Here is a 71,369-nt window from a genome sequence, read left to right on the forward strand (position 1 = left end):
CATTCTTGTTTTCTAGTTTGATGAAAATGTTGACATGCACACAGGGGGACAGAACAAAATGCATTATATTTCCATGAGGCCAGAGGAGGACACCAGATTCCCCCAAAGCTGACGTTACAGACAGTTTTGGGCTGCTTGTTGTGGGTGCTGGGACCTGAACTCAGGTCCTTTGGAAGAGCAGTAGTGCTCTCAGCTGCTGAGCCTTCTCTCAGTGACCCAGAGGGCTATCTATAGAGAGAATCTCTTATAAGCATCACCTGTCAATAAAAAAGCCAATGGGCCAGGCAATGGTGGCACACACCTTTAATCCCAGCACTTAGAGGCAGAGGCAGAGGCAGAGGCAGAGGCAGAGGCAGAGGCAGAGGCAGAGGCAGAGGCAGAGGCAGAGGCAGAGGCAGAGGCAGAGGCAGAGGCAGAGGCAGAGGCAGAGGCAGAGGCAGAGGCAGAGGCAGAGGCAGGTGGATTTCTGAGTTCAAGGCCAGCCTGGTCTACAGAGTGAGTTCCAGGACAGCCAGGGCTATACAGAGAAACCTAGTCTCAGAAAGAAAAAAAAAAAAAAAAGCCAATGGCCAATGAGCTGAGGCAAGAAATAGGAGGTGGGACACTGGCAGCAAGAGAGAGGATTCTGGGAAATAGTGAGAGAATAAAAGGAGAGACACGGGAGAGATTCAAGCGAGGGACTAAGGGGATAGACAGGGGAGATGAAGCTAAACCAGCCTTCAGGATAGAATAGAGATCCAAGAGAGGTGTGTATGTGTGTGTGTGGGAGGGTGGGGATGTTGGGGGTGGACGACACTGAGGAAGACACTAAAGAAGAAGCTTGCCAGGACTGAAGGAGAGGTAACTAACCAAGTGGTAGACAGAATAGTTTGAATGGGTTAGGTAACCCATCTCTTGGTCCTTATGCCTCTCTCACACACAAACACTGGGGCAGTTCACCTGGAGGTCCAAGGGCTCTGGTTGTCAGTGATGACTCCAAGCTGGGGTGACTGTTTCCTTGGGGATCTCACTGGAAAGGGATGGGACTCAGCTTTCCACGCTCCTCTCCAACCACAATGCTTGCATTTCCAGTTAACTTTGATTTTTCTCAAATGGGCTCCCAGCTCAGTGGTTAGTCTTGGTAGCCTGTGGAAACGTCTGGTGGGAGGCATGCAGTTAGCACAGGGTTGCTAGCCTGTGGCCCTCGGCTCGTAGGGTAGCAAGGACTTTGAGGAATCCTTGGTCTTGTGTGTCACAGAATCTATCTAGTCCAGGATTTCTCCCATGGCTTTGGCTGGGAGATGACTATTGGCAAGCAATCCACTGTTGGGGGTGGGAGTAGGGGTTCCTGCAGGCATTGCCACTAGCAGGAAAGCAAATTGCAGAAAGACAAGAATGAAAGCCCAGGACAGTGCCAGTTTTGCAGGTACTGGGTCAACACTTCCAGGGACTGACCCTATGGTTTATTTTCCTTACACACCTAACATAGACCATGTGACCTGTCACCGTTACAATAAGAATGAATTCTATTGGCTGATAGGCAGAGCTCAGGGCTAGGGTCTAGAGAAGGATCTGTGGTAAGCATAAGGAACAGATTCAATGGGTGGAAGATGCAAAGTACATGGGCCCTCTTTCATAGGGCTGTGTTCTAGTCACTTGAGAGACAAAACTCAGGATATTGGGGGTTTGGGAAGGCTGGCTCACAGAAGAGCAGAAAGATCACCAGGTTCACTGACCACTTTTACTTTGGTATTTCAGGTGACCAGATGTCATCCATCTTCTTCCAATGAAGAAAATAGGCCCATGTGATTGACAATCCTGGTTTCTCTGATGTGTATTCTGAGCTGTCCCTCTTACACTCTACCACTGAGCTATATTACCAGGAAGCGACTGTTGACCGCCCATGCACAAAGGTGGAAAGTGACCAGACCAAGGCTGCTCTGAACTGTATGTGGTGAAGTACATGCCAAGGTGGGTCAGCCAGCCCCAGATTTGGACCAGAATGAGGATGTAGGGATACAGAAGCTGGAAGCAGGGGACAGGAAGGACTGTGGATGCCACCAGATGTCCTGGAGACAGAACGGACACCACATACATCACAGTGTGGTTGAGCTCTACTGTGTAGCACTGGTACTTTCTGTTCCCTCTCTCACCATGGCGCCATCTTGGCCCCCACCTTCTCAGCGGGGTCAGTACTTAGGGGTTTCATCTCCTGTAAGTTTTGCATTAGGCATATGAGCCACCTTGAGCTCTTCCCATTCTATCTGCTCTGAAACAAGGTAGACGTTCACATTTTGTTTGGCGTATGGATTATACTAGTTTTCTGTGCCACAGAATGAGTGACCACACTCTTATTCACTTGATAAACACACACTTGTCATCTTAGTTCCTGGGGGTCTGGAGTTTGAGTGGCTGCAGAGCCCCTCCCAGGTCACCACCAGACTGTGACCATGTGGTGTTCCCCACTGAGGCTTGCCAACTGTGGTGGTTTGAATAGGCATGGCCCCCACAGACTCATGTGTCTGAATGCTTGGCCATAGGGAGTGGCACTGTTAGGAGGTGTGACCTTGTTGGAGGAAGTGTGTCACTAGGGCGTGGGCCTTGATATCTCAGATGCTCAAGCTACACCCAGTATAGCACACAGCCTCTTTCTGCTGCCTGTGGATTAAGATGTAGAGCTTTCAACTCTGTCACCAGAAGCATGTCTGCCAACATGCTGCCATGCTCTTTGCTTGCCATGATAATAATGAATGAAACTGTAAGCCAGTCCTGTGGGGTTGGGAAGCCATGGAGCCTTGGAGCCACGGGGAACAGGCCTGGAGCAAGAGTAGGGTAGAGACATGTCCGAACCACAGAAATCTCATCCTGTGGATCAATTCCCCCTCTGCCCCAGACCTGTGTACTCCCTGTGCACATAGCCCTGTGCCCTCACCTCCACCCCATGGAGGTCACTTAGCCCAGTATCCAGGTTAAACTTCCTCTCCCCTTATGCAAATGAGGTGTCCCCAGCACTCTGGCCCCAGCCAATGATGTACACTCATCCATGAGCCGCTACCCCCTAAAGGTTTTAATAGTGTTCCCCCCCCCACCCCCAAATGAACTGTCTCACTGAAGCTGTCTCCTGAGAGACTGTTCTTGCCATAGTCACCACTGTGGGAGGTCTCATTCACTCCCAGCCATTCCTGTCAGGATCCATCAGTTGTGACCTTGGGCGATCCCAGGGGAGTGGAGCTTGAACAGAATATCTTCCTTTATAAGAGTTGCCATGGTCATGGTGTCTCTTCACAACAATAAAACTCTAAGACACCAACAAAGAATCCACTTCCCTGCAGTGGTAAGAGGAAGGTTCCCGGCTGGTCACAAGCCACCCTCCATGTCTACAGATTCCTGACAGACCCTTCTTTCATGAGCTTCCCACATACACCAGCTTCCTTATCAGCCAGCAAAGAGAGTCTGCAGCAGCTGCTTAGGGCATGATGTAATATGCCCTTGGGAGTGATATCCCTACCACAAGACCCACTCACACTCAGCGTGTGAACCATCAGGTTGCCATCCATTTATAGCTCCTTGCCTTGGGGGTTCACCACGTGCTGAAAATATCTTTTTTCCACTGACCAGTCTGAGCACTCAGAAAAACAAAACAAAACTATGAACAAGAACAATGTGCACCCGTTCCTACTCCGATGGCCTGTATGTCTGTCTGTTAACCAAGATGAGCCCGGATGACCGCTTTCAGACCATTTGGAAACCAGAGAATTTAAGTCTTCCTTGGTTGTTTCTGCTTTTGAGGGTGGTTGGGTTTCAGACAGGGGCTCACTCTATAGCTCAAACTGGGTCCCAACACAAGATTCTCCTGCTTCTGCATCCATTGTGCATGGTCCAGAGTTAGTGTAACCCTTCACCAACCTGCTGGGACCATGAGTTGCTCTGACTGCTAAGAACATTCCTCTACACGTCTTCTTTCTCCTACCTTCTTTTCACCAAGGACTAGAACAGCTGGGTCAAGGGCAGATGTGGATCACTTCTGTTCTGTATGGACTCCTGGGTTTATTCCTTCTATTGGCCTTCTCTGCTCTGGGCAAGAAGAGATTCTTCCAATCAGACTAGAGAGTAGCAGTTTTCAGAGATTGGCTCCTTTCCCCCATTCCTGGGTTGGAACCTTTGCCCAGGGTGGGGGCTTGTACTCAGTTCTGTGAGGCCCTAACAGGGTGGGAGCTACCACTGGGCTCTAGACTAGCCTCTTCAATGGCCAGGCACCTGAAAACCACAGTCCACCCAGTGCTGGGCCTGTTTCTGAGTCCTCTGTAGAAATCTGCTCTGCCCTCAGCCAGGTTGAGAGCGTATCAACTCCAGCAGCTAGCAACCAAGTTTATCACAGACACATCTTATATCTATTGGCTGCTTGCTGCCATCAGAAAGCAAAGAGGTACTGGCTAAGTGGGTGGCCAAAGCCACTGCCCATAAGAACATGCCTTGTACACTACACTTAGCCATGTGTCCCTGTGCCCCTGTGCCTGTCCTGAATGCCCTGGGGGCCCATAGCCACCCAGTCCAGCAGCAGTGTGGTCACTTACATATGTGTCACATTCTGAGGTGACACACACTGGGGAAGAATGAGCCCATAGGAAGCCAGAGCTGAGCTGGGGCCAGTATTGGGTGTCCTTGACCAAAGAGGAGATGTCTTGTGGATGACAGGCAGCCATTGCTACTATTGGTCACCTAGTCATTCTTCAGTGAACCTCAGGCACCTCTGGGCTCCGGAATTTCTGCTCTGGACAGATGGTGGCAATTACAGAGCCTGGGAGGACAGAGGAAGAGCAAGCTTGCTGGCTGGGGCTCGGAGAGGGCACTGTGAAGGGACCTGGAGTGTAGACTTGCTGAACACAAATCCTTAAAATTCCAAGTTAAAAATATTAAGCGCTGTATGTATGTGTGGGTGGGGTGGGGTGGGGTGTGCATCATAGCCACAATACAGCCTTCTTTTTCTTCATTCTCTCTGGTCTACCTGATGGCACAAGACTCTAACCTCTCATACAATATATGTTTTCTTGGGAAGCTGTAGTGTTGCTTTTCAGTAGATGGGCTCTTAGGAGTTCCCTCTCGGGGCTGCCCAGGTGAGAAGTCCAGTCCCTGGGAAGGAAAGTCCTACGTGGCCACAGAGTTCCACACAGGGGACTTGTGGTCTGCCTTGATTGTACTCTGCCTGATTCCCATTTTAGGGTCCTGGTCAGCCATGTGCAGAAGGAGCTAGAAAAGACCATTGTCTTTATTTTTGAATTTTTTCAAGACTGGGTTTCTCTATGTAGCCATTGTTTGTCCTAGACCTCACTCTGTAAACCAGACTGACCTCAAACTCACTGAGATCTGCCTGCCTCTGTCTCCCGAGTGCTGGGATCAAAGGCTTGCACCACTACCACCCAGCTCCAGAAAAGACTTTTTAAAGACTATTTATTTCATGTATGTGATTACATTGTCACTGTCTTCAGACACACCAGAAGAGGGCATCATATCTGCATTACAGATGGTTGTGAGCTACTATGTGGTTGCTGGGAATTGAACTCAGGACCTCTGGAAGAGCAGTCAGTGCTCTTAACCACTGAGCCATCTCTCCAGCTTCCAGAAAAGACTTTTTTTAAAGGCTGTTAGAAGTCCAGGCTGAAGCAGGGCGTGGTGGTGCACACCTTTAATCCCAGCACTTGGGAGGCAGAGGTAGGCAGATTTCTGAGTTCGAGGCCAGCCTGGTCTAGGACTATACAGAGAAACCCTGTCTTGAAAAACCAAAAAAAAAAAAAAAAAAAAAAAAAAGTCCAGGCTGTGGGTATCATGGTAGAAGTGAGGACTGAGAGGTGAAGGGGACTCTGGCACTGACACAGTCTTTTCCTCTGGGTGTCACTGATGTAGAATGTTGCTTTTTGATAATTTGGCAAGCCATGTGATTATGATCTGTTTTCTTTCCTGTATGTCAGTTATGTGACCACAGTTTAGCAAAGAGAAATTTGCTAAACTGTGATATTTGAGCTTTGAGAGGTAAAATGACAGTGGTTTTTGTCTTGTCTTTCCTTCTTTCCTCTTCTTCCCTTTCCTTCTTTCCTCGTCTTCCCTTTCTTTCTTTTTTTCCTTCCTTTCCTTTCTCCCTTTCTCTCTCCCTCCCTCTCTTTCTTCCCTCTTTCTTTTCTTCTCTTCTTTCTTCCCCTCTCTTTCTTCCTTCCTTCCTTTTCTCTCTTTTCTTTCTTTCTTTCTTTTTCTTTCTCTCTCTCTCTCTCTCTCTCTCTCTCTCTCTCTCTCTCTCTCTCTCCCTTCCTTCCTTCCTCTTTCTTTCTTTCTTTCTTTCTTTCTTTCTTTCTTTCTTTCTTTCTTTCTTTCTTTCCTTTCTTTTTCTTTCTTTTCAGCAGGCTGACCAAGTATATAGAGTGATTAGGGGACTCTTTAAGAGAGGCTACATCTTATGCCATGATCAGTAGTCAATCTTTGCCCCCCCCCATTCATTTGCTCTGTGTGTGTGAGATATGTATGTATGTATGTATGTATGTAGACAGATAGATGATAGATTGTTAGTTGGGCATGGGTCCCAAGTTCTTCTGCATGCTATCCAACAGGTAGCTGCTCTACCCCTAGCTTCACTTCAGACCTCTCACAAACAGGAAGCACACATTCTTCCTACCATAGAGGAATGGCTTCATCCTGACTAACCATGCAATGCACACATGAAACCCTGCAGGGGCGATAACCCATCTCCCCTGATATCCCTGTTATCTGGTCCAAGGCACCCTTGGGCCACCACATATTATTGACAGGCCAAGCCACTGAGAATACATCCCTGGAACTCAGCAGTGAACGTTGGAGAAGCTACACCAGTACTACCCCTCAACAGCTACTGCAGTGGAGTGGCTTGGCTGGAAACTGAGGTCATGCTCTTAGTTCTTCATCAGGTGTCTCTGAGGTGCAGAACAGAGGACCAGCAAGGGCTTGCCAAAGAGCAGAGCTTGGAGATCACTGACTTTCCATAGGCCTCTACCTGAAGAAGAAAAGCAGGCCATAGCCAGGTCTTTTCCCCTATCTTTCCAGCTTTGGAGCTTCTGAGCTCTTTGAACCTTCTGGATGCTTTCTGATCAAGATAAAGAACTCTCAACTCCTTCTCCAGCACCTTTGTCTTAGTTAGGGTTCCATTGCTGTGAGGAGACACCATGACCATGGCAACTCTTATAAAGGACAACATTGAATTGGGGCTGGCTTACAGTTTCAGAGGTTTGGTTCACTATCATCATTGCAGGAAGCATGGTGGCATGCAGGCAGACATGGTGCTGGAGGAGGAGCTGAGAGTTCTACATCTTGGTTTGAAGGCAGCCAGGAGACTAGATTCTACATGGGGTGGAGCCTGAGCACAGACCTCAAAGCCCACACCTACGGTGACATACTTTCCGCAGAAAATCACACCTCCTAATAGTGCCACTCCCTATGGACCAAGCATTCAAATACATGAGTCTACGAAGGCCAAACCTATTCAAACCGCCCTGCTTATCAGATTGCTGGTGGTTGTGGACATCCAGAGCCAGCAGGATCAATACACACTGTGGTCGATGGCTAGGTAAGGTAATGAATGAGTTTAGTGAACAGACCCAACTGTACCCTTCCCTTGTTTCTTTCTTCAGAAATTGCCCTAGATGTGACTAGTCATTTCTTCCAGAATGTGAGGACACAGTGGTGGGGACAGGGATCAGGATGAGTCAATGGCAGCCAGCCACAGCAGGTGCTGAGAGCCAGCTTCAAGCTTGACACCCAGTCCTGACTGCAGTGCTGTCTCCTTCCCACCTCTTCTGACAGAATCTCACTTTATATTCCAGTCTGGCCTCAAACTTGCGGCAGCTCCCTTGTCCCAGCTGCCCAAGTGCCAGGATTTCAGGTATGCACAGCTGCGATAGCTTGCAGCAACACTCCAGTAGGGCAATGTTCAGCTCTGAGGGCATGCTGGGATCTGTGGGGGCAGTATCCATGTCATCAAGCCTTCCTTCCAGAGACTTGAGAGGCTGAGGAACTTTCTCAAGGTCACACAGCACTAGGTGTGTCAGACCAGGGTCCACATATTCACAACAGGGCCATTCTAACTGCCTCGTTCCTTCCCTCCAGCACTGTCTCTGTGGTTTGTTTTGGGTAGAAGGGACTCAGAGAACAGGTAAAGTGACCTGCTGCTATAGCCCTGTAGGCCACTCAGGAGGACCCTTCTTCGTGCAGCCTGTTTAGTTACTGCAACTTGAGACTGATCCAGGAGTCAGACAGGTGGCCGACCAGTGCAGGCCTGATTCCCTTTGCTGGGTCTGAATCCAGACTGTGTGGATAAGCAGGGCTAGCTGTAAACCTGGAGAGAGATGGCAAGCAAAATCCTAGAAGCTGCTGGCTACGGTGTAGAGTTCTGTGATTTGCAGCAAAACCCACCAAACAGGAAGCAGGAGTGTCAATTCCAGCCCCTGGGCCACGTCTCTGGCACTGGCTGTAGGACTCTGGCTTAGCTTTCCCAAGAAGTCACCCCCGGCCTTGGCAGCACCAGGTGTCTAGAGAATAGAAACCTGAACTGTTTTTAGAAGACCGGCGAAGCATGGTAGCCCTCACCTGTAACCCCAGCACTTGGGAGGCTGAGGCAGGAGGACTACCATAAGTTCAAGGCTAGCCTGGACTATAGACCGAGAGGGTCTAAAAACCAACCAACCAACCAACCAACCAAAACCTGCTGGGCATGGCGGCACTCACCTGTAATCCCTGTACTTAGGAGGCTGACACAGAGGTGGGAGGATCGTGTGTTTGGGAACTCAACCCAACCCCACCCCACCCAACCCAACCCAACCCAACCCCCAACCCAATGACATAATGTGCTCCAGGCCTCCTCCCACAGCACATAGGGCAGTGGAGGAAGCCTCCTAAGATAGAGGAGGGGAGGGGCACTAGGGAAGTTGGTGGGGGCGGGGCTCACTCAAGCAGGACACACAGAGCTGCATGTTGGCGCACTCCTGTTGTGCTGCTCGCACACATCTTCGGGCCCTCCCTGGACATTACGCTGGATGTCTTACATCAGCTGAGCCTGCCATGCTTTGCTAAGGACAGTGAGGCGCTTCACTAGGAGCACACACGTGATCTCAAGGGATTAATTCCAACATGAAACTGCTTCAGCAACAGAGAATCCTGGGCCTGGTGACATGTGAGAAAGCGCTTCCTTGACAAGGGGAGCTCAGAACCTCAGGGCCAGGAGTCTCTTGACCATGCATCTTCCCCATGGTAGAAAACGGTGCCAAAGGCTGCTATGGATCACCCCTCGGCTCCAACTAGCAATGGGGAAAATCCCAAGGAAGGCTGTCAGGAGAGGCTTGGGCCAACTGACTGCTCGGGATGGTTCCATCTGGTCAGGATTCCAGGGCTAGGCAACTCTGTCCAGGATGGTATGTGCTGAATTCCTCCCACCCCCACCTCCAAAGGGGGACAGATCGAGCCAGGCAATTGGACCCACCCCCAAATTGAACAAAGGTGGGTCCCGTCTCTGAACACGATCACCATAGATCCTCCAGGGACCTCTTGCCAAAGCCGCAGTCAAGAAAGCACCACCCTCCAGCTCTCACTTGAACAGACATTTATTGAGCACCTACCAAGTGCAAGGCACTTTTAGGTGCCACAAGAGATACAGAGTGACCATATGGTCCCTGCCCACGAGGAGCTCACAGTCTAGAGGGAGGCAACACAGTACACAGTTGGCTGCAGCTACACCGGCCAGAGTGGTAAGAGCCAGAAGCAAGACACCAAATTGCCATGGGGCCACAGAATAGCATAGAGCTGCTTCTGCTCTGAACACAAAGAGAACTCAGGGCTGGGCCTTTGAGGAGGCAGGCTGTAGGGAAGAAGGGCATGTCTATGAGAGGAAGAAACATGAACAGGGCCTATGGGGAACCTAGATCTGGGTGGCTGGAGTAAGGATCATGGCAAGAGAAAGCAGACAGTCAAGTGCGGCCATGGGGCAGCAGCCGCGGACACATGGCTCAGAGGGTAGGAACGTGATGCTCTGGTCGAAGATCACAGAGGAAGAGGATGATGCAAAATGGCCCTCTAGATGAACTTGGAGTCCCCTGGAATTAGGGAGAGGGAAGAGCTGTAAGGTAGCCAATGAGGGAGGGAACGGTGTCACGGAGGATTGTGGGAACAGGTGGTAGGCAGTAGCAAGCCAAGGGCCAAGAAGGATTTAAGGGACCTCAGAGTTAGGTGAGAGATGGCAGGATGCAGGCTGAGGTTCTGGGAGCCAAGATCCCACAGGGTTAGTGAGAGGACTGGTGTCACAGAGTGGAGGGTAGTCAGGAGAGTGGCGACTCCTAAGGAAGTCCAGTTCCAGACCACCTACCAGGGCCCTGCACTCAAGGCGTGTGGCAGTGACAAGCCACCAGCTTTCCTCTAAAGCACTGAGTCCATCCCTCAGGGCGGTGACAGATTGACAGCCTGCCTTTTAGCAAGGGTAGCAAGGGTTGCCCTTTTCTCTGTAAGCCCAAGGGGTGGTTCACCTTGAGAGCCACCTGCTGAGAAACTGAATTAAGGCTAGGCCTTCAAGAAGAAAGGAATGGAGCGCTTCAAGAAGGAAAACAGAGAAAGGGAGGCCAATGGCTTTGCTGTCTGTAGCTACTCCATTAATGATGAAATGGCAACCAGTGATTTCCCAGGCTACTCCCATGTGGTGGGCAGAAGCCAAGTTTCCAAATCTGGGAGGGGAAAGTGGGAAGCCAGAGAGAAGCATTAGCAACAGAACGAAGGGTGTTTTAACTAAAGGGATCAGAGGAACCAAGTAACGATTCGGGCGAACAGTGCAACTGATGGACCCAGCTGAGGTGGCTCAGAATGCTGAGGAGGGACAGCCCTGGAGAGGTATGGGGAGCAGGCAAGGGCCTGGGTGAGCCTGGTGCAGAGGGCCTGCAGTAGATGCCCCTCCCAGGGGGAGGGCTAGGTACTTGGGACTGGCAAGGAGAGGTGGAGCTCTCTTTCATGCCTAACATGTCCTAGAAATACAGCTGAGCCTGTCAACCACACTGGACCAGGACACACACACACACACACACACACACACACACACACACACACACACACACGACACCTTGTCCAATGACCAAAGGTATCAGCCTTAGCTGCACTGGCCGCCTCAACCAAATGCCAGGATACACAGGAGGCAGAGGCACTCCACACAGGGAGGAATTCCAAGACGCTCCCAAGTTCACTGAGGAGGCACTGGAGGGATGGAGGTCAAGCATCTACAAGCACCTAGCAGCAACAGAGCTTTGGATGAGGCAAAGAAGCAAGTTGTGAGCTTTCTTCAGTGGCTGGATAACTGGGCTGTAAATGTTATACCTAAATGTGACAGATTTCACAAAGAATCTAGAATTATATTTCACATTATAATCTACAAAGTAATTAATGCCTTTTGGTTTCCTCCAGCTTTTTCCTCCCTCCTATATGGGGCAAGGGGAAATGGGCAGGTATCTCTCAGAAACAATACTAAGAACACAGAGGCACACAACTCAAAGATCAGGCTAGCCGAAGGGCCTTTGAGAGCCTGTGCTCCTCAGGCCAGCATCAGGCTGAGGCAGCTATGGAGTACTCCCGGCTCTCCTGGTTCCCAGCAGTGCTGGGCTGGGATTGACCACACCAGGAAGCCCTGGAGACAGCTCCACCTTGGCACCTTTGCTGTGCTCCCAAGCTGAGGCACTGGGTGGGGGACTGTGGTGGGTCAACTCCTGGGGCTGGCCAGAAGTCTCTGTTCTGTACTCACACAGCCTGCAGGTCTGAAACCCCCTAGGGACAGATGACAAACAGCTTCCCAGCAGGCTGGATCATCAACAAATTCAGGAGAGATCACGTAAGTATGGCCACCTAGAAGGCTCTGTTCATCTCCTGATGGGTGCAGGGACCAAATGAACCAAGACACGGCATGGTGGCAGCATTCTGTGATCTACACAGTCCCTGCACTACGGATAACAAACCAGCACCAAGTCCACGGTTACCTGCGGGACCGGGAGAACAACAATCCACAGGGCAGTGAATTTAACCACAAGGGCCTGGAGACTGCATGGATGGAGAACACAAAGCCCTTTGAAGGTCCAGGTGAGAGCCAAGACACTAAGAATGACCAGGAGGGGGTTCACAGACACAGACTTCAAGCTACACCGAGAAGAGACAATACTGAGATAACTGGTTCTGAAAGACTCAGGAATTGCTGCTAAGAAACCTCTAAGTAGACAAAAGAAGGGAAATGCAGGGGCTTTGAGGCCCTTCTGAAAGGACTAATGCTATTTATTGGCTTGGGTCATCCTTGAGAATAGAAAACTTTTTGGCAAAGCTGTACAAACGCCACATGGGGGGGGGGGGGTCTCCTCACCAGAGGCTTCAGTGCCTACCTTGTCTTCTGAGGCTAAGGTAGCTGTGGAGCCAGGGTGGGAGCATGGCGGCCATGGCTGGTGAGTGCACTACGGAGCTACGCCAGTCAGGGAGCATGCTGGGGCTGTACGTCCTCTAAGACTTCCCACCTGCTCCTCAGTCTGACTTTGTCTGGCCACTGGTGACAGCCCGGGTGTCAGATGCCATCTAGTGGCTCCACTTCTTCACTCTCATAATGGCTCGCTGAGAAGGCCCCACAAGAGCAGAGCAGGCCCACTCTAGGGATGAAGGCAGGGGAGCACACGCCATGTTTAGTGAACAGGACAAATTACCTCAAGAAAATAGACTTTAAGAAGTCTTGCTTTCCTTAAGGAAGCAACTCCTTTTTTTTTCTTAATTTTTTTTTAAAATTTTATTTAGAAAGGCTAACCATATTTATTTGTCATTTTTTCTTCAGCTTTAAGGAAAATAGTTTAAAAAACATAAAACTGTAAATACACTCAAGAGTAACTGCTATTAAACAGTTCTGAACAGGCAGAAAGAGTACTTTCCTTTTACAGAAAACGTTAAGTCTGTAATAGCAGCATAATTTATATATAGAAAAAAGCTGGCTTTGAAACCCCAGACTTTTGTATACATAAAACATTTCCCTCCTTTTTCTATACAACACAGCAATGCTTTCCGGGAAGGCTTCTTCACGTTATGGTCCATCCCACGGTTGGCAGTTCCCCAGCATCAGTGGGCTCCAGCCCAGCCGTCAGTCCAACACCAGGGCCGACAGGGCATTCAGGTCTTTCATGTACGGATGAGCTGCCAGGATCTGGTCGATCTTCAGCTTTTGCTCAGAGTCAGGGAAGATCTTTAGCAGCGCCTCCCTCAGCTCGCTGGTCTCTGCAGAAGATCTCTGTGCTGGCAGGGGTGGGTTCTGCTGCATACTGGGAAGGGTGGCCAGAGCTGTGAAGTGGGACTGCTGGGGAAGCCAAGGGCTTGAAGAGGTCTGGATCCGGGGTGGAGGCTGGTGGCTGTTGTTGGCTACCTGCGTGCTGGGACTCCGGAAGCCAGGGTCAAATGTGCCCACACTTGGCAGGGCATTGAGTAGCGGCTGCATGTGTCTGTGGATGAAGTGAGAGGGACAGTAAGAAACCCTTTCAAAGCGCCTATGGCTAACACTGAAGGCCTAGATGCTAGTTCCATGGTTTCTGAAGGCCTGAGGAGAAAGCTATGGGGTGGTGAAATCAGCCCCCTAAGAGTGGCCTATAGGGCATCTGGTACCATTTCCAGAACCATAAGGGATCGAGCATCCCTGGATTTGACAATGCCTTACCAGTCTTTTGTCTTAGGGCTGGTCACACTCGTTGGGTTGTATGCAGGGCCAGCTTACAGAGCTGAGGAGAGGCACCTCTCCCTGGGCACAGAGATAAGTCCAACAGGCTCATGGACTTCCTGTCTTCAACGAGCTCTCAATGCACATGCACATGGCGTAATATGTGCATACAGGGGACATCTGTCCTGCTCATCAACTCCCATCGAGTCTAGCTGCAGCTGAGAGCTGGGACAAACAGTGCTGTCAATTCCAGAAGCTCAACAGCCTACAAAAGCTACATTAACTTTAATGGCATCCCCTCATGAAGGAGTGATGGCGACTGGCCACCAAGCACTTTGAAAACGACAATAGATGGGACTGAAAATGACCAGAAGGGCTGATCCTCTCACCAGGCTACTGCAGGAGTGAAGAGGCAGCCAAGAATGCGCCTCTAGCTTGACCTGGGCCTTGGCTCAGTATGGGGCCCACACAGAGCCTTAAACACAGGACGTGAGGTCTAAAATGCAATGAGGATTTCCAATATAAGACATGGAGTAGAGGGGAAGGGAGTGAGAGCACGGCAGGCTGTTATCTCCTCAGTGTGGGCCGATGACCCTGTCTGGGCTTAACACCTCAACTGTGATAAAACCCAAAGGCTCAGGGAGAAATGATCACATTAGGAAACTGAACATATGATGGTCTCCATGATAGACTATCCACTATTTCTCCTTCTATGAAAATCAACCCACGTCCGTGCACCATCAAGTTCCACTAGATGGTCCCCCAAAGGCACAAACAACAGACTAGCAGCCTTGCAAGCTGGGAGAGTGTGTGCCTTCTCCTTTTAGGCACCCAGCCCAACTCTATGCAAAAATCTGCTAGAGGATCCACAGAAATACAGGTTATTTTGGTTTTAAAGCAGAGAAAAGATCTGCCACTAGTTAGCATGAAAGAAGCTGTGGTTAACAAGGTCGCCCGAGAATTCTGCACACAGGAATATAGAACCTTCACTTGTCAGGCAGTGACAGACAAATACGCAAGACAGGCTTCTCCATTCAGTGATGGTGAACTATAGCTGTCTGCTGTCTAGCAGTGATTTCTGAGCAGAACATGAGTTCACATCCCAGCACTGCACACTCAACTCCACCAAGTTCACAGAAAAGCATCCCACAAAAGCAATCAGACAGCACCGACCGAAGCTATCACCAACATGAAAATCTGCTACTCAGAGACCTTCAAGAAAATCTGTGTTGTCTTAGACTAAAATGAGAAGGAGCCTCACACAGGGCAGGCCTGGAGCCCCAGGACTCAGGAGGCAGAAGCAGAAGGATCAGAGTTCAAGTTCAGCTGACACAGAAATGGTCTAAAACAGGCAGGCAGGCAAAAGAAAACTGAAAAGCACATACTGAAGATTAACCTTGGAGTGTCTGCTTGATTGGGTTCCACATTGGTCACATATCATGAATCTAATTAAGGCTTTAAAAAATATGGCATTTCTAGTTATTAAGGACAGTATCTGCTCTGAAGTGTAACATTCGATTGAAATAATAAACCTTGACATACAGGGAAGGCAAATAAATACCTAAGAAAGGCCTCCTTTCGAAGAAATTCTTCTAGCCGAGGTCCGTTTCTTCCCAGAGGGTCATCAGGAACCATAAATATGTCCCCCACGAACGTGTACTGAAGCAGTCTACAACATAGAAGGTCACAGTGCTGACAAATGGTACCCTCCACTAGTGTAGGAAATGGGACATGTCTTAAAGTAGCCTCCCCATCTTGGGGCAATGATCAGTCTAAGAGTGATGACTGCTAACTGACCTGACATACTCAGGTGAAATCAGTGTCACTTGGGTAGGGGACTTTTCTCAGCTGGCTGTGTACCCAGCCAGGCATCTTCTACTAGAGGAGAAACATGGTTAAAGACTGTCTGCTTGGGACCCAGCAGGTGTGCCACAAAGGTCTAGTTTAAGTGAAACTGGAAACAAATGTGTTTCTAGGCAAACCTCTGGAAACAAGGTCCTAGAAGAGAACCCCAGGGGCGAGCATGTGTTACTCATCAAGGACAGGTTGGAACCAGAGCCTGCTCGGCAGGAAAGCCTGGCCTGGTACAACCGGGGCCATGGGTTCTAACACCTTACAAAAAGTAAAAAGTAAAAAATTAGCTGGGCATGGTGATCTGTGCTCTTAACCCCAGCACTCCAAAGCAGAGGCAGGTGAGGTGGAGCCCACCAGAGCTACATAGGAGATCCTGTCTCAGACAAATGAATAAATAAGAGTAAAAAAAATCCTATTGTGTGATGTCTACCATCCACCTTTTTGTTTCTGAGTTGCTTCTCTGACGTCTAGGTTGTTTTGAGACCCACTGCAATTAAAGCATCCTTGTGTGCACACACAGCAGTGCCCAAGCAGTTTAACAGCTTACTCATCAACTGTGCCCACCAGGTCAGAGACCAACTCTCCTCCACCCAGCACCAAGAATTTGTAGCAACACAGAAGGCAGAATGTAGACAGCACTTCCCTTTTATCCCACAATTCCTGACCAAGCTCTCTCTTTCTGTTAAGTTTCAAGTTACACTGTTTACGTGTCTGTGTGCGTGTCTGTGGAGGTTAGAGGGAACCGCTCTTCCCGAGTGTGGTTCCAGGCTCGGGTCTCAGGTCCTCGGGCTTTGACACTGCTCATCAGCCCAAGCCAAACTTTTTCAAAACTCCTCTTAGGATGTGGCAAGCTATAAGGATGGATGTATCTGACAAAGAACAACTGCGAAACCCCAAGAGAAACGAATGCAGTCACATTCACTCCATGGTTCGTATTTGCGGTGTGGGCATGTCTGGTTTTTTCCTGGAGCCACAGCATGGCTCTCCTGTGTGAAGCAGCTGCTCAGGCACGCAGGTCTCCTTGGGGCCCGGGAACTCAGTGTTCACTGCTCTGCAGTAGCTCAGCCACTGAACACATCCAAGTATCAGCAAGAAAGCCTGCAGGCTAAACTCATGGAAAACACCAGACACTGGAACTAAAACTTGACTCACCCCTGTACCCTCAGTTAGTGCCCCCTTTGCTCAGCAAAATGTGTCCCATACTCTTGCTGTGTCACAGTACTCCAGGTGACACCAGATACTCTTAGCAGGTCCACCCTGACCTTTACCGGGGCCACCACCCTGGAAAGCAGAAATGCAAACAGCAAACTTCTGATCAAAACAAAGAAGAAAAGATTACCTTTTGGTAATAATTTCTCTCCAGGACACCGACTCGGTCACAAACTCTCTGAAGTTATCGTTTGTTACAATTATACCCCCAGTCTTGTCCGCTAAGTGCAGTAGAAACCTACGGTAACAAGAGGGTTCAAAATGAGCAAAGACCAGGCCTGGCTGGAGCCGCTGGGTCAAGGACATGAAAGGGTTTCTCAATCTCCAGCTGAAGCCAGGATGGAGAGTTAGGCCCCTGTCAACTGAAAATGTTCAAGTGATGAGTATCTCTGCAATTATTAATGTGATTATAAAACAACTTTTCATGCAATTTAATTCTACAAAAATGATTTTAACTATGAGTCCTACATTTCCTAGAAAAGTTCCTGCAATAAACTGTGGTAAGAGTGCACGAAGGCTTGAGCGAGTTAAAGGTAACAGACAGGCCTGTGAAATCTCTCATTTTTCAGCTGCTTGGCTGCCTGAGTTTAGTTCAGTGTTAGTTACTTGATGGCCAGCTGTGCAGTTTTAAAAGCAATCCATTTTCTGCTTTGCCTTAAGAAGACATCAGTCAGACACCCTTCAGTTTGGCTTAAATACAGACAGACTCATTCAGTTATAACAGGGCCCAGGGTGGTGAAAAGGTTTGCATTTTAAAAACAGTTCCTACAGTGCTGGCGATCAAACTGAGGGCCTGACATGCTAGGTAAGTGAGGCGCAGTAGAGAAACTACCAGGGTGACCGCTCAGTGGCTGGGGAGGAGGGGGACAGCCAGAGGCATTTGGTAGAGTCCAGAGAAGAGAAAAGATGCATACGTGCATAGGGCTGGCTCGCTCTCTCTCTCTCTCTCTCTCTTTCTCTCTGTCTGTCTCTCTCTCTCTGTCTCTGTCTCTCTCTCTCTGTCTCTCTCTCTCTCTGTGAGTGTGTGTGGGGGTGCTTGCTGCCTTCGAGCTAGCATAGTGGGGGGGGAGGGGAGAAAGAATAGCCATGTTTCTAGGGACTGGAGGAACCTGGCACTTACTTAGCTTCGGGCTTTTGTAACTACAAAGGCAAGGGAAGTGGCCCTCTCTGGCAGGCAGGGATGCTGTGTGAGTGAGCTTTTCTATCTTCCACAGCAGTCTTTCTAAGGTCAGACTTGAGCTGAGCCAAGACTGTCAGGAGAACGGAGATCCTTTTGGACCTATCTATCACTCACTCCCAGCCGCGTGCGCGCGTGCGCGCGTGCGTGCGTGTGTGTGTGTGTGTGTGTGTGTGTGTGTGTGTGTGTGTTAAATCTCCCAGGTTGGCCTTGAACTAAGTAACCCAAGGATGACTCTAACCTTCCATTTGGACCTATCTATCACTCACTCCCAGCCGTGCGTGTGTGTGTGTGTGTGTGTGTGTGTGTGTGTATGTGTGTGTGTGTGTGTGTGTGTGTGTGTGTGTGTGTGTGTGTGTGTGTGTTAAATCTCCCAGGTTGGCCTTGAACTAAGTAACCCAAGGATGACTCTAACCTTCCAATCCTCTCCCCTCTACCTTGTGGTGCTGGATGGCAGGTGTGTGCCATCATTCCTGGTTTATAGGGTGCTAGGGATAGAACTAGGGCCTTATGCTGAAAGAGGTAAGAGTGAAATAATAAAGAATAGTGTCGTACTGTGGAAGGTTACTCCTGTCCAAACCCTCTCAAAATCTCTGTGAGTAGCCAGGCACAGTAGTGCACACCTCCAAGCTCAGCACTTGTGGGACAGAGGCAGAGTTAACCTGTGAAGTCCAGGACATCCAAGACTACACAGGGAGAACCTAGCTAAACACAACACAACACAGCAGAACTGAAACCTCTGGAGTTGATAGAAATGTTATTTCTTGAATGAGAACAAAGATAATGAAACAAAAGAGAGACCACTGGCCGCAAAGGTATGATGGCCATCCATCTTAGCAGTCTCTAAGTATGAATGACTGCTCTTCTTAGTCATCTCTAAGTGGGACTCAAACAACTCAACAGTTTCCAAGATCTCAGGAGCCTTAGAAAATGTTCTGTTTTTGTTATACTCCATCCCACCCGCCTCATCTAGGCTCTCACATATTCCAGGCTAGCTTAGGATCCATTGTAGCTCAGGATGACTTTGAATTCCTAAGCCTTCTGCTTCTACCTCTCAAGTGCTGAGATCATGGGTTTGAACCACCACGATTGGCTGACTTCCTTATTTATGAACAATATACATTATAGTTTATTTTAAAGAGCATAAATTTCAATGCTGCTATCTGCCCAAATGTCAATAAAAGTAGATAGGAAGGCTTCTCTCATATCCACTGGGATACACACCCATGTTCTCTGATACCCAGCGGGCTGTGTAAGTCAAGCAAAGCCTCCGCTGTATGTCTGGGCCTGGGTCTGAGTCCCCGGCTGTGAGAAGAAAGCTGAGGTGGTCGTCAGGACCTGAAGGCTTCCTGCCTGACCACTCCAGGGCTCCTGAGCCTGTGACAGGGTCCACAAAGAGTCCTTCAGGACAGATTCCCAGGGCTGCTCCTAACCCTGTCCATCCCCTGTTCAGCTCCAACCACACTGCTCTCTGAAGGCACCTTGGATCCACCCTACCTAACACAGTCTCTTTCCTGTCAGTGAGTGAATGTCTACTGTGGCCCTAACTCACCTCTCTCCCATTTAACCATATACCAGCTTGGATAACAAAGCACTGCCTTCCCTGGGAGGAATGTGGAAATGGGCAGAATAACGCTAAGAAGGGACAGTCAGCCTGAGGGTCCCAGATGCCATGCTTATTCCTCCAGACACGACAGCACGAGAACAGAGTTGTAAAGTACACACCACAGGGAAGGGTGGAATCAAAATCCTTCCTTTTGGGGGTGAGGATTTCACCACGTAACCCTGGCTGGCCTGAAACACAACAGATCTGCTTGGATCTTTGATCTACAGAGTGAGTTCTGGGCCAGGGCTGCATGGTAAGATCTAATCTCCAAAAAGAAAATCAGCCAACTACACATACCTGCCTTTTCTCATCTCAGACATGCTTTACCAAAATAACAAACTCAAAGCAAACCACCGAAGTTTCTTTTGTGCCATTCCTAAACTTACAGAGTATCTCAGTGGTCTTGGTGATGAGTCTGAAACTGAATTAAGCAGTTCCCTTCAGAGTACAGACCTATGCAGTGGACAGGTAGCAGGCTCCTTACCACCCCACTCCCACCTTGGGAAGAAAAACAGCCCTTCATACCTGTCATCATGAGAAGCAATTCTTTCTCCAAAGACCATCCGGGCAGGAGTTAAAGATAATATTCCAAGCTCCTGGAGCTGGGTTAAGAAGTGCTGTTCTGTTCATGGAAGAAGTTGATATGTATTCAGCAAAGACTATCTTCCCAGATGTGTAAATAAATGAATGCAAACCCAAATATTTCACTTGGGGACTTGTAGAAAGACTCTTTTTCCCACTTCCTCAACTTTACTAACTCACCAAAAGAAGAAAAATCACTCACACTAAGGCAAGCCCAGCTTATGAACTGATGAGGTAGATTTTAAAGAAGCTAACAAAATGTTAAACTCAACTGCCTCTAAATGACAACTAAACCAGAAGCCCCCAAGAACTTTCCCAAAAGGATATACTGTAAGTAGAGCATAAAAAGAGAAATGACAAGAGTCACCCAAAGTGGGGGAAGGGGAGGGGGAGAGCAGTCTTAAATAGGGGGTTGCGGGAGTGAACTGCCATTGTTCCAGATAAGAAAGGCTGCTCGTTTTCCAGCCTGGCTGCAGCTTCCTCTCTTGCTCTCAGCTGTCTGTATAAGCATTTACTGGATTTCACAGGCTTGAGTAGTGACAGAATGGAAGGCCAGTGGAAAAGCAGTCACAGGCAAGAGAAGCTGAGAGCTGGAGCCTAAGGTCCCTGTGTCTGCATCTCTTACCAAAGCGGCTGCCAGTGCCCTGCCCTGCCCAATGGAGGGCTCCCTGCCTCAGAGCTGCATGCTGTGTAAGCCGCATTGACACTTAGAAAAGAAAGGAGTGGATCTGCCTCCTTTCTTGTCGATCTTCTCCCAAATAAAGGAAGCTGGAACAGTCTGGAACAGCCATCTCCCTTGTGTCTAAGTTTCACTTCTTGTTCCTGTGCTAGACAAATCTATAAAACACACCCACCTTGTTTTACCTTTCCTTTCTAGGTGCCTGGCATAGCCTTTTCACCTAAGACAAAAACAACCTTAAGTTTCTCTGGAATATTTCGCAATTTATATTCAATTTGAATCTTTTGTGTGGGGCCTGTAGGTTAGCCACAAAGTACTATATGGCAAACAGAAATGATTCATAGTAAGCCACCAGACTACTGAAAAGACATATTTGAAGGTTCTCATCTTCCAAGCAACCACTTAAAAACTATTATTTAAATTCTCAGAAGCACACACTAGTGGAGGGCATCCTCTCTAGCGGATGTGCTAGGTCTCCGCCCTTCCCAACTTCTTATACTGTAACACTTCTCAACTGAGGTGTGTCTACACCAGGCCTGCTAAAAGTCCTACTTTGTAGCCAACGATGACCCTGATCTTCCTGACCTCTGCCCTTCCCGCTCCATCTCCCGAGCACTGACACCACAGGTGTGCGCAACCATACAGACTTTTCGATTGCTATTTTACCGGACACAACTAATTTAGAATTCTGTCATTCAAGTTGTGGCCCATGTGCACGATTCTATTCTAAGCACCATATGTTGAAATTTGAAGCATTAAATATCTAGCCAGAAATATGGAAAGATCACTGGGCCTCACCTGTGATATTAGGATCCCGTCTTGTTCTCCACTGTGGGACAAACACAGTGATGTTCCTGTTGCCGAGCTTCCAAAAATACTCAACTGCAATTGCTATTCCACGGCAACTAAAGAACTTTTTCAGACCGTGGCTGGAAAGAAGGACAATTTCTTTCAGGTTAAAGTGTAAAGAAAAATCTAGGTTTTACCACAGAAAAGAGCAACTATACATAGCAAAAACAACACAAACACACTTTTACTTTTGTTGTACAGTTTGCCAAGTTAGACCTGCTGACCAAGCCGTTCCTGCAGCTTAGTCAGAGCTGAAGGTCTTTTCCCTCTACGTGACAGGCTGAGTATACAGCTTTGGTGGAGAGTGGCAGGCTTGCTGAATACCTGTTTACTATCATGGGTCTTAAATGTACTCTGCTGGGGAAATATCCTGTTCCTAAGCTCTGTCTAATCACCGGCCTCTCAGAACTTTAACTTCTTTTTTGAGACACGGTCTTTATATGTCATTGAAGCTGACTCAAATTTGTGATCCTCCTGCCTCAGTCTTCTGAGGTCTGAGATTACTAATGTTACCTCCATGGAGTGACTACACTGGTGGTGGTGGTGTTTTACTGTGTGGTGGATCAAGCCTAAGTCCTCACACGCTGTTAGCACTCTGCCACCAATCTCCACTGCCGGTGTACATCTTAGAATTTCTTATGAATTTGTCCCTCAAGCAAAAACAGCTCAGTAGCTGTGACAATGCCCGTGCTCTGCCTTCCTGTGGTTGAGGACAGGAATAAAGATGTGACTCTGCCAATACCACATACCCAATGTTGCTGCTGTCTCTGATGGGTGTTAGGTACACCACCCACTTTCCAGGGAACTGAGAAGTTTCCAAGTTCAAAGCTTATAAAGAACAATTTGAAAACAAGAATCAAATGACTAGGGCCACGGGGACTGTACTGAATGAAGCAAAAAGCAGAGAAACAAGCTGGAACCTTCCATCTGTAAAGGTCACCAATCAACCCTGCCATAGCAATGTGACAACAGCCACAGACAGCTGTAGATGACAAATATGGCTGAGTTTCTGCTCGTAAAACAGAAAGAGGCTGCACTCAGCCCAGTGTGTGACCTCCTGCTACTGAAGTAAAAAAAATTGCACCCTCAAATCTGGCAGTTCATTTCAAAATACAAACACAGAAGCTAGAAAGATGGCTCCTTGGGTAAGAGCACTTGCTGAGCTTACAAAGGGCATGGATTTCATTCTGAGCACCCACATGGCAGCTCACAACCATCTGTAACTCCAGTCCCAGGCAATCAGAAACTCTCTTCTGACCAGGCATGTACACGGTACGTATATACACATGCAGGCAAAACACTCATGCACATTAAAACCGCAGGTACAAGGCTCCCTCCGAGTACGGCACGGGCAGCATGGTGCACGCCACATGTTTTCTCAAATAAGTTAAGTAAATGAATGCAGTGAAGGTAAACAAACAAAACGCCTTCATTTTGTCTCAGGCAGTTAAATAAAGGTGGAGGAGAGAAGTCCTTTCCACACACATCCCCTGCCAGGGTGGCGTCCAGGTCCTCCAACCTCTGACGGACGGACGGGGTCAGAGAGAGCCAGCAAAGGCAAATGCTCCAGAGTACATGCGCCAGGCGCGTTCGCCCATCCTCTGGCTGCTTAAGCCTCCACCTTCCCTCCAGCCCGCTGAAGGCTCAGCCTTGTGGGAAGCAATCCTTCAGAAGACCCTTTCTGACCTTTCACCTCCCAGCTTTCGTCTATTGTGAGTGCAAGACAGAATGGCCTGTCTCGAGCATGTGGCTAGCTGGAAAGTGGTGTGCTGGGGCAGACTCAAAACTTCCCCACTCCTGGCCAAGGCCCTCATGCTATACTATAGAATTCTGCCAACCCCATTTGCATTCCTGACCCTTGAGAGCTATATACAAGGTTGCAATGAATAGCTCACAGTTCCTTCTCTCTGTTAGAGGATTAAAGTCCACTCATTTTTCCAGAGACCCATAAAGAAGAAACTGGGATCAGATCTTATTTAACACCAAAGACAGGCCTGGAGTTAAGTCAACCAGTTCTAACATGAAGATTCCAAATCAAGAGCCTCGTGCTTTTTTAGGAAAACCTGTTTAGTTCTCCAAAACCTTGAAAAGGGTCTCCACGTTATTCAAAACAGATACACATACACGCACACACGCTACCCTGGCCTTCTGAGGCGGCGACAAAGTTTCTGGAAGCACTAATGCTGCCCCAGTTTTCAGTGTTCTCTGTGGTAAGATCACAACATTTTTTTTACCTTGAAAGTCTCTAGCATTAAAAACAGTGGTTCAAAGTTTGGGTAAGTGAGTAGATAGATTTATCTAGAAAAGCACATAAAAAAGTAAATGGGATGAAGCATTGGGGGTGTGGTCTGAGTTTAAGCCTCAGCCCCAGGGACGAAAAAAAAAATCCAATCAGGTGAAGCCAAACAGTTGTCCTAACAGTAACTAGTCCTAACAGTAACTAGTCCTAACAGTAACTAGTCCTATAGTCCAGTAAGAGTTCTCTGTCTAAGCCTCCTCCCACTCCACCGGCTGGGTAAGTGTGCTTGGTCCTTGCTGCTTCTGCCTTTGCAACAGAGAGGCTGGTGGACAGGAAGTGCAGACCAGCGGTCTACCCTGACCTAGAGAGCATACATCCAAGGTGTACAGAATACAATACCTTCTACTTTGGGGGCCAAAGTGTGACGCTCCCAGCTCCACATGCAGGAGAGTAGGTGTATCAGCTCTCCAGAGAGAAGGAATTCCTGTTCATGCCTCTGGAAACAAATGACCTGGCTGTTTTTCACACCATAGCAGCCAGTCAACATGTCTAAGGCAGAGGAGAGCTAGGTAACACTAGCTAGAGCAGTGATCATCACCCCAGGCAGGGCAGTGGCGGGGAATAGTGGAAAGCCCTTTCCGAGTTAACCCGGACAGCATGACTTCCTTCTGGCTTCCACTTAGTAAAAACTAGTTGTGGAACTGCTATAGAAAGACCAGCAACGCTGGGCGTGGTGGCGCATGCCTTTAATCTGAGCACTCAGGAGGCAGAAGCAGAGGCAGGCTGATTTCTGAGTTCAAGGCCAGCCTGGTCTACAAAGTGAGTTCCAGGACAGCCAGGACTATACAGAGAAACCCTGTCTCGAAAAAAAAAAAAAAAAAAAAAAAGACAGACCAGCAAGAAAGTGGACAGAATGTACAGTTCTGACAAGTGAACGGGCAAACCCCATCTACACGGAAAATCACCAAAGCAACAAGTCAGGTGCTCTCAGGCTGGGGTTTCAGACGCCTCTGTGATGTCGAGCCAGACACCGCAAACATGTCCACTGACTCACGACTGACTCATTCATGGTGACAAGGGGGAAATGAACCAAAAACCTACAGAGTCAGCAGCATAAGGCAGGTGTTTTGGAATTTCTCATCATATACATGAGCTGCAGACATCATGTCAGACAAAGAAACAGCAACCCAGGGCAGACAGGGGAGTTCCCACCAGGATACCCTGCTCCTGGTGGCCTCAGATTTCCTTCTCAATTAAGACAGCAAATGGGTGAGGGTCCCTCTGAAGCAGTTATGCATCCAATGTTGATAAGGTCTGAACATTCTAATTTTAACTTCTGGCAGGCCAGGTGCTGAGGAAAGACTTTATGGCCCCCAAGTCTAGGTGTGACTCTGGGAAGGTCATGGAAGTGATACCAAATTTTTGCTCCAAAAAACTTGTATGAAGATTCCATCACACACACATTAATAATAATAGTAATAAATAATAATAATAATGATGATGATGATGCACAAGGCTGAGAATGAAGTTTTAGAAGCAGAATATTTGCCTAGTATGTCTAAGAATCAAAGTTCAATTCTCACACAGCAGTGCCAAAAAACTTAATTTAAAAAACATCTGAACCCCGTCTCGAAAAACCAAAAAACAAAAACAAAAACAAAAAAACATCTGGTCTCAGTTAAAATGATCAGAATGACAATCATGTCATCAACATGGCAGGATATGTTCCATACTAAATCCTCCCCAGACACTGGAACACCCCAAACACCACAGATTTTCTAACACTTGGATATAGTGCTGCTCTTTTTGAAAAACAATGATTATCACTTAAATCAAACATGTATTAACATACATGTTTAGTATTATTTGTTTGCTTGTTTCTGTCTGTGTCTGTGTATGCCATGTGTAGTAACAGACAGTTGTGTGTGAACAATCAGACGTGGATGCTAGGAACTCAGGTCCTCTGGAAGAATCACACATGTTCTTAACTGCTGAGATGAATTGTTATTACCATCCCTATTATTTTTTTAAGCCTGCCTGGTTGACATTAGCAGGCCAGCAAGGGTTACACAGTAAGATCCTGCCTCAAAACCAACAGGGCAGGTGTAATGGCACATGTCTATAATCCGAGCACTTAGAAGGCAGGCTAGATCTTTTTTGAGTTAAGGTTAGCTTAGTCTTTACAGCAAGTTCTAGACCGGCAATACATGGTGAGACCATGTTTCAAAACAAAAAACTACATACCAAAAGCTACAAGACAGATGTATGAATCTTGGCTGTACAGGCTTATAAGGCCGGATGAAGGATGACAAACAAGCTTTGTACCAAAAGGATCAAACTGGGCCTGGCCCACTTGTGGACCACACTGCTGCCAGCAGCCATGAATTCTGTGCTACCCTACAGCTATGCTACCATGAGCATGCCAGGAACAGTTGCTGCTGGAGGCCCCTCACCAAGCACACCAAGTTCAAAGGGGACAGGACCTAAGAAGTGTGTGGCTTTGCTCCCCATCAGCAGTGAGCTCTGTCCTGCTGCCAAGGACAAACAGGTCCCAGAGTTCATCAAGAAAAGGATACACCCACACTGAAAGAAGGGGAGAGATACTGAGCGAGAGTCCTTACCACCATGAGGAAGGCAGCTGCTAAGTCACAAAGTCCCCTTTGTCCTCTGAGTAAGAAATAATTTCCAGAAAACAACATGGACTGTACCTGAGACACATTCTGAAGTATTTACAGATGAAATACTTATCTGAGATTTCCTTACAAGCACCCAAAGGGCTAGAGGGGGCTCAGCAGCAGAATGCTGTCCTAACGAGCAGAAAGCCTGCCTTCCATCCCCAATACCACAGGTAAAATAAACAGAATAAAACACAAAATAAGTAAGACAGATGGTTTAAAGTGGTAGGTAAGAGTACAGATGAAACAAGATTGGTCATGAACTAGCAATTGTTGAGTAAACCCATGAAGAGTCTTGCTTTATATTTGTTTGTAAAAATTTTAATGAAAAAAAAAAAAAGAAAAACAAAAAAAGTAGTACTAGAGATACTGCTCAGGGGTCAAGAGCTCTGCTCTTTCAGAGGGGCTGAGTTCAGTTCCCACACCAACAGAGGGAGGCTCACAGCTGCCTGTAGCTCTGACTCCAGAGCAGGCAGTGCATTTTTCTGGCCTCTTTGGACACCAGCACACATGTGGCATGCATTCATATAAACACGCATGCATACGCATGAAGAAGAAGAGGAGGAAGAGAACAACAACAACAATAATAATAAAGTAGGTGGCTGGAGAGATATCTCAGCATCAAAGAAAACTTGCTACTCCTGCAGAAGACTTGGGCTTGGTTCCCAGTACCCACACAGTGGCTCAAAAGGTAACTGAAGTCCTAAGGAACCCAACACCCTTTTCTAGTCTCCGTGGATACCAGGTATGCACTCAATGGATATATAAACATGCAGGCAAAACTCTCATACACATAAAACAAAATAAACACATGCCAATAATTAACTTTTCATCCCTGTAATAGAAGTACTAGGGGAGATAGGCCAGGAGGATTGGTCAGCTAGCCTGGGCAACTTAGGAACAGCACCTCAAAATGAAAGATGGAGCATTTGGGAGACAGTGGGGGGGGGGGGGGGGGCTTGCCTCACTCATGCCTGAACATGAATACCAGAAGAAGAAAAAAATGCCATAGGTATTCCTAACACTACAAGACATGAGTTGATCTTTTAGGATTCCTAGAAAGAGGCCATACACACATTCAGCAGCACAGAATATTATTCTTAGGATTCAATGCCTGTAGGAGCTGGGGATGATGGCTCAGCCATGAAGAAAGACTTGAATTCCAGCACCCACATCAGGTTGCTCAGTCCACCTAGAACCCCAGCAACAGGGATCGGAGACACTTTTCTAGCCCCTATGTGCACTGTATTCCTGTGTACAAATCAACTTTCAGACACACAGACACACTTAACTAAAAATAAAAATATTTTTGAAAGCTGTTTTTGAGGGAGCCGAGGCAAGAAGGACTACAATCAGCAGACAGCCTAGCTCCACGACTGTCTCACAATGGAAGGCAGCTCCACTTCTGTACTGGGGATTTAACAGTAACATAGATTTCAAAGTCTAATTCATTTACAGCTGTATCCTATGTGCAATGGAGCAATGTGTAATGTGAAAATATATTGTCTCTACCGTCTCTTACCCACAGGAATAGGGTAAAGAGAAAGTTCAGAAGGGAAAGACCAACTGTAGTGGGTTTGGCCTAATGCTGCTTGTAGCTAATGTTAATTTCAGTCCCAAGAATTGTTTACAGGGAGAGTCTGAACATCCTCACGTAAGACAGTGAGGGACCCTACCCCAGTTGGTTCTGACTGGTAAAAGGATGCTGGGCAGCCAGTGTCTGGGCAGGACAGGCAGAGGCAGGACTTTGACTGGGAGGAGGAGAAGGAGGAAGGAGATCTGCCGGGACGGAAGAGTGTGAAGGGGAGGAGAGGAAGAGACCCGAGACCCCTGCCTGAGAAGAGCGCAGGACGGAGAGGCATGGCTGTCATGTGAAGGAGCCGGGAGAGCACGGCCCAGCTGGGCAGCCCTCCGGGTCCCGAGCAGCCAAGATAGTTTGGTAAGTAATACCTCGGGAATATTGGCGGGAGGTGAATTAACCGCATGGACGTTAGGAAGTGGCCCAGCTACTGTGCTGACTAAGGCATATTAAAATATAAAGGCGGTATGTGACTCATTTGGGAACATAAACCTTGTTGGGGTGGGTATCAATGAGCCTGCTGCCTGGATTTATTTTGTAAACAATTATTTCAAAACCAAATGCAAAACTTTACAAGCAGCTGGTCTTCCCCCAAGAAAGGATGCAGATTCACTGGAACACAAAGGACAGTCCACACACACACACACACACACACACACACACACACACACCCTCAGACACTGCTTAGAAAACTGTGTAAGGGTGATCTGCAGAGTGACTTACGTAATTGCAACATTACTTCCATCTATAACAATATGCTTCAAATCTGCTCGTCCTGGTTCGTTTTTTAATTCCAGCTTGTATGGTATTTTTAAGGTATCTCGAAATCTTTGAACCCCTGTAACTGAGGAATCGATATGGTCAGAGGACCCTCCCAATCGAGCCTCAGTAACTGAAGGTAGCAGCTGGGGCAGCGGCAGTGGTGGAGAAAGTGGGGGATAATTTGGCTTAGGCTGAGGAGAGCTACAGGAGCCAGAACGCTTTTCACAGGCAGGCTTCGTATTATTTGGAAGCAAAGGTTCTGTTTGCTGTTGAAAACCATTTTCAGGAAAAGCTGGGTTTCTCTGTTGGTGCCCTGAAGCTCCCCTTGAAACAAAACTGATGTCTTTAGGGCTGGCAGAGGCGGCAGAGGCCGAGTGGCCATCAGTTTCCAGGTCGACAGTACAACTTGAGTTCTGCTTTGAACCCCAGATTTCCTGTTTTTGTCCTACTGGCACTGTTCTGAAAGAATTAACTTTGCAATTTGAGGTACAGTGTTTAGAGTCTTTGAACGGTAACTGCGAGAATCTCTCCACCATACTTTGCTCTGTGTGACTCTGTGCTTTCTTTGGCGTGGAGTCTGCTGTGAGCTCATTTGTGGTGCTCCCAACCCCTGCATTTCTGCTCTGACTGGCATCTGGATACACAGTACAAGGTGGAAAGTCTCGGTCTTCTTGGAGCCTTTTATTTTCTTTTTCAATTTCCTCTAAGAGCAGTAACGGTTCTGTAGAAGGCCCATACTCCCTAATGACCTTTTCAACAATCTCTTGGGAATAGCCCATGGTTTTAAAGAAGTTAACAAGGATATTGTATTCCATTTCTTCTGTAGTGTCTTTTCCATCGGGGCTTAGATTTGTAGAGTTTGAAGCAGGATCAGACAGGTCAATAACTTCATTTCCAGCTGACCCCTTACCATCTGGCAAAAGCTCCCCTTCTGGAACATTCTCCAAGGAAAACTGCTTCTTGGTGTGCCTTTCTTCCGTATCAGAAGATCTCCTCTTGTGACAAACTCTGTCTTTGGAAAGAGCATCTTCGTCTGGACTTAGGCCATTCACCGGAACAAAAAGCACATCTGGTGAACTAGAGAAGACTGTGTCCATGTGTTTTGTAAGCTCAGAAACAGGGGTCCTAGCTTTATTTCTAGAATCTTCCTGTACAACAACTTCATCTCTAGCACTACTCGGTCCTGTGGCAGCACTCTGTGTGTACTCTGGTGGCCGTACATCTCCAACAGTAATGACATCATCATCTGTTTCAAACAGACTCTCTTCCCCTTGTGTGAGACTCAGTAGTTCCTTCTTCAAGGAAGTAGGCAGAATCAACAGGTCCATTGTATAACTGTCTGCGTGGGCTTCAACAAACTGTCTGAATTCCCGTTTGATTTCCGACTCTCTCTGATTACTGGGGAGGTTCTCGTTGCTCTCAAAGAGCTTCACAAACTGCTGAATGTGACTCCTGGCCATGACCACAGCTTCAGCGCTTCCTCGGATGCCAAGAAGCCCAGTATCTAAAACACAGAGGTCAGCACACGTATCCTGAATTAAGCTCTTCAAAAAGAGGCTTTGTGCCCCGACAAAAATGCAGTGCATGGCCTTGGGGTAGCACTCTTTCTCCTCCAGCTCCGGCTCGCAGATCCCCTTGATATACTCCTGTGAAGAGAAGACAAAGTTAGACCAATTCACCAGTTCCCCAGGACATGACTGTCAACAGCCAGGCTGAATTTTTTTTTTTTAACCACTACACATATCTATAATTTGGAGCAACATACTTTGATTTCAATGAGAATAAAGTACAGATCTGAACTCTGTGAGTGTGTGTGTGAGGCTATTTGTCTGTTTCACTCTGAACTATTTAATCAACTTTAGAGGAACTGAAACTTTGTATAATTTACAGAGTGGGAATGTATAACCTTTTCACTGTGTCTTGCATTGTGATCTTAGGGGCTTGCCTAGCTACACAGTGGATAATCCCAAGGCTGGATTCATTTACTGAGTTAGGAGAGAATAAAGGCCTTTGGTTTCTGGAATTAACAAAAATGACTGTCCTGCTTCCAAGTTTCTTGAAGACATTTAGAAACAATAAGGTTGAAGTATACAGAACACTAATAGGACTGCCCCTGGCTGATGCTGCTACTGAAGAAGGCTTTAGTATGGTTTAGAAAGGGAACTAGGTCTGGTGAGATGGCTTAGCAGTGAAAGAACTTGCTGCTAAGTCTGATGGTGACCTGTGGGATACACGAGGTAGAAAGAGAATCAACTCCTGCAAATCACCCTCTGGCCTCCACACCCAAGTGTGGCGGCACACACCCATGCGTGTACACCCCTACCCACACATGTACACACATACCCAATAAATAAATGGAATAAAAGAAAACTTTAAGGGAACTAGTTTCTTTAGCAAGTCCACTGCTGTTGGAGACAAAAAACAAGTCAAGCAATTAAGTGTATACAACACACACACACAGTCACACACACAGTGATACACATTTATTAATATGCCCACCAACTTTGGCTCTGAAATGTACTGGTCTCAAATTCCAGAAATACTTGTGGTGCAGTCTTGCTCAAGTTATCTAACCGAAGCCCAGATTCTTCATAGCAGAGGTGAGAACAGCCACGTCATGCACAGCTAGAGGGACTAACGTCCTTACAAGGGCACCTAGGCACATGGTCAGACTACTTCTTCGATGATCAGGGAAACTTCTAGATCACTTGTGAGAAATGAGATCTAACCTATACCTTCAACTAAAATAGAAACACCATGGCCCAAGCCATCACTATTCAAAAGCTTGGCCTGCGAAGCACCGGTCACAGGTTTTTGAGCTTGAACTTAATATGCACTTGCTGCTGACAGCCACACCCCTTAAAGAAGGATTCATATTCCTATACATGCACAAACGCACACACATACACACACACACACTCATACAAACACACACACCTACCCCAACCTCTGTGCATATATTCAGAACCACTAAATCTGAGTAAATCAAACAGTAAAAGGAAGAAACCCCTATCAGAGAGTATGGTACGCACCCAGGCTGTCACTGCTCTGGAATCCTATCTGAACCGGGATTTGTAGTCTTGATGATGAAACAGAGTCGTCTTGTCTTTTTAATAAACATAATCGTCTACTTTTGTTAACATGAAAATTTAGTTAAACCAAATAATGAATTGTCTCCTCTCCCTGAATATCCAAGCAGTGTTAAAACTGATGCCAGCAGCCTTAGACCTCCAAGTGGGATCTGGGGACATGGCTCAGTTGGGAGAATGCTTGCTAAGTACACAACAGGGCCCGAGTTCAAATCTGTTACCATGTAAATCAGGCATGGTGGTATATGTCTACAAACCCAGTAATTAGGAGGTTGGAGCAAAAGGAACAGAAGTTTAAAATCAACCTTAGCTGCACAGAGGCAAGGCCAACCTCAGCTACTTGAGACCCCGACACACACAAATGGATCTCTCTCCAAATGGGTAACATTTGACTACAACTTGTTTGAACTTATGCTATATTTACATATTGGTTTTAAATTACTTTTATAGGGGCTGGAGAGATGGCTCAGCAGTTAAGAACACTTCCTACCCTTTCTGAAGTCACAAGTTTGGTTCACAGCACTCAGGCAGCTCACAACAGCCTGTAATTCCAATTCTTGAGGATGTGGACATCTGCACATAGATTTGCACATTCCCATCTTCCTACCACATGCGCATAAATTAACAAATTCTTTAAAAGGAAAAAGTATTTTATAATAATAATATTTTTAAAATATTCTATAATGTTTGTGAAAGGCAGTATATAGACTCTGTACAATCCATGTATCTCCCCCCATCACTCTACCTATATATCATGAGAACCAGAACATCTACATTGCATGTATGAGACCACAGATCTAGACTAGTTCATCACACGGTTTTATAAAACCACCACCCTGTGTCAGTGCTTAGAATCCTTCCATTACCACAGATTTCCTTTATCTTTTTATGGTCACACCTACTTTACCTTCAATCTCCTGGTAGTTTAGCGACATTATTATTATGAAAATGGCATTATGATTTAACTGTAAACATTTAGGCACACATATAAAGTGGTTTGCATGACTTTCCCTGCACAGCCTCACTGCACTTGACTTGTATCTGCCCATCATTTCCTTTCTATAGCTGTCCACCTCTGCCCTTGTTGCTCTTCCACCCTACTGGTCTGGTCCCTTCTGCTTTCATCTCTCTCTCTCTCTCGCTCTCTCTCTCTCTCTCTCTCTCTCTCATGCACAATTAAATCCAGGTTCTACATAAGAATACATGATATTTGTTTTCTCCAGCTCCATCTTCCTCTCTACCCTGCCCACTTAGGATCCTTACTCTCTTACCATAGCCCTCAGTCCTTCCTACTGTCTATCTTAAGGCTGAATGGCAGGTGTACCACATCTCCTTCCCCGTCTGTCTGCTGACAGCATCTAGGCCTGCTCCACGCTTAGCAATTATGAACAGTGCTACCACGTGCATGGGTGTGAGTGTAGCGGTGGGTGGGGACTTTCTTCCCTGTTCAGCTAGAAGAGGCTCATACAAGAGGCTGCAGCAGAAGGGAGACTAAGCAAGATTGTTTTGAGTTTGAGGTCAGCCTTGGCTATACAGTAAGACCTTGTCTTAAGCAAACTAAACAAGACACCATAAAGAAAAGTGAAACTGCTATGAAGGATCATGTTCAGATTTTTATGTGAGTTTTCAGTTCTCTGGGATCAATGCTGAGGGCACAGATGCTCGCTCACATGGGAAACATGTAGTAGTTTTCCTAGAAGCTACTCAACTCATTTTCACATGGCTATACAATTTACAGGACCCCAAAATGCATGAAATGGCATTCAAGAATGAGTGTGGTATACCTTAGCTCCTATTGCCTTCTGGCTGACCAGTGGCCCTGATCATCTTGTCTCACGATGTCCTCTCCAGCAAAATGTCCTGCTCTTGTCTGTCTCAAACTGTAATGGTCTTTAATCACTGAGTTTTGAGACTACCTTAAATATTCCAGTTTTTTTTTTTTTTTTAAATAGGAAATGCGGTTTGCATCTATTTTATATACACTGGTATTGAGACAGGGTCTCATGTAGCCTAGTTGGTCTCTACCACACTTGGTCTACGTGGTAATCTATGTGAAATCAAACCTGTGATTTCAGACATGTTAGGAGAAACTCTACTAAAATTAAGCCACACCTACAGACCCTTCCTTCCATTATCTATGGACTAACAGGGTGTTTTGTGGTGGCAGAAGTCTTAAATTTTAAGAAAGCTGTTTATTTTTTTCCTTCATTAAGCTGACTCCTTACATATCGCCTATGTCATCCTTATACATGTTTTATACTGAAGAGTCGAGGCTTTTGCTCAGCTGCAGGATGACGCCAAGGCAAGCACAAGGCCCTGACTTTGGTTCTCAACATTGGTTGAGGGGGGAAAAGATTTTTTTCCTTTCAAGACCCAAAAAGGGGGAGTGGTGGTGCTGGGGAGCTGGTGCCACAGTTCAACAGCATTGGCTGCTCTTCAGAGAACCCAGGGTCAACTTTCCAGCACCCACATGGCGGCTCACAACCCCCATCAAGCAGCTATATTCCCAGTAGGTCTTTAGAGAACACTTCACCCAACAGTCAAAATAGGTTCTGCTCAAGAGCCCACAGAGCTATCAAGATAAACATTATGCTGACCGTGAAACAAATCTCAACAAATTTAAAAGAACTGAAATTATGTTGAATGATCTGACCACAAAATAATCAAACAAATCACTTACAGATAAGAAGAATCTCCTAATGATTGGAAAGTAGAAACTGAACAGCACACTTTTTTTTTTTTTTTTTTTTTTTTTTTGGTTTTTTGAGACAGGGTTTCTCTGTAGCCCTGGCTGTCCTGGAACTCACTTTGTAGACCAGGCTGGCCTTGAACTCAGAAATCCGCCTGCCTCTGCCTCCGGTGTGCTGGGATTAAAGGCTGGGATTAAAGGCGTGCGCCACCTCCCCAGGCTGAACAGCACTCTTCTAAGTAACTCATAGGTCAAGGGAATTTTCCTTTTTCTGTTCCTTTCTTTGGAAGGCCATGGATCTTCCAGACACGTGAGTTCTTTTTCACAGTGCTGGGATGAACCCAGGGCCTTGGCCTTGCTAAGTAAGTTAAGTGTTCCGCTGCTGAGCTGCACCACAGCCCCCCAGGGGAAGTTTCTTAGGAATGCATTGAATTAAATAAAAAGAACATGAACTATCAAGGCAGACAGGAGCAGCCCTGAAAGGGATGTTTATGTTACTCTCACTGGTCTTTCCAACAGTCTCAACACAGTCAACTGACCTAGTACAATCCACTAAGAAGATCACCAGGTGAGCCTTAGCTTGGTGATCCTTCCACCTCTGCCTCCCCTATGCCGGGATCACACACATAGACAAACATGCCTAGCTTGAAAAGGAAATTTATACGACACAAATGCACATACTAGAAAACAATAAAAAATGGGTACGGCAACTCACACCTGCAATCTGCCTTAATCCCAGCTCTTAGGAGGAAGTGCTGGAGGTGGACATGAACTCAAGGGCAGCTGGGCTATGGTGTGGAACCCAGCCTCTGCCTCCTGCGTACTCACTGGGTTACAGGTGGTCTCTGTGCCTGCCCACCTTATACGTGGGTTGTGGGGATTCAAACTACAGGTTCCCAGCTTATGCAACTCGTGCTTTATCCACTGAGCCACCTTCCCATTCCCCACTCGTAAACATTTAAGATACAGGATCAAGGCTCTTGTTTTGCTTTCTTCCTGTGCTGGGAACCAAAGGGTGAAACTTGTATGCATTCTACCACTGAACTACATTCACAGACCTAAGTTTATTCTTGGATCCTTTCTCCTCCCACCTTTTAACATAGCTGTGCCATATTCCATACACAGAAGTTAAACACAGCATACAGTGCATACTTTTTGTTTTTAGCAATCAAATCAAGTTGAAGCACTCTGGAAGAGCAGATGTGGAAGTATAATTAATCCCAGTCCTGAAGAGGCTGAAGCAGGAGAATTCTGAGTTTAACAGACCGCTCTACTAGGCTACACAGTGACACTTTACATCAAAACCGAATAAACAAAACATCACAAAAGGGAAAAGTAACCAGCTGCATTTACGCAGACATTTGCTACTTCCATGGAAACTGTAGCAATTTAGAGCTTTAGCAATTCTTTCAAACAATTGTTACTTTCAACTATGGGACGGGGAGGATACACCCCAGAGTAGGTGCCTACAGCGGCCAGGGCATCAGATTCCTTGGAGCTGGCAGAGGTGTCGGGAGCCATTGACACAGGTGCTGGCAAATGAACTTGGGTCCTTGCTCTTAAAACTGCCGACCTACCTATCTCTCCAGCCCTCAACATCTTAGGTAGATGACTGTTAGCAATGGTTTTCCTTCACTTTCCTTTTTAAAGGGAGAGTGCTCCTTTTACTCTTAAATGACAATTTCCTTTAAAAGGGAATGTTCCATAAAGGTTCTTGCTGTGTGTGATGACACTAAACTTCAACCCTAACCTCAGGGGAGCGAGGCAGGTCAGAAGTGTGAGCTTCAGGCCAGCCAGGGCTGCAGAGTGAGACACAGCCTCATGAACAGCACGCTGGAGTGGCGGGGTACACAATGCTGATTTCAGCAACAAACTTCATAAAACATTCCTTTCTCCTTCAGAAGATTAGCTAAGGGAGACTATTTTATATTCTTTGTGACCATGGCCCACATTTGCTTTGTAAGACAGGTCTTCTGTGGTCCAGGCTGGCCTTGAACTGACTCATGAGTTCTCAGCTTCCACAGTCCAAATGCTGCTGTTAAAGTTTGTGTCCCCATGGCTAGTTTGATATACTGCTTTTTTAATGTGTTGTTCGGGGCTGGAGAGATGCTTCAGTGGTTAAGAGCATTGGCTGCTTTTCCAGATGGCAGATTGGTGGCTTACAACCCTCTGTAACTTTTAGTTCCAGAGGATACCCTTTTCTGGCCTTCAAGGGCACTGCATGCATGTGCTACACAGGCATATATGCAGGTAAAATACTCATATATGTTAAAAAAAAAAAATCATCCCTAAATAAAATAGAAACAGGGTGAAATGCCATTTTGTCAAACTGCAGGTAAAAGGTCATTTTAAGGTCCATTTCCATTGACATGTCACCAGTAAATATCATTTAGATACACAAGAGATATCAACTTTTCTTCAAATTGCTTATTGTTAGATGTTTTGTCAAAGAAAATCTAAGTGTCCTCTGCTCCATGAGCAATTTAGATGGGAAAGTTCTCACCCCTCCAGAGAAGTGAATACTTTGTGACCGATGGAATCACGATTAAGATCCAGCACCAGTACCCTTGCCCATGGCCACACCAGTTACTTAAGAGTGGACTACCCAATTCACGGATACAGCAACAATACAGAATGTGAAAATTTTGTATTGGGTTCATTTTGCTCATTTTATAAAAACCCAGATTTTAGTCCTGGCAAGATGGTCAAGCAGGTCAAGTGCCTGCTGACAAAGCCTGGCGGCCCGAGTTTGGTCCCTGGGACCTACTTGATGGAGAGAGAACAAAACTCTTGCAAGATGTGAGACTGGGGTAGGAGGAGAGCTCCGGAGCCAACGCTACACTGTGAGTTCCAGTCAGCCTAGGCTGATGGGCTAGAGATCTTGCTACCAACAGTAACAATGGAGGATGCCCAACTTCTGAGGTTTAAATTGCTATTTTGCTCCAATCTTGCGGGTTGGTTCTTTTTACAGTTCTTTGCTGAAACTTTTGGTTTTGATAATTACCTACTGGGGATTTTTTTGTTTTGTTTTGAAGCAGGATTTCACGGTCTCAAAATGTAGTCCTGGAACAAAGATTCACCTATCCCTGCCTACTGAGTCTGGGATTAAAGGTGTGTACCACCACGATCTACAACTGGGGAATTTTTTTTTTTTTTTTTTTTTTTTTTGTTTTTTTTTTGAGACAGGGTTTCTCTGTGTAGCCCTGGCTGTCCTGGAACTCACTCTGTAGACCAGGCTGGCCTCGAACTCAGAAATCCGCCTGCCTCTGCCTCCCGAGTGCTGGGATTAAAGGCGTGCGCCACCACGCCCGGCATCTGGGGAATTTTTATAACAGGGGTTTTAGCTTTTATCAGATGATTCCAACACCTATGTGTCCTCAGCAGTAATATTTGCACCCTTTCCTGCAATAATTAAGATTTCCCAATAACTCATATGCCAAGTCACTTGTTATCCATACTGAATGCTAGGGTATGCGATGCTAAACTCTGTTTCAGTTCTAAGAAGTTGGCATGTTTAAGAGATAACAGATCTGTCTTATGAGTTGTGGTTTCCACGCCATACAGTTTTGGAATATCCCTGTGCAGGATGGCACCATGCTGTTGCTGTTATGTTCAGTTCTGAAAAGCCTCTTGTTTTTGTTTGTTTGTGACAGGGTTTCTCTATTATGTAGCCCTGGCTATGTAGACCAAGCTGCCTGGGCTGGGTTGGCACATGTCTTTAACTCTAGCACTGGGGAGCAGAGGCAGGCGGGTGAATCTCTGAGTTCAAGGCCAATCTGGGCTAACAAGGAGGTGGTCAGCAAATGGTTCAGTGGATAAAGGTTCCTACTGACAAAACTGACAACTTAAGTTCCATTTCCAGGACTCACACAGTAGAACAAGAGATTGGACCCCTGCAAACTTCTGTGCATACCCTTATACCCCCACTCTACTTTGATAAAGAATAAATAAATCAATAATTGTAGTAATAAAGCCAACCAAACTTGGCAGGGGCAGTAAACTCACTACCAATGGCTTATAAGTCCTCTAAATTTAGGTCTCTCCCAGTTTATCTGTTCCTGTTTCCAAGCCTAAATAAAATGGCTCCCCCAGGCCCTCTGTCCAGCTATGACAGCAGTATGTATAGTACTCTCAGGGTGCTTAACCTGCCATCCGAGGACTGGGAATCACCTTACACCCATCCGTTAGTGTAAGGGAAGCTGTCTGTCCAAGTAAGGAGCTATGTGGTTGTATTCACTGGTATCAAATCGAGTTATGCAGAGGACGTCCTACAGCCACTTGGATAAGGGAGGGTTGATTAGATCTCCTCAGTCGGCTGCCAGCAGCAACTGGCAACTGGTAAGGTAAAGGGAAGAAATCTCTTTTCTAGATAAAGGAACCCCAAACACTCTCTTTAAAGGACTATTTCCTGATTGATCCACAGTAAAGCCCCCAATGAACATATCCTGCCCAGATCCAAATCTCCAAACTGGCCTTTAAAAGGATTTTCCATGAAACACATAAAGATACCTGCGTGTGAAAGAAGGCATGGCTATGAGACAAACACAATAAAACAGCATAAAAACCAAGAAAGTGGGAGGGGCAATCCTGGGCAATTCATAGTTCTTAAGACAATTTCAGAACTGCAGATGGTGCCCAGAGAAAGAGCATTTGGCAGCATGAGGCTGGAGTTTCAATACTGTTTTGATTTCAGTTTCAGTTGCTATGATAAAATACACTTACAGAAAGCAACCCTTGGGGGGAAGGGCTTCTTTAGCTCACAGTTACAGGCGACAGTCTATCCTAGCAGAAAAGTCAAGGTGGCAGGACCACAGCACAGCTGGTGACAAGGTGTCTCCAAGGAATTCACGCTCACTCCCACTCAGCTTGCTTTCTCTTTTCACAGTACAGGACCCAACCCAGGAAACTGCTACCTACCACACAGTTCTAGGCTGGATTTTCTTACACCAACAAATGAAATTAAGTCAGCTTCCCCACAGACCAACCTGATGCACACGATGCCTCACTGGGCTTCTCTTACCAACTGATTCTAGACTGTGTCAACGCTGACAATGAAAACGATCCACCACAAATCCTTCCTCGGTACAGAAAAAAAAATTCACATTTTCTAACACATATAAAATGATACTAAATCCATGCAACAGGAATCAGGATGTCAAAAGAAAGGAAATAAAGGAAATCAGAGTGAAGAGTGCTAGTAAGATAAGAATATGAAGCGAAGCATGGTGCCCTAAGGCTAGAATTTCACCACTAAGAAGACTGGAGCAGGAGGAATGGCCTAAGTTTAAGGCCAGCCTCAGGTACAGAATGAGATCCAGTCTCAAAAAACACCAAATCAATTTTTTAAAAAAAGGAGAAGTGGAAGTGAAGGAGGGCTGGAGAGATGGCTCAGTGGTTAAGAGCATGTCCTGCTCTTGCAGAAGGCCCAGGGTTGGTTCCCAGCACCCATGCTGAGAGACTCACAACCACCATCTTAATTCCAGTTCCAGGGGTCCGGACACCAGGGTTAAAGGCAAATAGCTGACATGCCCAGCCTCTCCTAATTATTTTAAGTTTCAAATATACTTTATTTACATAAATCAAAGAATCAGAAACGCATCTCAAGAACAATTAACAAGTTGGGCATAGTGAGGCTGGCCTTTAGTTCCAGCACTCGGGAGGCACAGGCAGTGGAGCTCAGACCCAGCCTGGTCTACACAGCAAGTGTCAAGCCAGCCAGGGCTACAGTGAGAGCCTGTCTCAAAAAGGAAAAAAAGGCAATAAAAAAGATGAAGACAAGGGTCTTTTATAGGTAGATTTCCTCACCATGATCAGCAAACAAATTTAACATATTCCAGAAAAAAAGAATTTGGAGAAACATGCAGAAACAGTCCAGATTATATTAACTGTAATTTTGCTTAAAGCATGAAAGAACTTGCTTTGTTCATTCACTTGTTCATCCACTGTACATTGAGGCACCAAGCATGTGCCGGGAACTAGTGAAGCAAAAGGTGAAAGTGGGTTCCTGTTTTTCTAGAGACCATGTCTTAGCAAAGTGGGTCAAGTGGTAAGAACACAGAAATGGGCCAACTTCAGCCCTTCTCTGAGGAAAACGGAAGCAGGGTGTGTAAGGCTTAGGTAATCCCAAGTTGCCAGATTTTGCTTCCTCCTGAGGAGATGGGAACAACTGTACGTTGTATGGAGAGTGAGAAATGTTGGAGCACTCAATCCTAAATGTGCTCGCAGTCTCCATCAAACCCCTTCCCTGGCGGCTCGGGAACTCCGTGGAAGAGGAACTGGGAAGAATGTAGGAGCCAGTGAGGATGGAGGACACCAAGGAAACAAGGCCTTCCCAACGCAGCAGGACTGATGGCCTATGAGCTCAGAGACTGGCACAAGAACAGAGCCCGCACAGGTCTAGGCCAGATGGATCCCGGTGGGGAGAGAAGTGGACAGACATGAATACCCCCTCCCCCAACCTAGAGGCTATTTCCAATTGCTAAACGCTCAGAGGAAAAAACTAGTTTTCTTCAATGGTATACAATCCACATCTAAGGGCAGGCTCCATGCCCAGCAGTAGATGACCAACACATAACAGTATTTCTGGAGGTATTTTCTCATAATGATTTGGACACTTTTTACTTTAACCCCATGGGTCTTTTGCTTATATATCATAATTTCTGGTTTTGTCTTTATGGGGTTTCTATGTGCAAATGTGCATGTCTCAGCATCTCTATGTTTTTCTGTTTGTTTTGTCCTACTCAGGTTTATTTGGTCTTGTTTTTCTAATTTTTTTCTTCTTCAGATGCCTGCTTGCTTTCTAATGAGAGAGAGAGAGCAAGAAAGGGTGTGGATTTGGTAGTATCTGGGAGAGCTGGGGGAGGGGAAACAGTAATCAGAATATATTGTATGAAAAAAAGTATTTGCAATTGGAAAAAAATCCCTTCTTAGTCTTAAGCTCATTACACTCAAGTGTCTGTGTATTCTCAGTGCTGTGCAGCCAAAAGGAATGTGAAACTGACTAGATGCTGACCCTAGTCTCCTCCCACCCTCCTTCCCCTTTCTACTATGGTACCCTCGGCACTGAGCCAACATTCCCCTTGTTGGGGCTGCTCTCCCAGGTTGAACTGGCTGGCCTGGAACTTACAATCCTCTTTCATCAGCCTCTGCAATGCTGGCATCACAAGTGTGTGCCGTCACATCCCATCCAACTTCTCAGCTCTTAGAAAAGCATCCTAGACCAGAGAAATGCTCCTGCCAACTGGAGCCTTTCAGGAAGGAGTTCCAACCAGAGAGGGGCAATACAGCAATTCAAGAGCAGGCAGGACTCGCCAGGGGCAAGCTTTTCCTATGGTACTATTCACCATTACAGCCTCTTCCTGAAAGCATGCAGCTAAGGAGCTTTGAGGACAAACAGCCTGCAAAGCATAAGGAACTGAGTGACAACTGAGAGCAGTCTGAAAGCAACCACCAGTGTGTGCAGAACTCGGCTAACTACCAAAAGCATCATGGTACAGACTACAGAATGCTCCAGTCTACCATCCATCACTGAGAAGCTATGTAGGCAAGGAAGCTCTTAAGAGGTCAACCTGAGCATCGTGTAGAATACCTGTCATCCCAGCACTTCAGCCTTCCTGGTTATATGATACCCTGTCTCAAAAACAAAACAGAAAGAAAGAAATGTTCTACATTATCTCTAGAAAAGTAAGTTTTTTACCCTTGTGCACTGGCATGCATCTAACATCGGGTCTACACAGTGAGTTTCAGAACAGCCAGAGCTACACACAGACCCTGTCTCAAAACAACATGCATTCAGGTTTCTCTGTAAGCTCACAATTGAGTGTGCAGGTGCCTGTGGAGGCCAGAAAAGGGCATCAGATCCCTCCAAGGAATACAGATTGGAGTTGAAGGCAGCTGTGAGCCACCTAATTTGGATCCTGGGAATTGAACTCGGGTCCCCTGTAATAACAGCAAATGCTCTTAACCACTAAGCCATCTCTCCAGCCCAGGCCCTCTCTACCCCTCCTGTCACTGTCTATAAACATGCCTGGGGTACCTGATAAGGTCACCCCCATGGCAGCCCTTCTTCCACCTTCACAATCTACGAAAAGAGTATCTTGTGCCCCATTTTACAGTCAACCCCTTGAAAGCTGGGTCCTGTTCCTATTGAAATGTAATTACTTGAATTTTGACAATGACAACTACACAAAACATTCTAACTTGAGTTACAGAGCACACCCCTCTCAAACACTCTGCCTTTGGTAAGTACTTCCCTCTTCACAGTTGTACATACACGCTATGTATGGATACAGCCTGACATGGGTGCAGCCATCTTGAGTCATAATTATCACAAAGGCTCCCAGGAACCCTAGTTGGATTTTCTTTCACTTTTCCAACAAATAAGCAAACCACCAGTCAGTCACACGTTGGGCCTTACAGTCAGACCCTGGCTCTGGGGACATGCTCATTGCTTAGATGGTAGTTTCAGAGAAGCCAGGTACATTCCAGCACAGATGAAGTCACTGTCTTAAACACGATGCCTCTTTGCTATGCACACTGTGAAAACACAACTGGTCTTGCTGCCCCTCCCCAACCTCCCTTCTGTTGGCAAGCCCCCAGCAAACTGAACCCTGAGCAACCAAATCTGCCTGCCTCTCTGGCCTCACAGGACTAAAAACTACTCCTCACAGAGGAAAAATGGGTTTGTCCAGGGGATACTACTGAGTTGTCTTCTCCTGACTATGCCCCAAGTCCTTTGCTCTCATTTTCTATTGCTAGATGTGTATAGTTCTCAAAATTATCCCCAGGTAGTTTCCTCTCAACTCCACTCCTACCCTCGCCAAGCTCCAATCCTAATTTTTATCGTCCTAGCGATAACTTCAAATTCTGCCTCTAGCTTCAACACTGTTAGAGAGCAAGGTTGCTTATGCCCCAGCCTTTCCATCCACCACTCTATTCCAAAAGTGCCTCAAATTTTCATCTGACTTGCAGCTGACAGCTCCCTAAAACCCAGCTTTGATCCCAAGTTCTCTTCTAATCAACAGTGGCTTAGACTCAACACAAACACCACAATCAACTACAAATATAAACCTCTTTCTACCCACCAACTTTATTATGCCTTTGCTACAATAACTTGTCTACCTCCTTGTTACAGTATAAGAGGTATTTCTGAGAGTACGTTTTAGAAAGGTTCCTGCTGGGCAAGACTAATTTCAAGCTCTGAGGGGCTCTGCTCAAGGTCTCTGGTTGGATTACCATGTCCGCTTTTTTGCTACTTACTTTAACATTTCCTTCCTTGACTCATCTGAAAACATCATCTGAGAAAACAGGAGGTACATACACTAATCTCTGCCTTATAAACACAAGTGTCTTATTAAATTGTAATGTATATCACAAATCCAGTAAATTGCACATTCTAGATAGTGGGAACTACTCTTAGCTATCAAATTCAGTTACTCCCAAGCAGATGTAATTCTCTAGACATCTGGCAACATCAGGAAACATACCTGGCTTTTATAGCTTGAGAAGATGTTCTTGGCATCTCCAGCATCTAGAGGGTGGAAGACAGACGCTGCTAATCATCCTACAGATATAGTACACTTCTCCCCATACACCCAAATTATATGACCCAAATCACATTGCTGCTGAGAAACCCTGAGCAAACAATGTCTAACTAATATCTGTAGGTGGTTAGAAACATGGGCCAACATCCTGCAACAATGATGTGGTTAAACACGAAAGAATGGCTGGGCCAGGTAGATATCTGTGAGTTTAAGGTCAGCTTGGTCTACAGAGTTAGTTCCAGGACAGCCAGGTTTACACAGAGAAACCCTGTCTTGAAAAACCAAAATCAAAACCAAAAAAAAAAAAACCAAAAAACAAAAAAGTCAACAGCATTCTTCATAACATAGAATTCCAGGTCAGCCTTGGATACATAGACCCCTGTTTTGAAAATTAATCAATCAATTAATTGAAATGCAGAGTTTCGACAACCAAGATGATAACTCTTGGAGTTGGTAGAAGAGATAGCCCTAAAGAGTAAAATTTCTTTGCTCTGTGAGATATTAGGTAGCCAATTTATTCTCTAATTCACTGGCTTCATTCCAACATTCTTTGTTTTGTTTGAGAGAGGGTCTTACTCTGTAGCTCCAGGTGGACTGAAGAACACTATATAGAATAGGCTTGGCCTCAAACTCAAGAGATCAGCCAGCTTGTACTTCCTGAGTGCTGGGATTAAAGTAGTGGTTCTCAACCTTCCTAATGTTTCAACCCTTTAACCCCGATTCTCATGTTGTGGTGATCCACAACCATAAAATTTTCACTGCTATTTTATAACTGATTTTGCTACTATTATGGATCTTATTGTTGAAGCATCTGTGCTTTCTGATGGTCTTAGGGTTAAGGTTGAAAACCACTGGATTAAAGGCACAGGCCACCACGCCTATGTTTAGGCTAGCTAGCTCTGGTTCATGAGTTACCTGCCTGTCTGAAAGTCTGCTTGTGACTTTAAAAGGGGTTTTACCCTTTCGGAGTTTGTAGGCCCCACTAAGATGCCCAAGCACATACCTATTAGACTGGTTACCTGTTTAAATACAAGCTTGTCATATTTTAGGTCCCAGAATGAGTCCTCAATAGCAGGAATCCTTCACTTCTCTGCCTCTCTGTTGCCTTCTTGTCTTCTTCTGCTGTCTGCTGGTGTCTCTCACTCCTGGCCCTTCCCTTCAGATGGCTCACTGGACTCAAAGGGCCCTCCTGCTGCAGCTTCCTGAGTGCTGGCAACCACAGCAGTACTTCGCTGTACCCAGCTCCACCTGCCCCCTTGCCAGGTCCAAGGACCATTTTGCCAGTCTCAAATGTGTCTCTCTATGCATGAATGTGTTCTAAGCACCTCTGCCAGCAACCTGACCTTTGTGGTAAGATCATGTGGTTATCTGTCTAGCAGATAATTAGGACCTGCTTTCAGATGAGATTAAGAAACTCTGGTTTATGGCTGGGACGAAGCTCAGTGTCACAGTGCTTGCTGGTATGAACTAGGTAGGGCCTGCATTCCATCCCCAAAATCACAAAAAGAAAAAAAAAAAAAAGGGCCAGGTATGGTGGTGCAGACTGGTCGGTACCTGCTGGCACCACCAGCATCGGCAGTGCAGCGGCGGCAGCAGCAGCAGCAGCATCATCATCATCACCATCACCATCACCATCACCATCACCATCACCATCACCACCTGTCTATATTTCTTAACACAGAGCCCTGATAGCTGGAGCATAAGTCACTCTGTGATCAGGAGGGACCAGCTCCTAACCACTGAGACTTGCTTATCTTTTAGACTTTTCTTTTCCCCTTTGTGTTACTCAGGATTAAACACAAAGTTTTCTTGGACATGCTAGGCAGGTCCTCCACCGGCTACTTCACAATTAATTCCTTCCTTCCTTCCTTCCTCCCTTCCTTTCTACCTCCCTCCCTCCTTCTTTCCTTTCATTGTTGAGGACGGAGCTCAGTAAGATGGTCTTACTTGGGAGACCCAGGATGGTCTTCAAGTCACTACACAACCCAAGTAGATCTCAAATTTGCAATGCCTCTGCCTCAGCCTCTGAGTAGTTAGCTGACATTATGGTGTACATCACCAATGCTTGGCCATCTTTAGATTTCTTAGTGGAAAAAATACTAAGTTCCTATTTTTCTAGAACAAAGCAGCTCCTTAATTACTACAGAGATTTATCCTCCTATAACTTCACTTGAAATTTAAGGATGCTAATTTTAACAATTATATTAATTTAGTAAAATGTTAGCAAAAACAAAAACAAAGACACAAGATATTGAACCTTGATTTAATTAAAATCCTACATAAGAGGGGCAGAGAGATGGCTCAGCAGTTAAGAGCACTTGCTGCTCTTACAAAAGACCTGGGTCTGGCTCCTGTCACCCACAAGACAGCTTACAACTACCAGTAACACCAGTTTCAGAGGATCTAATGTCCTCTTCTGACCTCCACTGGTGTTTGGAATGTGTGTGGTGCATAGACACACACAATGGCAAAGCACTCATACACATGAAATCTTTGAGAGATAAATACATCTTTTAAAAAAATCCTAAAGCTGGGCGTGGTGGCGCACGCCTTTAATCCCAGCACTTGGGAGGCAGAGGCAGGCGGATTTCTGAATTTGAGGCCAGCGTGGTCTACAAAGTGAGTTCCAGGACAGCCAGGGCTATACAGAGACAGGTCTTGAAAAACAAAACAAAACAAAACAAAACAAAACAAAAAAATCCTACACTCAGCAAGTAGAGTCACCTGCCACCAAGCCTGATGACCGGAGTTCAATCCCTGGGACCTACACGGTGGAAGGAGAACCAATTTTGACAAGCTGACCTCGGATCCCCATGCAGGATATGGTATAAACAGCTCCGACAAAATAAGTAAGTAAATATAATCTTAAAATGAATCCTACAACACTGGCTGGGAAAGGAACGGGGAAGGGGAAGCTAAGGCATTAGCAGTGAGCATCCCCTATTTCAACATTCTGGAATAACCCCCAAGTATTAGCCATAACAGACACTGAGCCAATCGCTGTTTCTTAAGATGATTTTCACAACTGTAAAAAAAGCATCATTCTAGGAAATGGAAAAAAGCCACCACATTCCTTTCTGGTAAAACCAACACAAAAGCTTCATGATATGACCCAGTGGTACACTTCTAACTTATTTCCTCTATGAACGAGTCCCCTGTCTACTCATGAGCCAGGCATCACTCTTCTAAGACCCTGCAGAACTCTCAGGGAGCGCTGCTGGCATGTGTCTAGCCTAGAGTCTCACCTCAGAGCCTTTCTGCCTCCCTGTCCTTACTCAGACAAACTCCAGGGCTCCATTCTGCATTGCTCAACTGCACTTAGATTCACACCTAGGAAACATCACCCACCAGTTTTAAGGTCCAGCGACACTGTAAGTTCAGGCTCCTGACTCCCTCAGGTCCCTACCCAGTCCACAGAAGTCCCTTCTGGTTGCTTCTTTACCACCAGTTGTTCACTGAGACAGAGCTGTGGGCCACCAGCTCTTCTGCTGCTCTCTTCTCCAATAGGGGAAGGAAGTGCATTAACTCACAAGACCTGTCTCCCACTTTCTTTCTTTCTTTCTTTTTTTTTTGGGGGGGGGGGTTGGTTTTTTTGTTTTGTTTTCTGAGACAGGGTTTCTCTGTATAGCCCTGGCTGTCCTGGAACTCACTTTGTGGACCAGGCTGGCTTCGAACTCAGAAATCCACCTGCCTCTGCCTCCCGAGTGCTGGGATTAAAGGCATGCGCCACCACGCCCAGCTGTCTCCCACTTTCTAATGTAGGCTTTAAAAGGGCAGCTCGAAAGCTCCACCTGGACCACTGACATATTTTCTTCAACATGTATGATTGGATTTTATCACAACTTTTTTGTAAATTGAAGTTGTCAGGTCCTCTGCCCCCAGCCCGGGGACAGGGTGCATGCTGAAGATTTGACATCCACTGGTTGTGTCAAGCTTGAGTTTAAAGAGTCAACACTATGGATTCAGGGAAAATTATGTTCACCAGTATCTGATCTAATAACTACAGGTAAAGCTTTTGGGGTGTATTAATTAAGCAGGACACTAGCTTTCATCAAACCAAAAGCTCACTATCAAGAAGGTCTCTGGCACCTGTTGTAGCCTAGCCACCTCAAGTCCCCAGCAAGGTATCTGCAAACTTCCTTGCCTCTCTCTCTTTCTGTCTGTCGGTCTGTCTTCCTTCCTGATACTGTCTTGGTAGATCGCTCTGGCTGAGACGGACCTTACCAGGTCGCTGTTATGAATCCACAGTGACCCTCCTTGCCTCTGCCTCAGGAGTCCCGGGACTGTGGGTGTTTGCTACCAGGTCCAGATGGTTTATGACTGTCTTTTGTTCTGACTGTGACAGTTCATGTAACTGCTTCCATGTTAAGATATGTTATTCAGCGGTACACACCTTTGATTCCAGCACTTGGGAGGCCGAGTCAGGCAAATCACTTAGTTCAAGGCAAGCCTGGTTCAGGATGGCCAGGGCTACACAGAGAAATCCTGTCTTCAAAAACAAACAAACAAACAAACAAACAAACAAACAAACATGCTCTTCAGGGCAGTTAGAATGTGTGCTTCCAGGCCACAGCCATTCTATATCTGTCACAAAGTAAATCTCTTGTTCCCTTTTTTTTTTTTTTCGGTTTTTTCGAGACAGGGTTTCTCTGTGTAGCTCTGGCTGTCCTGGAACTCACTCTGTAGACCAGGCTGGCCTCAAACTCAGAAATCCACCTGCCTCTGCCTCCCAAGTGCTGGGATTAAAGGCGTGTGCCACCACGCCCGGCTTCTTGTTCCCTTTGACTGCAGTATTTTTATGCTACATAGAACATACATGGAATTAAAAATATAAATTTGCTCCCCCACCCATCCAATGGGTTAAGTTCTCCAGGTCTCCTATCTTCTCACACTGTCTTAGTTTGGGCTAATATTGTTATGATGAAACCTCATGACCAAAAGCAGTCTGGGAAAAAAGGGCTCACTTGGCTTACATACACTGAATCACAGTCCACCGAGAGAAGCTAACACAGGAATTCAAACCAGGCGGGAACCTGGAGGCAGGAGCTGATGCAGAGGCCATGGAGGGTGCTGCTTACTGGTTTGCTCAGCCTGCTTTCTTATGGAACCCAGGATCACCAGCCCAGGGATGACACCACCCACAGAAGGCTGGGTCCTCCCCATCAATCACTAATTAAGAATATGACCAACAAGCTTACCTATAGCCCAATCTTGCATTTTCTCAATGGCGGTTCCCTCCTCTCAGGTGACTTTAGCTAGTGTCAAGTTGACATAAAAGTAGCCAAGGACACTGCTTACCTCTGAAGCTCGAGTAAAATCAAATCATATGGACACAGCTCACAGTATCTGTACTGTATCACTCACGTTCTAAATTTCCTACCCCTCCCCCACAGGCCCCAGACACCCTCTCCACCTCTCAAGATTCCTCCATGCTCTCTTTCAGCCAAGGAACTGCAGGAAGCGGCAGGCTCCACACACCCGTGGTTCTGCGCAGGCTCTCCCTCCCTTGGAAATGCCCCTTTCCTTCACCCCTTAGAACCTCGCTGATTAGAAGCCTTTCCTCTTTCTCATTACTGCGATGCTTTGGACGCACAGCAACTGCTGCATGAATCACACTGTCCTGTTTCCTTGGAAGTCTCTCTACTAAGTTATAGGAACCTTGAGGTTAAGGGAACAACCACATACTGACGCCCTCTTGGGTAAGCTTTTCCTTAGTTGCTGACCACTAGCTGACCACGGTCCACGTCCATACCTCCCAGCACTGAGGAGCAGAGGCAGCCAAGACACAGCAAGTCTTTCCCTTTAAAAAATAAATACAATTTGTAAAAGTTGCCTGCCTGGCAGCTCCACCAACAGATCACAGACTACGAACCACACCCTCCAGGTTTAAACTACCTTAAATCGCCACTTCCACTCAGGTCCAAGCCCACCCCATATGTCAAACCCAGCCTTAAGACAAAGCATTCCTTCACTACTGGCTCTCTCTCTGCCTTCAAATTACCCATTCAGGAGTTTCAAACAATTTTTCCCCTGGCCGAACCCTAAATACTCCCTCCCGACTATCCAAGGTCTTGAGTCAAGCCAGCATGTTTCCCAACCATTGTATCTCACAAGGGACCTTGACATGTTCTGGTCTTGATATCCCTCCTCAGACACGGTTTTCTGGCCTCTACTTAGTAATGAGGTACCTAGAAGTCTTCCAGGCTTTTCAAAGTCCACCTACTGCACTGCCTCCTCCAGCACATAACACTGGGCGGTCGGTGCCTCTCTCCAACCTCCGCAGGCATTATCGCTCTCACAGTAGCTCCCACTGCCTCCCTCTGATTACTGGAGGCTTGGCTGATTCACAGGCCATTCTCACAGCTGTAACAGAAAACTGGATTCTGAGAGCCAGGGCAGTTACCCCACCAGCAGCAGCACACACTCCCGTTTTCTTTTTTGGCACCAGGATTGAAGTTTCAAAGCACTCTACCACTGAGCTGGGCCCTCGTTCCCTTATTTTATGAGAGGTTAAAGAGGCAAGCGCAACATGTGCCGGGCTGGGGGTGCAGCTCCACAGAAGCGTCTACCTAGCAGGTACAAGGCTCTGGCCTTGGTCCCCTGCACTTCCAAGAAGAAAAACTTTGGCTTGTGAGGCTGGGTTCCTCTGTGTCGCCTAGGCTGGCCTCACACCACCACCTTCATGCCTTGGCCTCCAGAGTTCTGGGACTATGGTAAGTTCCACCATGACCACCTGGCTAAACTTTTCTTTGCTGTATTTTCCCTTCAGTGACATTTCTACTTACACCAAGTTAATAGTTTTCTTTTCCTCAAAAAAAAAAAAAAAAAAAAAAAAGTAAAAAGTAAAAAGTAAAACAAACTGCCGGTGAGTGTTGCAGTCAACTCCTACCATAAATCTCAAGGGAAAGGAAAAGGGATTTCTTTTAGGCGGGAAGGTTACATTATGAGTAATACATGTTAAGATTAAGATAAGCTGGCAGGTGACATTACTATTACCAATACACCATACGTCACACCCTTCCCATCAGCTGTGTCAAGCTTTGTGGCACTGACAGACAGAGAGAACCGGGGTGGAAGGACTGGTGGAGGCATGGCTTTCCTGTAAACCGAGGGAAGCATCTTCCACCTCTGGGGTGTCCTCAAAAAAAGCGGCAGCAGGAAGGGTCCAAAACACAGCCAGGACAGGAGAGAGTAGCCTGCTGTGAAAGTCTAAGAGAGCGGCTACCAGAGCCATTATAAACAAGATGCCTGTAACCTAGGGGCAGAAGGACCAGTGATCCAAGGCCAGCCAGTCACCACAGCAAGCTTGTCTCACACAGTTCCGAGAGTTCAGACTGACAGGAAGTCCCTACCAGGTTCCAGGGTGCAAGAAGGAGTTTTTGAAGAAGGCTGACTTTGAATAGAGAGTGAACCAGGAGCCCAGAGGCAGGGAATGAGAAGCAGCCAAGCTGGAAGGGACTCCAGCAGAAGCAAAGGTCTTAACCAAGGCGAAGGCCAGGGAGAGGAGAGGGGTGAGTGCCTGGTGGACACTTAAAAGTGACAAGCCTCAGGCATGTTTTAGCTCTGGGTAGTAAGAGAGTGGGCGGCGCAAGGAGCTAAGCACAGGGGAACCAACTTGGTCCAACACCAACAGGTTCAACCCCCACACTGTCAAGAATCACACAAATAAGCACCTTACAGCCTACACATGGTAAACATTTCTTTTTTTAAATTAAATCGACACCTGGAGCTACAACCTCTTAAAGAGTAATGTGAAATTTGTGATGTAGGATAGAAAAAGAAAGTCTCCCCAGAGCTGAACTGTTTAACAAGCATCGCTGGGGCTGGAGAGATGGCTCAGCGGTTTAAAGCACTGACTGCTCTTCCAGAGATCCTGAGTTCAATTCCCAGCACCCATATGGTGGCTCACAACCATCTATAAAGGCATCTGACAACTTCATCTGGTGTGTCTGAAGACAGCTACAGTGTACTCACATACATAAATAAATAAATCTTTAAAAAAACAAAAACAAAACATCGCCCATGTGGTTTCTAGAAACAAATTCTGGTGCCTGATAGGTGGAAGAGTTTGGGAAAAGGTGGGTAGAAGATGTTCAGGAAGCTCCAAACAGGGGGCTTTAAGACATTGGTGACTTCAAACCAAGAGGGGCAGAGAGGGGCATTCTCCTAAGTTCCCAGATCTGACCCTCGAAACACCAAAGAGGAAACAATACCTTATTCCTCAACTTCCTACTCCTCCCCGGGAGCTTAAGATGCTATACAATACACCTTCAGCCTTCTCCCACCCACGGCTTGGAGGACTCTCTTGCATAGAAGCAATTAAATTGCCCGTTCTCCTGGCAACCTGTCGACTAACCTGGCTATTTCACTGACTCAATGAGATTTTAGAGGCATAAGCGCCTCCGCGGTCAAATTTTGCTGTTTTCTGACAAGGGGGAGGGGCTGATGGCGGTGCTGAATCTGAAATACTGATTATACACAAGGTGAGTCACCGCTTAGTTTCAGTTTCTCCAGTTGTTCATTTAATAGAAGGAACAAGCCCTATCAAAACGTATTCGCCGGATTTTTAAAGCCTGCGTATTCCTTTTGTGGTACTCGGCGGAATGTCAGAAGTGTAACAACCATCATTTAATCGTAGAACACCAACACTACAGGAATAATATTTTTAACGCAGCTACCAAATATTCTACCTCTGAAGCGTCTGGTCATTACATGCGTTCCCTTCCTGATTTCCTAGAGGTTCAGGCCTAAGATTCCCAAAGGGTTTAGAAGCCCTGGAGTGGCGGCCTGGAGGGTGAAGACCAACCAGGAGCATCGAGCCTTGCGCACATCCAAGGGACCAGCGGACGGAGGGAGCGCGAGCCCGCTCAGCGCGCGTGCTCCGGGGCCTGATGGCTCTGCGTTCTGCGCACTTCGCGAGGGACCAGTCAGGGAGATGCTTTCGCAGCGCCCTTTACAAACAGGGACCCCGAGGCTCCCAGGACGGACCCGCTCCGAGCGCCCCGCGCGCGGCCCGTGCGAGCCAGGCCGGACTCACCTTGGCGCTGTGCACCGCCTCCTGCGCGCCGCGGAGTTGCAGCCAGATACGCGCGGGCAGCGGCTCCTCCGCCCCGAGGGCGCCGAGCACGGCCAAGCCCACCCCGAACAGAGCCTCGATGCGCCCGCGGCTCCGCTCCAGCAGCGCCGCCTTCTCCGCGGGCGCCGTGAACTCATCCAGCACCACCCGGGCCGCCATGGCGGGCGCGGCCTCCCGGGGCGCCGGGGGCCAGCGGCGGCGACGCCCCCTCAGCGTGCCGCCGCTGCACCGAGCCGCTCAGGAGGCGTGGGCCGTGCCGGCCTCCTCGCCCGCCCGCAGGCCCCGCTACACCATCACGACACGGCCGCCGCAGCTTAGCAACTGCGGGCAGAGACTCCCCGCCACCCCGCTGCCCCGCTGCCCCGCTGCCCCGCCACGGCCGCCGCCGCCGCCGCCACAGCCGCCACGCATGCGCTCAGCCCGCCGCCGTTGTGGAAACTCGCCGCCCCGTCGCGAAGGGTGCGTTGGTAGGCTGAGGGCAACGGAAGTCGACGCCACACGCTGTCACCATGTTGACCGTGGGCAAGCGTCGGCAGGCGAGGCCTGGGCGGCCATATTTGATAAGGGCCTGATGCCTTTGGGCATCTAGTAGAAGGATTTTACATTGATAGGCAAATGGTGATTCTTTTCCTTCTTTTTACTTCCTTCCTTTCCCCTTTTTACTTACTTCAGAAAAAAAAGAAAAATCGTAACAGGAAAAGAAAATGGGACAACCAGTAAAGAATTAAAAGGCCAAATTGCTGGTCTAGTGTCAATTACTGTCATCCCACTGGGGTGGGAGAATGAGGTAGGCAGATAGTCATTTGCTGAAGGCAAGCCTGAGCTACATAATTCCAAACCAGTTTGAGCTATAAAGTGAAACCTTGTCTCAAAAACCAAACAAGAGCTGTTTCGGTGGAGTGCTTATTGGGTATCATAAGGACTGGGAGTTTGATTTGGCTATCATCACTCCAGGAAAGAGAACAGATCTTCAACCCCAGCTCCAGCTGAGACCTGAGGGCTTGCTGGCTTGCAGCTTAGCTAACAAAAGGCAAAAGGGGAGCCACAGATCCAGGGAGAAACTCAATCTTAAAGGAGTAGATGACATTGTAGAGGAGATCACCCAAAGGCCCCTCTGGCCTCTGCTTAGAGAGAGAGGTGCTTACCATCACACACTTATGCCCATACATTCCACACAAGTATATGCATAACTCTAAAATAAATCTATTTTTTAAAAAGTTGGGCATGGTGTCATAAGCCTAAAATTGTGGTAGCACTTAGATAGTTGAGACCAGAGTCAATCAAACAAAAAACCAAATACCTTCTTCTAATGGCGTGGCCAAGTGAGCAGTTTCTTTACTGTACCTCTGGCATACAGGAAAGGGGAAAGGCAATTTCAGTAGAGTTATGTGTGTTATGTGAGGGGCAAAAATAATAGGGATCATACTGTGGGACTAGGGCAAATAAACCAAACCCTTCTTCTGGCCTGTGTTTCTGTTAAGTCAAAGGCATCACTTGATTCCAATGCTTCCCAGATGTAAGCTTTCTTCTTCTTTTTAATTATTTATTCACTTTATGTATATGAGTACACTGTAGCTGTCTTTGGACACACCAGAAGAGGGCATTGAATCCCACTACAGATGGTTGTGAGCCACCGTGTGGTTGCTGGGAGTTGAACTCAGGACCTCTGGAAGAGCAGTCAATGCTTTATAAACCACCAAACTATCTCTCCAGCCTGACATAAGTTTTCTTGAATCCTTAAAAACAAATTGTGAAAGATAAAGTATTGGTTTCTGTAGCTGGTTTTTGCTACTTTATGGGTTCTTCTTTCTCCCACACTTTATCCCCCTACCCCAGTTTCACTCCCTATCACGAGGTAGGAGAGAAAGAAGGGTAGAGGAGAGAGAGGGAGAGAGATTTCTGAACCTAATTTCTTCCCTTTTGTTCCTTCTTTGAGAATGACTACTAAGAAACAGTAACCAACCCTACCTATTGGGGCTCCAGCACTTATATACCCTCTGGAAAGTTCCCAGAAGTCCAAACAGTTGCAGAAACTATCTGCAGCTGGCAAAGCCATGCCTCTATTAGAGCACGAGGCAAATCATAGTCAGCTGCTGCAGACGGTCTTAAGCAGCCCCATATCCCACACCTGGGATTAAAACAGAAACACATTCTTAGAATATTTCTGTGTTTTAGAAGAAACTAAAATTCCAGATTCTCACTACAGGTTTCCTTCCTCTGGGCTAAGTATCTTGGATGTAGTAAATAGGACTAATGGGGATATTGCTTAGCTTCTTTGTATTGTAATTCTTCACTGATACAGTAAACGATGGTAAGCAGTAGTTCTATTGTGTCAGCATAATTCCAACACAGTAAATGCTCATTAAATACTAGCTATTATGTAAGATCTAGTTCTTTATCAAAATTAACCAGAAAAAAATTACTCCACCAGCCAAGAATTGTAATGTATCCAAACCCAGGTAATGGGGGGAGGGGGAGGAGAGCTATCAGTTTGTCAACCCTGCCTGAGATGTCCCAGCTGAGCCGAATTAAGCTTCAGCTTCCATCCACTTTGATAGTACTCTAGTCAATTCTCTAAAGTTCCAGCTTTTTGTTCATATTCCCAAAGACTGGTTTCCTGGAAGCTGCCTAGTGCATCATGGGAATGATGCAGTATTAACAGCATCCAGCTTTTTCTCTTTTACCTTTTGGATTTTTGAGATAGGGCCTTTCTACATAGCCCTGGCTGTTATGGAACTGTGTAGATGAGGTGGCCTAGACCTTACAGAGATCCACCTGGCTGTACCTTCCGAATGCTGAGCTTAAAGGCAGGTACCACCATGCTTGGCTAAGCTTCCATTCTTGACCAATGAAAACCTTCTGGGGATGGGGGATGCAAACTAGCTATTGCTGCCGAATTGGGAAACTTTTAAAGTTTCAGATTCCATGGCAACCCTGTGTAGGTTTATTCCAGCCACACTGAACTGTGGGCCTGGGAACCTGTACCACTTGTGTGCCTCCTCTTAGAGGGAGGAAGGGAAGGATCTAAGTCCATTAGAGTTAGGAATGGCGATGGGGAGAGGTGACGAGAGGGATTACCCCAGATAAAATCTATCAGGGGTCCAGGCTGCTGGGCTTTTCCATGTTTCAGAAACTCAGGCAGGTGTTCTCCTGGTGCCTTACCAAAAGATGACTCAGTACAGGGAAGAGAAACACTGGGCTCGCAGACTCGCTGCTTCCTCTTCCCTCTGGGCTTTTCCCCTGGTGTCCACACAATCTTGCTCCATCAAGTCGGTTGTGGGATTGGCTGAGACAGAACAGGTGGTAAGTGTGACCTTGCTGGTATACCGCACCCAGAGCCCAGTGTTATCAACACAGCCTGTTATTTCCTTTGTTGTACTCAATGGAATTGCTATTGTTCATCAGTTGGGCGGGGCTGCCCCCCCCCCCAACACCTTCCTGTGTGTTTCCAGTAACTTCTCTGCCAGAGTTTCTTTCATTGCTTAGTTTTAAGGGGTGGGGACAGAGTCTAGTCTTCAAAAGCACAGAACAGCGCCCACCTTGCTGGACTCTAAAACTGCAGAAAGAGAGTAGCCAGGCTCGATGGTACACAGGCATACACCAGAAATTCCAGCATTTGTGAGGCTTGAGGGTCAAAGTTCAAGGCAAGGTTACACAATACTGAAGTATATTCAAAGAGTCACTGAGTTGGAACATCGCTGAATACACCGTTTTTTTGGTATTTTTCTCCTCATTAGAATTCTTTGTGGTTTGTATTTGTTCAGCATTCCCCTTTGAGAACCCCTTTTGCTTTGCTGAGTGTGAAGAACAAGAAGGGAGGGAGGGAGGGAGAGAGAGAGAGAGAATGTTAAAGCAACTCCCTTGCTTTATTGCTTCATGAAGCTTCCAAACCACAACTTCCTCAGTTGACTGGCTGTGCCTGCCTGACTGGCCTTGCCAGCCCAGGACAGCAATGGTGGGATGAGATCTTTTGGAGTCTGCATTCCAGACTCTACTGTGTTTTGTTCTAAACTCTGCATGTAATACCATGGCAGAAATCATCTTCTCTGTTAAGAAGGGCAAGTAGTTTCCCTCGCCGTTCCTTAGACAGGTAGCATCTGGAAGAACATAGCTCTCTCAGCTTCCTCCACTTGTCAATCATCCTGCCCCAGAGCAGGAGGAAGGTCTCTGGGATGGTGACTTTCTGGGATGCTCAATGCTGTGTCAGACATTGATCACTAGGAAAGAGTAAGTATACTGTTGATAGCTGCCTGTGGTTGCCCACATGCCGGTGACTGGTAAAGTGTTTCTACGTCAACCATACCCTCTAATATCATTTTTATCAGTAATAAATGTTAAATCTTAAAAAAAAATTGGGGCTGGAGAGATGGCTCGGAGGCTAGGAGCACTGACTGCTCTGCAAGAGGTCCTGAATTCAATTTCCAGCAACCACGTGGTGGCTCACAACCGTCTGTAATGGGATCTTGATGCCCTCTTCTGTGTCTGAAGACAGCTACAGTGTACTCATATAAATAAAAGATAAATATCATAAACAATGCTGTAGAGGCTGGAGAGACGGCTCAGACAGTAACAGCACTGGCTCTTGAAGAGGACCCGGTTTGATTCCCAGTTATCCACATGCCCTGCTCATGTGTATGCTTTGAGTTCCAGGGGATCTGATGCCTTCCTTGGGGACCACACCTGGTGCACATACATACATTCAGGCAAAGCACCCATACACATAAAAGTAGCTAAGTTAAAACTTTATCTTAAATTATGTTATATGTGCATGTGAGGGTAGGTAATCTTGGAGGTAATCAGAGATGCTAGATCCCCTGAGCTGGATTACAGCCAGTTAGCAACTTTTGAACATGCATGCTGGGAACCAAACTTGGATCCCAAACAGTACACACTCCAAGCTATCTAGAACTGCTGCTGCTGCTGCTGTTGGTAGTGTGGATTAAGTGTAGACAGGGACTCAACCCAAGCTCTCACCACACCAGGTAAGTATTTTACCACTGAGCTACATCTCTGGCTTCTGCCCATTTGCTTTTAATTCTTAGCTTGTAAGTTAGAAGCATCAGAATGGATGTTCATTGTTCACTGACCTCTTGAACTTCCCTTAAAGATAAAGATGGAGAAGACATCAACTGTCTTTCTACACTTGAGCTAGCACAAGCAAGAAGAGATGATGTAGGATGGAAAGATGGCTCGGCATGTAAGTGCAGTGTGCAGTTCTAACAGAGGACCTGAGTTCCGTTCCTAGCACCCATGCCTGGTAGCTCACTTGGATATAACTTCAGGTTGTGGGGTGTCCAAGACTTCTGGTCTCTGTGAGCACCTGTATCATGTGTGGGCACACACCAGTACACATACTTAAAAATAATGAAAGTAAATCTAAATTAAAAAAAAAGGAAAAGATAATGTACTATCATGGACAAATCTCTCATTCTTGGGCTGTATTTGCCTTGGATGTTTTCAAAATAGAACTGCACTTGGGATGTCGCTCCCCTGCCAATCAATCTAATTTATAATGCTAAACAGACTGAAGATGCTGCTGGCCAGCAGTGTGTCTTCCTGGACTCTGGGTTTCCCCTGTAACTACAGGAATGTGGAGTAGGCATCAAGACTACAGTTGTGATTCAACTACACAATGTATTAACCAGCTTGTTTGGTGCTCAGAAAACTGTATTCGAAGCTATAGCCTATGGCAGGTATGTTGGAGACTTTAGATCAGACTTTCTCAACTTCTGACTTGTGACTCCTTTAGGGGTCATACAATCCTTTCACAGGCAGGTCACATATCAGATATCCCGACTATCAGATATTTACATTGTGATTGATATCGTGCAAATTGATACATCGACAGCAGCAAAATTACAGTTATGATGTAGCAACAAAAATAATTGTATGTTTGGGGGTCACCACAGCATGAAGAACTGTATTTAAGTGGCCAAGTATTAGGAAGGCTGAGAACCACTGCTCTAAATCAAGGTCTCTCTGCTCATTCTCCTCCTGTCTCAGAGAAGCCCTTTCTCTGAAGTTTGTCTGCCTAAGGATAAACTTCAAACAAGGAACTCAGTGGCCCTGTGTCCTGTCTCCAGGAAAACTCATCTACTAGGGAAGGTCAAGCCATTCGCTGGAAAGGTCTAAGGTGGCAGATGTTATCTCTTCTGCTGATGGGCTGCTCTTTGGCAAATTTTATTACCCAAGAACCTCTCTGCTTAACAAGACATTCTGGCCCCAGTGATATAGCTCACTGAAGGACTGTTTGCCCAGCTTACACTAATTTTGTTACCAGTAACTGAAGAACTTGATCTAGGACTAAGTCCCTTCTGGTCAGCATCTGTAATGGTTTGGTAGACACTCTCCTTTCAGAGAAGCCATGCCCTCAAAACTTTTTTTTTTTTTTTTTTTTTGGTTTTTCGAGACAGGGTTTCTCTGTATAGCCCTGGCTGTCCTGGTGCTTGCCTAGTATGTATCAGGCCTTGGACTCAATCCTCAGCACGACTACAAAGCACAGTGACGTCCCGATCCCTAACACACACACATACACACACTCACTCCAAGTCCTCCTTTAGGGAATAGGTAGGGTTTGCTTGGTCGGTCAGTTGGTTGGTTTATTGGTTGGTTGGTTGTTCCTTTGGTTAGTTGGTTGCTTCTTTGGTTGGTTGGTTGATTGTTTCTTTGGTTAGTTGGTTGTTTCTTTGGTTGATTGGTTGTTTCTTTGGTTGGTTGGTTGGTTGGTACAGACTTGGGGACACTGGGGAAGTCAAAAGAAAGTGTATTGTTGGCATGGGAACAGCTATGTCAAGAACCCAGTGCCTCAGCCCCATAGGAGTGGCAAAGAATTTCCCAGGGTGAGGCACCAAGAGACGGTGGCAAAGCCTTCCTCTGCTCTGAGTGAGAATGTTGACAGTGAGTGCAGAAACTGCCAACCACAGCTTCCTCCTCAGGGATGACTGCAGCCTGAGACTGCTTTCCAAAGAGACCTTTTACTGAGATGAGCTAAACCTTGCTGCATGTTCAGCATATTCCATAAACCTGTCTCCTCCTTCAGCCATGTACAACACATCTGCCTCTTTGATTTGAGTGGTAAAACACGTTGAGCCAGGCATGGTGGCACATGCCTTTAATCCCAGCACTTGGGAGGCAGAGGCAGGCGGATTTCTGATTTCAAGGTCAGCCTGGTCTACAAAGTGAGTTCCAGGACAGCCAGGGCGACACAGAGAAATCCTGTCTCAAAAAACAAAAAACAAAACAAAACACCAAAAAAACCTCCCCCCCCCAAAAAAAAAAGCACATTGAGTTTCTGAGTTGCTGTTGTTGTGTCTCCATCAAAGAGCACGGCCCACAGGATCCCAGCTTTTCAATACATATGTCCGTGTGTCTGTCCTTTCTTCATTCCTTCACTGCCCCACAATTGCTGAAGCAGTGCAGGACACAGCATAAGCCAGAGGAGAATTTAGTCCCTTTGGGGCAGGGTTTTCTCACTGAGCATGGAGCTCATAATTTTTCCAACAGAGCAACATCCTCCTGTCTGTCTTCTCTTCCCCAGTGCTGGGGCTATAGGACTCTGGAACATACCCACCAGTCCTTCTGCAGCAGGGCAGACACTAAACTCCAACTACTGCCATCTCCCCAGCCTCAGCCCAGCCTCAGCCCTCAGGTTTAGGTTTAAATAGAAAGCAAGGAGCTGGAACGATGGCTCAGTGATTAAGAACTCTGTTCTGCCAGAGAGCCCAGTTTAATTGCCAGCACCCATATGGTGGGCCCCAACTGTAACTCTAGTTCCAGAGAATCCGACACCTCATAATGGCCTCCCAGTGTCCTGGGCACACAAGTGGTGCAAGAACACAGTGCAGACAAAACACCCAGATCAGAAAATACAATAATAATAAAAAAAAAAACCACACACACACACACGAGGTATGTATAAATAAGCAGTCCTGTTGAGGTGCGGTCCCACACATTAGCATTGTCTCAACTCCGGCCTCTCCTGTAAGGTCTGACAGTTTCCTGGGGAAAGTCCAGTGTCTTGTTGCCTATTGTCTCAGTGGTCTATAGCCAAAGGGCACAGACACAAGTGTCTCTGTTAAAACACAAAAGGCTCTTATTTTTTTCCTTAGCTCAAAAAAATCTTAATATGTTTGCTGCTTCTTTTCTCTCTCTCTCACCCCTCTCTCCCTCCTTCTCTCTCTCTCTTTCTCTTTCTCTTTCTCTTTCTCTTTCTCTCTCTCTCTCTCTCTCTCTCTCTCTCTCTCTCTCTCACACACACACACACACACACACACACACACACTTGTTTTCCTCTTGCAGTGCGAGGGATTGAGAGCATCAATGAGAGCAGGGGACTGAAGCCAGTTAGGAAGGAGGCCTGGGAAGGGGCCCTAAGAGCAGCAGTTCTGATGTCCTTGGTTCTCCAGACAGAAATGCCAGGGAGTTCTCTTCAATGAGCAGCCCTGCCTGGGGTGTGTGACCATGGGACTGGAGCTCCAGTCTAGACACTAATCCTTTCTAGAGAACAAATTTGAAACAGACCTTTAAATATTCATGGTGAAATGGCTTCCACCCACTGCCCAGTTTCAGCCCATTCCTGAAATGAATTTAGAGTTAACTCTGGAGAGGGGAGAATGTTGTGATAGCATTGGAGGTCCATCAAAAGTATTTCCTCTGGTCTAGAGAAGGGAGACGGTTGACCCTGGGTGGAGTCCTAACATGGCAAGCAACCCCAGACATAAGAGTCCAGCTAGGCCAGGCAGTTGCCTAGCAAAGGAGATTCACCAATACCATGGTAAGGAGAAAGAAGGAACAATTCTGTCTTCGTGAGGTAGTGATCCCTTGACTGAGATGGCATACCTTCTTCTGCAGAAGTCCCTGGCGCAGTCACTTATGGGCAGAAAACTGTGTGATTCAGCTAAGGCCACCTGCTTTCATGAATCACTTTTCCTTTTTTTTTCTTCTTTGTCCTTCTTTGGAATACTTGCCAAAGCTTGGTCATCCTCTTCCGGACACTCTGACCTACTCTTTCTCTATGAAGTTATTCCCGCCCCCTTCTGCATTGTGGCTGTTACAAACATCCAAGCTTCCTCTCTTCCTCTTCTCCATCTTCCTCTTCTGGGAAGCTGCCAAGATTTACAGCTCACCAAACTTCAGGGTTTTTTTTTTTTTTTTTTTTTTTTAAAAAAACTCCAGTAAAATCATCCCTCCCTTTCTTTTAAGTCTATTCTTAAATTCTTTCATTAACAAGACTAAACCCCGCAAAGAGACCCTGATTTCCCAGTAGCATGTGGTACCCCGGGTGAGGCTCTGGGCCTTGAGCATGCTGAGTAGGCACATATTCACTGTTTTATACCCCTAGGCCTCTTTGGCATTTTTATTAACCATATCGTTGAAGCTACAACTTTCCATGATCGACAGGAATGACTTATAAAAACAATACCAGCACAGTTCACTCAGAGCAAACAATGACTTTATTAGGCTGTTTTGCAGGAGCAGTGGATGGAGAGTCACAGGCAGAAGCGTAGGTGACCTCACCACAACCACGCTGGAAGGTCTGCACCCAGCAAGGAAGTGACCTATAGGAAGTGATGGTATTGTTATATTCAACCTAGGCAAGGAAGCAGATACTGGGACAGGTATCCCACAGAGATTGCCTGCCAGCTTCTAGATCCCTCTAATAGCAGTATTCCAGCATTCTCTCCAGCAGTTTCTCTACTGTAGCACTGTTCAATTGAACCCATTAATACTCTGTTGTGTGCGTGCCCCACCCTGTGAAATGTAGGGTGTTTTGTTACAGCCTTGCTCTGCTCTACCAGATTTAAGCAACAGCCAGCCCCCCTGTGTGACACATGAAAAAGGTCCCCAGATCATGCCTGATGGATGGACTATCTGCTAAGCCAAAGCATCGCTATCTTCAGGAGTCCAACTAAGAACGTTTGCCAATGGTCATCACTGCCTGGCTTGTTGGCTGTTTGACCTTCCTTTTTAGGAGGGGGCAGGAATGTTAATGGGACTCTCCCCTGAGTATCCAACCATCCCTCTCAGTAAGTAATATGCACTTCTGCTTAAACTGGATGTGGCCTCAGTATATCTGGAAGGGCCTAGAATATATACAAAGGGCCGCATGAGGGGAGGAGACTCCCTCTATGTAGCTGTGGGGAAGCCATCGTCCTTGCTGGGTGCAGACCTTCCAGTGTGGTTGTGGTGAGGTCACCTATGCTTCTGCCTGTGACTCTCCATCCACTGCTCCTGTAAAACAGCCTAATAAAGTCATTGTTTGCCCTGAGTGAATTGTGCTGGTATTGTTCCTTGGTCTGTTACGAGACATTAAATGGATCTACCCCAGGAAGGAATTTTAGCAACATTTCCTGATGTTGGAATTTTCCCTAGTTGGGATTTTTCTGGCCTATAGAGTTAGTTCAAGGAAAGAGACATTGCTGGGATCAAGCTAGTGATAACTGAGAATCTTTCTTCAGCATCCTCAGACATAGAGAAAGACACGAACAGGCATAGAAACACACACACACACACACACACACACACACACACACACACACACGATGCATGATGCATCACCTCTAATTAATTGTAAGCATCCTGGAAGAAATGAATATATTCTAAAGAGACATCTGTGCCCCTCTTCTGACTATCAAACTATTAAAACGATGGGCCCTAAGAAACTAGATGTCTGTGGTGGTTTGAGTAAGAATGTTCTCCCTAGGCTCAAATGCTTAGTCACTGGGGAGTGGCACTATTTGAAAGGGTTAGCAGGGTTAGGAGGCGTGGCCTTGTTGGAGGAAGTGTGTCACTGAGGGTAAACTTTGATGTTTCAAAAGCCCATGCCAGGCCTAGGTTCTCTCTGTCTCCCTATGGAGCAGGATGCATCTCTTAGCTACGGCTCCAGCACCTGCCTGCATGCAACCATGCTTCCCACCATCATGACACAGGACTAAACCCTTCATCAGAGTTGCCTTGATCATGGTTTCTCTTCACAGTAACAGAACAGTAAATAAGACAGCTTCTCGCCGGGCGTGGTGGCGCACGCTTTTAATCCCAGCACTCGGGAGGCAGAGGCAGGTGGATTTCTGAGTCCGAGGCCAGCCTGGTCTACAAAGTGAGGTCCAGGATAGCCAGGGCTATACAGAGAAACCCTGTCTCAAAAAACCAAAAAAAAAAAAAAGACAGCTTCTCTTCTCTGCTTTAAAGGATTATGTTTTCAAAGATGAAACACAGAACTTTTATTGACCAAAGAAATTAAGCAAGGAAAGAGTATAAGAGATAAAGACATATACAGGCTACAAAGAAGGTCACTCACCTATTGGAGAAAACCCCAACACATACACACGCACACGCATGTGAACACGCACATGTACACTCACACGAACACGCACACACAGGAGAGGCAAAGAGTGTAAGAGCCCAGAGTGAAAGAGTCTTGAGCCAAAGCCTTGGTACTGATGGCTGATAGTTGGTTCTGGCTTCTAGTTGGGAGTTTTGGTAGGGGGGAGCTGTCAACTGTGGGTCTTGGTCTCCTTCCACATGGTTGCTCAGGCTTTCTTTTGGTGTATGGTAGAGTAATTTATTAGCCCTTGGGTCATCTTGTAGTAGAGAGTACTTTGACCAAGTATCCATGGCGACTAATTGAATAAAATAGTAATGTTCACTAGGTCTGCGATAATACTCAAGTTGATAACACTCCCTAGTAGCGTAACAGAATGGCTGGCAGAATGAATATATTCTAAAGAGACACTTGTATGCCACTAGGCAAGGCCTTAGGTCACCATTAACTGATTCCTCCCTCTGTCTCTGTGTTTACCTTTGGCACCCAGGATTCAGAGACCGTCTAACTGCGAGCAGGTCTAGGGACTCATCAACTTCACGGCACAGAAACCGCACCCTCTCCTGCAGCCTGTAAGAGGAGGTCGCACGCTGCCTCATGGGCCTCATCTCCTCTGCCAGGCTGCCTTTTCCTGGTGTTAATAACTCTTCTAAAATCTCTTATCCAAAAGGTTAACCCGAGTCAGTGTTCCTGTTGGAGCCTTAAACCGAGACCTGTTAGGGAATAAACCCAGCCACATGGGCAACCGAGGTCCGACGTGGTTTGGTCACACGTGAGCTGGTCCTGCTCCCCTATCCAGCATCTCCGTGACTCCTTTTATGAATGCTGGGTAGCACAGGTCACACGCTAAACCTGCTGCTCCCTTATGGTATAGGACACCCCCTGCTCTTTTCCTTGTAAACCTACAGAAGAGTAAGGTCTTCTGTAGTCTGGTGGGCCGATAACTCTCCGAGCTCATATCCTTGCTGTGTGTGGCCAGCATCCTTAAAGATCTTTGGCTTGAAAATGACAAAACAAAACCAAAACCAAAAACCAAAACCCAAAAATCCTTAACCCAAATATATAACACTTTGAGAGACTGGTACAATCCTCAGACGGGTATCTACTTGGTAAAGGTAGAGGGTGTAACTAGAGGCTTTGTGAATCAGAGAGAGAAATGACAGGCACGTATGCATACCCTTCACCTACCTCTTTTCCCAGAGCCCTTCTGGGCAAGTCGAATGCCCCTTCCATGAGCAGAGGATAGATTTTATGTGCAGGTAAGCTGGTTTCCCACAGGAAGGAGGCTAAGTCTGCCATCCTAAGTGACTTAGTAGCGTTTGGGGGGAGCCCACCCATAGAAATCTAAGTCTTCCCAGGAGAGGAGGGTGTGTCAGGAGAGGAGAGGGGCCACTAAAGGCTTGCTAACTGCTGTCCCCCACAGGAACTATGGGGACCTGAGAGAAAGGCTACTTCTCACAGTAGGAAGTGCTCAGTCAGTCAGTACTGCTGAGATCACACTGGACCCTCCCTCCTCCCTGTGTACTCATTTTATATTATGTTCAAACAGTGAGTTTTCAGGCTGGGCCTTGCCCATTTGACAAGTAAACCTTTAACTCCATTTTGAGGGCGGCCCCACAAACAGTGTTGTCTGGCACCACTCACACAGCATAGACTGATAAATGACTTGTGAGCAGAGAGGGTACCACCTCTACAGTTATCAGGGTGAGCTAAGATTGCAGGGGGACATGGGCACAAATCAAGTCTCGTTAGGGAAGCCAAGCCCGTGAACTTATCAGACACCAGCCAGGGCGGTGTAACTCTCACCCGAACCCTGTACAGTATCTAGTGTTAGGACGACAGCAGCCCCACAAATCTGTCATCTGACAACAGATGTACATCAAGGACTGACAGGCAGAAAACTGTCACTGGGGCCTCACCTTAGCTTGGTCCCTACTGTTGTTGTGGCCTTCTGCAATTGTCACCTGACCAACTACCTGCTTGGTCATTTGGACCCAGAGCTGGGGTTCCTACTGCAGCTCAGGTATGCCCTTTGTCCCTGCAGCTGAAGCTGTCTTTACTGCCAAGCCTGCTTCTCCTGCTGCCTGGATCCACAGCAACAGCTTCTTCCTTCTGGCTTGTTTGCATTGGCTGGCCTATCAATACACACTCTGTTTGCGTTTCTATCAGCTTACTTCTGAAACTGTTGAATTCTGCAGTCCACACTCTGCCATTGCCCCCAGGAGAACTTTGGGTGTGGGGGTGGGGGTGGGGAATCCTCAACTTTAGGGATCGTGTGTGTGTGTGTGTGTGTGTGTGTGTGTGTGTGTGTGTGTGTATAATTTTCATTCATTCTCCAAACCACATAAACACATAGAAAGACAAATAGATGTATTTGCTGTGTGCTGTGTGCAATGAAAGCTAATATTGGGAATTAAGCATTCACTTAGACGGATTACTAAAGTAGGTGGAAGTGTCTGCCATTTAAGCCACTGCTCCTTGTAAATTTACAGTTATTTAGTAAAGTCTGACTTTATGTGCTCACCTGTTTCTGGTCCCTTTTCTTGTTCAGGAAAGGGACCTTCCTGGTAGACAGGATGGACATCTGGAGAGGACTGTGAGGCAGAGGAGGCAAGATTTTGATGGCTCCACTGGGTCTGAAGAGAAGCTAGAGGTCTGTACCTGCAGCTGGGCCTGGGAGGAAGGAGAGCAAGGGGTATTGAGAGGTGGGCAGAGACCAGAGCTGCATGCCTGGATGCTGTCCGGGGGTGGACGCAGTCACTGATAAAGTTTTCTCCAAATCATAGGTCTGCAAGGGCCTGTGTCCTTGTAGACACTCTTCTTGTTTGGAAGGTGCTAGCCATGAGAAACCTTTCTTTGTTTCTTCCTTTGTTTCTTCCTTTGTTTCTTCCTTTGTTTCTTTCTTTGTTACTTTCTTTGTTTTTCTTTGGTTTACAGTCTGGCTCCCATCAATAGAACGAGACAGTCACCAACCCTGGCAGGAATAAAAAATGTAGCCATTTTAGTGAGAGAGTGTACTAGCCTAGCTGGAGTTCTAGCGCAACCTATTTTGCAAAAAGAGAAATTGCCTTGTTAAAATTGGTTTCATTTGCTCCTGTGTTCCTCTGTATGACACCAAGATGACCGATCTTCAACACTGATGACAAAATGACAGATAGCACTGTAGTTTACAACATTCGTGTTTTGCTCCCTTTTGTTTGTTTTGATTTAGTGGGTTTTTTTTGTTTGAGATAGGGTCTCACTGTATAGCTCTAGCTGGCTTGTGAACTTGCTATGTAGACCAGACTGACTTCAGACTCAGTAATCCACCTGCCTCTGACCCTTGAGTGGTGGAATTAAAGGTGTGCACCATCATGTCTGGTTTAAAGATTTGTTTTTGAAACAGAGTTTCTCTCTGTAATTCAAACTAGTCTGGTACTCACTACATAGCTCAGGCTAATATGAAACTCATGACAAGCCTCCTGCTTTAGCTTCTTAAACACTGGCATTACATGCTATCAAGTCCACTTGATAAATTTTACTTTGCAGAGGAAGGCATGTCTGAGATGAGGACAAAGAGATGCTGTCACATGGAGGAGGCTTCTGGAGTGATGCATTAGAACCGTAGTCAGGCCCAACACCTCGCTGGTCACAGATGGTTTTAGAACTCAATAGCCAAGCTGAAGGAAGCATTGTCTCAGTCGAAGTTCCCTCTTCCCACTGGCCTGAGTTAAGTTGTGCAAACAAACAAACAAACAAACAAAATCAATCTCTCTCGGGGGCGAGAAGACATTTGTGACTTTGGTGTAGGCTACTGAATTAGTCAGGGTTCCCTAGAGGAACTGATGTGATAGAATGAATCTCTCTATAGAAAAAAGGGACCTAGAATGGCTTAAGGCTGTGCTCCAGCTAATTCAAAGATGGCTGGCATCCAACAGAAAGTCTAAGAATCCAGTAGCTGTTCAGTCCGGGATCCTGATGTCTCCACTGGTCCTCAGCGTGCACTGGAATCCTGAAGAGGGCTCTAATGCCAGGGAAGGGCTGGACTTACAGGCAAGAACAAGCAGGCAATGATCAAAAGGTTTCTCTTCCCATGTCTTTTACATAGTCTGCCAGCAGAAGGGTTGGCCCAGATTTAAAATGGGCCTTCCCTCCTTAGATAATAAATAAAATCAAATAAAATCTGGATTTAGGATGGGTCTTCCCACTGCAATTGATTTAATTAAGAAAAATATCCCTCACCGGTGTGCCCAGCCACTTGGATTTTTAGTTAATTCCAGATGTGGTCAACCAAGAATAGCCATCCCAGTTACCTCACATGGCAGACTTCACATGCAGCCTGTGATCTAGGTACTGACACTGGCTGAACACATCTTCCTGGAAGGGGAGCAGAAAGAAAGCGATGTCTGTAATATAGGGCAGAAAACTCCATAGTCCCTTGGAAGATGTGAAGAGCTTTTCTGATGTGGGACTTTTGCTGGGTAGACAGTGCACATATGTCTTCTCGCCCCCGAGAGGGATCGATTTTGTTTGTTTGTTTGTTTGTTTGTTTACACAACTTAACTCAGGCCAGTGGGAAGAGGGAACTTCAACTGAGACAATGCTTCCTTCAGCTTGGCCTGTAGGCAAGTCTGTGGGTTGTTTTCTTGATTGGTGATTGACATGAGAGAGGCTGTTTTGTTTTATTTTGGAATGTAGGCCATGGCATCACTGAGCAGGTGGTCCTGGGGTGTCCGAGAAAGCAGGTCAAGCAACCACAAGGAGTGCTGTAGTAAACAGACCTCCATGGTCTCCACTTCAGTTCTTACCGTCCGTTTGCTTTCAGCTCCTGCCCTGACTTTTCTCAGTGATGGAGTAGGACCTGGGGTTTTAAGGGTTCTAAGGTGAGATAAGTAATTTCCTTCCCAATTTGCTTTTAGATTTATTTATTTATTTATTTATTTATTTATTTATTTAATGTATGAGTATTCTATTTGCATGTACACCTCATGCCAGAAGAGGCATCAGATCACACTATAGATGGTGTGAGCCACCATGTGGTTGCTGGGGATTGAACTCAGGACCTCTGAATAAGCAGACAGTGCTCTTAACCCCTAAGCCATCTCTTCAGCCTCCCAATTTACTTTTAGTCATAGCCTTTATCACAGTAATAGAAAGTAAACTAGAACAGAAGATGCATAAAATTTGTTCCCTGAGCACAGACATACAAGTTTTTTTTTTCCCCTAGATACCTCTGCATAAGAGGAGCTGCCTGGGGTAGGGGCTGGAGTATATGCTAGTACCCAGAATACTGTTGTACAGTTTCAACTTTATCTGAGTGAGCTCACATGGCCCCAACAACTTTTAGAAGGTGGGGTTGTACCCATCTTACAGACAAAGAAATAGAGGCTTATAGCAATGAAGTACCTCACTTGGAACCCTCACAACTAGGAAGTGACAGTAAGAACAGGCACGGCATATTGTGCTATTCAGGACTTCCCTGTGGACCTGAGGAGACAGAGGTTCCTTGGTTCCTTAGGACTGAGACCTGTGACCTGTAGGATAAGGGACTCTACAGTCCTTCTCTATCCCTGGGTCATAGGAGACAGGTAACAAACCCCAACTGTTGTTAAAAGAGACTAGGTGCTGAGGTAAAGCTCTGAAGCATCTCCCGGCAGCAGTACCGGGTCTGGGGCTGTGAGGAGCCTGCAGTAGGATTTGCTGCAGAATTTCATTGGACCCCTCTTTGTCTGAGAAACCAAGATGGGAGTGAAGTGTGCTTTCCCGAGGCCGAACCTTGATTGGCCAGGGCTCCTCAAGCACATAGGCTCCCGAGGTGGTTTAGTAAAGGGTCACTAGCACCTCCTTGTCCCTTCCCATTGTCTTGTTCCTGCTCCTGCCACAGGTCACCTCCACTACAGCAAGGGAAGAGGTGGGAGCCTGTGGAAGAGGCAATCAACCAGCTGGGGTGGGGTGGGGTGGTAAGGAACGCGGCTCCTCAAGTTGCTAGAATACTTGGCCTAAGACACCAGGGTCAGGCAGTCTCACAGGAAGCTGGGTCTCCGCCCTTCCCCTTGAGCTTCCTAGTAAAAATAACTGATGTTTCCTGAAGCGTTCACATGTGGCAGGAAGGCTGAGCTCGGAGCTGCCAGGTCACCACCAAGATTCCTTTTGTTTTGCAATGGATAGGATAGAAAGAATGTCTCTCTCTCTCTCTCTCTGCCTCACCTCCTCTTCCTCCTCATCACTTCTGCCTTCTTTTTATTTAGAATTCCTAAATTCCTCTTACGGAAGAGCTAAGCTCCTCTTTGCCCTACAGTGTGGAAACAACATCACTGATAATGTCAGGTAATTAATTCAATGGCAAACAGACTGAAACAAATTGTAACTCCAGTGCATTTAGTTTTTGTTCTTTTCTGTTTTGAGAAGAGTTATTATGGCAAGAAACAGTTTCCCTTGCAATTATACTCAACTTAAAAAAAAAAAAACAGAACAAAACAACAAGACTAAGAACACCTTAGGTGTTCAGGGTTCATGTGGCTATTTCCAGAGTCATGAAGAGGGATGGATATAAATGACTTAAATGTGGAAACAAGCATCGCGGCTGGTGATTCTCGACCTTGTGCGATATGAGCTCTTGGGCTAATTGTGCAACCTTTGAAAAAGCCACACTTAGTTTAAGGGTTGGTTCTGCACCCTGCACTGGTCAAACAAAACCTTTGCATAATAAAAGGCTTGGCTTTGCCTATCCCGTAGTTGGTTGGGTCTTTGGTTGGGTCAGACCAAGCCAG

General features: G+C 46.6%; 1 protein-coding gene and 1 long non-coding RNA gene across 4 annotated transcripts; both read right to left on the bottom strand.

Moving 5' to 3' along the window:
* Window positions 1-9,575: 9,575 nt before the first annotated feature.
* Window positions 9,576-53,736, bottom strand: N4bp1 (NEDD4 binding protein 1). 3 transcript variants are annotated; one of them, NM_030563.2, is made up of 7 exons: window positions 53,262-53,698; window positions 28,866-30,550; window positions 21,599-21,729; window positions 20,065-20,161; window positions 16,887-16,994; window positions 15,255-15,362; window positions 9,579-13,481 (listed from the first exon to the last, which is right to left on the bottom strand). In NM_030563.2, the coding sequence occupies exons 1-7, from the start codon at window positions 53,457-53,459 to the stop codon at window positions 13,127-13,129; spliced, it is 2,682 nt and encodes an 893-aa protein (NP_085040.2). In that variant the 5' UTR covers window positions 53,460-53,698; the 3' UTR covers window positions 9,579-13,126. The 3 variants fall into 3 exon arrangements, with proteins under 3 accessions (XP_006531580.1, NP_085040.2, XP_006531579.1); XM_006531516.3 differs by lacking the exons at window positions 20,065-20,161; window positions 21,599-21,729 and having other exon boundaries at window positions 10,377-13,481; window positions 53,262-53,736; XM_006531517.3 differs by lacking the exons at window positions 15,255-15,362; window positions 16,887-16,994; window positions 20,065-20,161; window positions 21,599-21,729 and having other exon boundaries at window positions 9,576-13,481; window positions 53,262-53,736.
* On the bottom strand, window positions 17,736-20,058 carry Gm33877. The gene is made up of 2 exons (XR_387861.1): window positions 18,349-20,058; window positions 17,736-18,174 (listed from the first exon to the last, which is right to left on the bottom strand). It is a non-coding gene; the product is annotated as a predicted gene, 33877 (long non-coding RNA).
* Window positions 53,737-71,369: the final 17,633 nt, after the last annotated feature.

This window comes from Mus musculus, chromosome 8 (genome assembly GCF_000001635.26).
Source record: "Mus musculus strain C57BL/6J chromosome 8, GRCm38.p6 C57BL/6J".
Lineage (NCBI taxonomy): Eukaryota > Metazoa > Chordata > Mammalia > Rodentia > Muridae > Mus > Mus musculus.

What these genes read in the sequence shown, in the direction of transcription:
- N4bp1 (NM_030563.2), bottom strand. Translation starts at nt 53,459, where the DNA reads ATGGCGGCCCGGGTGGTGCTGGATGAGTTCACGGCGCCCGCGGAGAAG. An exon ending in AGGCGGTGCACAGCGCCAAG is followed by an intron (nt 30,551 to 53,261) that starts GTGAGTCCGGCC and finishes TTCTCTTCACAG; the next exon opens with GAGTATATCAAGGGGATCTG. An exon ending in CGAAAGGAGGCCTTTCTTAG is followed by an intron (nt 13,482 to 15,254) that starts GTATTTATTTGC and finishes CTTCATCCACAG; the next exon opens with ACACATGCAGCCGCTACTCA.